The sequence below is a fragment of the Canis lupus genome, chromosome 19, assembly GCF_048164855.1.
Source record: "Canis lupus baileyi chromosome 19, mCanLup2.hap1, whole genome shotgun sequence".
Taxonomy (NCBI): Eukaryota; Metazoa; Chordata; class Mammalia; order Carnivora; family Canidae; genus Canis; species Canis lupus.
In genome coordinates, this window is record NC_132856.1 from 42,440,369 (window position 1) to 42,502,288 (window position 61,920).

The window sequence follows — 61,920 nt, forward strand, 5'->3', positions numbered from 1 at the left end:
TCCCCTCCTCCCCACAGGCTTTTTTGTTTTAGAGATCTTGGTAGATTTTATAACTGGCCTTTTGGGTCAAACGTTTTTTCCCCTTTCGGTCATTTAAATTCCTGCTCTACTCTTTAAATTCAGCAATAAAGAATGAGCCTCAGAAACCCTAGGCCCCCACCATTGACTCCAATAAAAGCAGAACCCCAAGCCCTTGCTAGGTCACTCCCTCACTCTCTCTCTCTTTCTCTCTCTCTCCCTGCAATCTTGCTGTGTGGCCCCAAGTGTGCTGTGTAATTTCCAGGTCTTGTAAGTAATAAGCCCTTTTCCCCTCAAAGTTTCCTGATGGTTATTGCTTAAGGGCCTCTTGCTATTATGATAAGAACCACAGGCCTGGTCCAGCCACTACATTGTTTCTTGATAGGCTGAGACCTGCACACAACACTGACCCTTGAGAGTCCTGCTGAGATCACCCAACAGAGTGCTACCATCCTGAAGACAGCTGGACTTGGAGCAGGAGGTGGCCACAATTTTTCCTTGCAGGGCATTAGCCAAGGATATGGTCTCATGAGGCCTAGCTCATTTCTCCTGAAATATCTGACACTCCCAGCCCCTTATACTCTGCTGAAAACCCATTGCCTATTACTAGAATGGAGCTACCACATCTTTCCAAGAGCAAAACTTCCCCCCCAGCATCCACTCCACCCAGCAACATCCTTCTCCATCCTGCCCCAATCTTACCCCTCTACCTCGCAAGGTGCTCACCACGTCCATCTGTCCATCCCAGGGGCCATCTCCCCCACCAGTCAACCCAACCACAGGGTCCCTGCACAGTCAGCTCTCTCACGATGAACTCTACCCACTGGAGCTACTGGGATCCTTTGCTATAAGCCCTCTGACCTCTATGGAGCCTGCCCCAGTCCAGTCGATATGTTCTAACAATACTGACCCTCCCAAAGGAAAGGGTTTGGGGTCTCAATCAGGCTGTCCATAGAACTTGTTGTGATTAAGGAAATATTGAGTCTGTGCTATCCAATATGGTAGCCATGGGCAGCCCGGTGGCTCAACAGTTTAACACTGCTTTCAGCCCAGGGCCTGATCCTGGAGGCCCAGGATCGAATCCGTGTCAGGCTCCCTGCATGGAGCCTGCTTCTCCCTCTGCCTGTGTCTCTGCCTCTCTCTCTGTGTGTCTATCATGAATAAATAAAATCTTAAAAATATATATATGGTGGCCATTAACCACATATAACTATTAAGTGCTTGAAATGTGGCTAGTGTAGCATCAACTGATTTCTTTTCTTTTCTTTCATAAGTGGGCTCCATGCTGGGTGTAGAGTTTGAACACAGAGCTTAAACTCACGGCCCTAAAACAGAGACCTGAGCTGAGGGACACCTGGGTGGCACAGTTAAGCTTCCAACTCTTGGTTTTGGCTCAGATCATGATCTCGGGGTCATGGGATTGAGCCCCACATCAACCCTCACATAGGGCTCCACGCAGAGTCTGCTTAAGATTCTCTCTCCCCTTGGGGCACCTATGTGGCTCGGTCAGTTAAGCGTCTGCCTTCGGCTCAGGTCATGGTCTGTGGGTCCTGGGATCCAGGTCCCACATCAGGCTCCCCACTGAGCAGGGAGCCTGCTTCTCCCTCTTCCTCTCCTCCTCCCTCACTCATGCTGTCTCTCTCTCACTCTCTCTCCTGATAAATAAAATCTTAAAAAAAAAAAAAAAAAAAGATTCTCTCTTTCTTCTTCCTCAGCCCCTTGTGCTGTAAGCACACACACACTGTCTCTCAAAAATAAATAAATAAATAATAAATAAATAAATAAATCTGTAATTAAAAAAAAAAAAAAAACCCACCTGAGCTGAGGTCAAGATTTGGATTCTTGGGACGCCTGGGTGTCTCAGCAGTTGAGCATCTGCCTTTGGTTCAGGGTGTGATCCTGGAGTCCCGGGATGGAGTCCCACATCAGGCTCCCTGCATGGAGCCTGCTTCTCCCTCTGCCTGTGTCTCTGCCTCTCTCTCTCTCTCTCTCTCTCTCTGTCTCTCATGAATAAATAAATAAAACCTTGGGCAGCCCGGGTGGCTCAGTGGTCTAGTGCCTGCCTTCGGCCCAGGGCGTGATCCTGGAGTCCCGGGATCGAGTCCCACATCAGGCTTCCTGGATGGAGCCTGCTTCTCCCTCTGCCTGTGTCTCTGCCTCTTTCTGTGTCTCTCCTGAATAAGTAAATAAAATATCAAAAATAAATAAATAAATAAATAAATAAATAAATAAATAAATAAAACCTTAAAAAAATTTGGATTCTTAACCGACTGAGCCATGCAATTGCCCCACATAAACTGATTTCTTAATTTAATTTTCGTTAATTTAAATTTAAGTAGCCACACGTGTATAGGACAGTAGTAGAAATACTTTTTTTCTTGGTCTCCCTGCAAAATGTTCTTCCTTCTTTGCAGGTCCATCTTCCAAGGTATTTATGGCAAATGGGTGGACTTTAGTAACCCAAAAAATATTAGCCCTAGCCAACTTAGTTCAGGGCCAAAAGGAAGTTCTCAGGATTCACAGAAATCATTTTAAAAAGGATAAACTTATCACACAACCCAGAAGAAATTCCACTCCTGGGTGATTACCATTAGGAAATGTGGGGTACCTGGCTGGCTTAGTTGGTAGAGCACACAACTCTTGATCTCAGGGTTCAAGCCCCATGTTGGGCATAGAGTTTCCCTAAAAAAATGAAAAAAGAAAAAAAAAAGAAGAAGAAAACACACTTCCACACAAAAACTTGTATGAGAATGTGCACAGCAGCTTCATTCATCATAGTCAAACCCAGGAACACCCAAACATCCATCAGCAGGCCCATCAAAGTGTGGAACATCCAAACAATGGAATGCTACCAACAAGTGAAAAGAAATGCCGGCATACACATCACGAATAAACCTCATAGACATTATGCTCAGTGAAGGAAGCCAGATACAGAAGATCACCTATTGTATGATGCTTCACATGAAATTTCCAGGAGAGGCAAAACTATAGTGGTAGAAAGTAGATCAGTGGCTGCCAGAGGCTGGGGTTGGGAAGAAGACAGTGACAATGAAAATGTTCCACATCTTGATTGTGGTGGTGGTCACACAATTGCACATATTTGTCAAAACTCATATAATTACTCTTAAAATTGTGAATTTTATTGTAGATAATTTATATCTCAATTTTTAAGATTTGGTCAGAGGGGAGCTCCCCCTCACTGGCTCAGTCAGTAGGACACGAGACTCTTGATCTCTGGGTTGTGAGTTCAAGCCCCACAATGGGTGTAGAGATTACTTTAAAAAGAAATAGGGATCCCTGGGTGGCGCAGAGGTTTGGTGCCTGCCTTTGGCCCAGGGCATGATCCTGGAGACCCGGGATCAAATCCCACATTGGGCTCCCGGTGCATGGAGCCTGCTTTTCCCTCTGCCTGTGTCTCTGCCTCTCTCTCTCTCAGTGACTATTATAAAGAAAAAAAGAAAAAGAAAAAAAGAAAAAGAAATAAAATGTTAAAATAAAAGTTGTAGAGTGAGGAGATAAGTGCTGGCAACGTGTGGGCATATCCTTCCAGGAAGGAGTGTTGTTCTCTATGCCCACGAAGCCCAAGCTTACATAAGCTGGCCCTTGCACCCACTACAGATGGGAGAAAGGGCTGGAGGTGAGAAATAGGAATAGACCTGCAGTGTCCCCTCCCTGCCCACTTGGGACAGCTCTGAGTGTGCCCAGGGAAGGGATACCCAGGTTGTATTCAGGAACAGAGCCTACCAACCTGGGGCTGAAGGGATCCCCTCCCTCCTCTGCATTTCTATTTCCTCATGTGTGAAAAGAATGTGGGGGCCCCACTGGATTAAAAAGGTACTTCTCAGAGTGTGTTCCCTGGAAGAGTGGTCAAGCAAAATTCTCTATGAAAAACATGCCTTTTTCAAGTAACTATGTAAAACCTCCTATGCTGGTCCTTGGAGATTCACAATACATATTAGCTTATTAAAGGCTATGAAGAATCCTGCAGAAAAGGACTGGTTTACCCCAGGTAATTTCATTCCGATTTACCCCAATTTCCTCAAATTTGCCTCTTTATTTCACAGAACTCACAAACATCCCAGAAGGCCTGCAGTAGACCTTAGAGTCTGGATTTTAGGTGTAAAAGATGAGAATAGGTCCAGCCTCATTTCCCTGTAGGGCAGGCATTGCTCAGGGATCGAAAGGGATAGGGCCTGGAAACCAAGCCCCATCCTCCCACCTGCAACCCCTCCCACACCTTGCCTAATGGGGCCTTTTGTCAACCAGCTAGCAACAGGATGGCACAAGATGCTCTAAATCAAGATAGGAGGGAGTCACAGGAACAATTTCACTTCCTAGAGGCCCAGAGATTGAGAAAGACAGGGCAATGATACCACAGGTCCAGCTTGTTGGTTTCCAGCCCCTTGCAGCTCTCTGCAGTGTTTCCTCCCTTCAGGGAAAACTTAAAAAAAAAAGGGTATACTCTGGTTGGAGGGAGGGAGGGACAGCACCCTGTAAGGGCTGTAAGATGGGCACAGCTGCTCCCCAGGATCTCTGACTTCCAGAGGTTTGACCCCAGGAAAGCTCACAAGAAACCTTGGCCCTTTGAGGGGCACTTGGGAGGCTCAGTCGGTTAAGTGTCGCCTCTGGCTCAGATCATGGTCTCAGGGTCCTGGGATCAAGCCCCGTGTCAGGTTCCCTGCTCAGCAGAGAGCCTGTTTCTCCCTCTCCCTCTGCCACTTCCCCTGCTTGTGTTCTCTAAATAAGTAAAATCTTTAAAAAAGAAAAAAAGAAAACTTGGCCCTTTGAAATGAAGCCCTTCCACTGATCTAGAACCTACTATGACTCCCTATTGGCCCAGTGTCCTCCTCTCCCTGCCTGCTACCTCTGACCTAACTCAGACCTCACCACCTCTACCTGCTGGGGAATCACCTGGGTCAAAATGTCCAGTGCTCCATACTTATGGTAGTGGACATGAGTGTGTTGCTGAAAGCCAATCTCTGTGCTCCGGAGACAAAATATGTTTTTTTTTAAAGATTTTATTTTTTTAATTTATTTATTCATGAGAGACACAGAGAGAGAGAAAGGCAGAGACACAGGCAGAGGGAGAAGCAGGCTCCATGCAGGGAGCCCGACGGGGGACTCAATCCCAGGTCTCCAGGATCACACCCCTGGCTGCAGGCAGCGGGAAACCGCTGCGCCACCCACTGGGGCTGCCCCGGAGACAAAATATGTAACACAAAGACAGAGTTTGGGTATAAAGAAGAAAAATAGCTTTATTGCTTTGCCAGACAAAGGAGGCTACAGCAGGCTAAAGCCTTCAAAACCACACACCTGCCGGAGGAAGAGGCTGGGGGAAGGGGGTGGTTAGGGAAATAAGGGATCGAGCAGGTTTTGAGAGGAATTGTGTACATGTTGCCAACTTCATTTGTCATGTTTTCAAGATCCTACCGGGTTCCTGAAACAAAAGGCCAAGAAAGCGGATGCCCAATTAGCTCAGTCAGAAGAGCATAAGACCCTTGATTTTAGTGTTGTGAGTTCAAGCCCCACACTGGGGTATAGAGATTACTAAAAAATTAAAAAATAAAACTTAAAAAAAAAAAAAGGACAAGAAAGGAGGAGGTCTGCAGAAGAGAGGAAAAAGATTACTTCAAAAATCAAACTTTCCGGGATCCCTGGGTGGCGCAGTGGTTTGGCACCTGCCTTTGGCCCGGGGCGCGATCCTGGAGACCCGGGATCGAGTCCCACGTCAGGCTCCCGGTGCATGGGGCCTGCTTCTCCCTCTGCCTATGTCTCTGCCTCTCTCTCTCTCTGTGACTATCATAAAAAAAAAGAATCAAATATTTAAAAAAAAAAAAAAAAGAAAAAAAAAAAAGAAAAATCAAACTTTCCTGAAGCATTAGCGCAGCCATATTTATTTTTGTTCAACTTTATGCTTTTAAGCAATTTCAAGTGTAGTGTCACATTAGATTACATTAACAAGGAGGCAGCATGGGGGACAGTGAGAATCAGCAATCCCCTGCTTTTCTCCAGTACATTTCACTTCAAATTCTGGAACAGTATTTACACTATTTGCTTTGTTCTCTCTTGCTAATGCCTCGGTGTGGTAGATTGATCAGGGGTCATGCCTCCCATTTCCTTGAGGGTAAAACTGAGACCAAGAGTGGTCAAGAGGTTGACACATAAAATGACGACTGACAGCTGAGACCGACAACACGGGTTTAGGGTTCCTGGCCCTGAGTATGTCCCACTTTGCAAAAGGCTCTGGAAACCATCCCCATCAATTAGGGTGCTTTGGGTTTTTCACACGCACTTAGCTTCCAGCCCAAACCGCTCTAACTACAGCTGCCTCAACACTTCTCAATGCTTTCCCACAGAATATTCTCCTGGGAAACAAGCGCCCTCTGGCGGCCTTCTCAGGTGCTACGCCCATGTCCGGCAGAGAAAAGAGTGGCAGAAAAAATCCTCAACCTTTTCTGGAGAGAAAGGGGACTCTAGGGACCTGCCATCTCCATAAGTCCAGTCCATCTTCCTTGAAGGGGAGGGGAGAGGAATGACGGCTTCTCCGAGGCCCTTTCTAAACCCACCAGTTTCAGGATAATTCTCACATTCCTTTTTTTTTCTTTTTTAAGATTTTATTTATTCATGAGAGACGGCAGAGAGAGAGGCAGAGACCCAGGCAGAGAGAGAAACAGGCTCCACACAGGGAGCCCGACGCGGGACTCGATCCCAGGACTCCAGGATCATGCCCTGGGCGGAAGGCAGGCAGGCACTCAGGTGAGCCAGCCAGGCGTCCCTGATTCTCACATTCTTAGTCTTCACCACTCCACACATTTCTCCTCATCACTGTGAGCCAGGCTCCAGTCACTGCTGGGAACAAGAAAGCCTAGGTGCTCCAGAAGAGCTCTGGCTGACTCAGGAGGCCCGAGGCTCTCTCCCTGCCTGTTCCCACACTTGAGGAGCCAAATAGCTCCCTCTATCATGACCTCTCTATAGCATCTTTTTATAGGAGTGATTTGAGGTAGGAGGAAAATCTGGAGGATGGTGTCCTACAAGTGAAGCGAATGTTTGTAGGGGTGGTCAACTGTATCCAGTGCTGTAATGGACAGCTTCTGGAGAGTAAGGCAAGGTGTACGAACTTGTCACCCGATTTAGCAAAACAAAAGTTCCCTGGAGAACTTGCCAAAAGCCATTTCTGCAGAGTAGGGAGGATGAATGTCTGATTGAAGTGAGTTCAAGACAAAATTAGAGACATTTTTTTTTTTAGTTTAACTGTGTAGGGACAGGATATAGCTGGAGGGGAAACTGGCATCAAGGGAAGGTTTTCTTTCATATTTATATATTTATAAAAATATTTTTTTAAGATCTTATTTATATATTTGATAGAGCATAAGCAAGGAGAATGGCAGAGGGACAGGGAGAAGACTCCCCACTGAACAGGAAACATGTCATTGGCACGTCTTGTCACAGGGCTCCATCCTGTGACTCCATCCTGTGACCCTGAGATCATGACCTGAACCAAAAGTGGCCTCAACTGAGCCACTCAGGCGCCCCTCTATACATACAATTTAATAATAACTGTATCATTAACAATAAACATTTCAGGGGCATCCGGCTGGTTCAGTTCATGGAGCCATGCAACTCTTGATCTCAGGCTTATAGGTTTGTAAGATTATTCAAAAATAAAATATCTTAGAAAAACAAAACAAGGGACACCTGGGTGGCTCAGTGGTTGAGTGCCTGCCTTTGGCCCAGGGCATGATCCTGGAGTCCCCGGATCCAGTCTCATATCAGGCTCCCTGCATGAAGCCTGCTTCTCCTCCCTCTTCCTATGTCTCTGCCTCTCTCTCGGTGTCTCTCATGAATAAATAAATAAAATCATAAATAAATAAATAAATAACAGAACAAGGGGCACCCTTCCCCCTGCTCATGCTCATTATCTCACTCTGCTCTCTCAAGTAAACAAAATCTTTTTTAGGAAATTTTATAAAGCAAAACAAAACAATGAACATGTCACTGACATATACCATTCACGCAGAAAAGTAAACAAACCATGAGTGTGCAGCTCAGTGAGTTTCCACAAGGTGAACACTTTCATGCTACCAGCACCCAGATCAAGAAACCATGTGACCTGTTCCCAAAAGTTCTCCTTACAGCCCCTTCTAGTCACCATTCACCCCACACAAACAACAAGTACCCTTACTTCTATCACCAAAGATTAAAAAGCAGGACTTCCATCTTACAAAATTTTATGTCAGTAGAATCAAACAGCATGTCCTCTTCTGCATATAGTTTATGTTCAACATGGCTTGTGATTTCATCCATAGTATGATAGTCCTCTCCTTTCTGTTGCTGTATAAAAGAACCTCCATTTACCCATTCTATTGTTGATAGGCATTTGGGTTGTTCTCTACTTGGGGCTAAGATGAATAATGAAGCTATGAACATTCATTTAAGTGCTTTTTGGTGCACTTATGAATCATAATGTACCTTCTGTGCCATCTCTTACCTTTCCAGGGCCTTCCTGTGGCTACTTCCTCACTTCCCACCTCTCTCACCACTCAACATGACCAAGACCTCATCTGGCCACCTTCCCTGACTCCCCTCAGGGGAGTCTTAACCGTGGGCTGGCCACTTCCTCCCTTGTGGTTCCTAGCCTGGGCTTCCCCTCCATAGGCTTCTGCTACACCCAGTGTTCAATACTGGTGCTCCAAAGACCCAGTTTCCAAAAACACTTTTGGCACATCCTCAATGGACTTACCATCCTCATGCTGATGAACCCCAAATCTCTCTCCTGAGTACCAAGCCCATAGAATAAACAACTTATCAAATTGCTCCAAGAACTGTGCTGCCTATGGTTGAAATCACATTACCATCCACCCCCAATTGCTTAAGTCATTACCTAGGATTCATTCAACACTCCCTCAACTCTGTTATCAAAATCCCATGATCTCTACCTCTGGTCAAGGTTACTCCCTCCTACTACTAAGGCCCCTGCCTTGGTTCGGGATTATCACCTTTCCTCACCCGGACTGTTCGGACAGCCCCCACCTTTCAGGCCTTCCCACGCTCCCCCACTGACCCACCCTGCATCAATTCTGATCCCATTATCACCCACCCTCCACACCCTCCACTGTCCACTGGCCCAACCCTTCAGCGAGCTCTAAGTCCTTTGAGAGCTGACTCCTTCCTCCCACTTGGGTCCCTCACAACCACTCCCATTGGCCCATTCTGGGACTTGGCTGGAGCACTTCATAAGTGGTTCCCAAAAAGTGCCATTCTCGCTCGCCTCCTTGCTTCTGAGGGTTCTTCTCCTTGGAAAGCACCGCACCTCACCTGACCTTAAATTCCCCTCTTCCAAGGCAGCCCGGGTGGCTCAGTGGTTTAGCGCTGCCTTTGGCCCAAGGTGTGATCCTGGAGACCCCGGATCGAGTCCCACGTCAGGCTCCCTCCATGGAGCCTGCTTCTCCCTCTGCCTGTGTCTCTGCCTCTCTCTCTCTCTCTCTCTCTCCCCTCTCTGTGTATTCTCATGAATAAATAAATAAAATCTTAAAAAAAAAAAATTCCCCTCTTCCAGGGACCTACACCAAGAACTGTGCCAGCCTTCAAGCTTCAGCACCTTTAATCTCCTTTGGGAGGTACCCCGCCTCCTCCAGCCTCCCCCATCTCCATCTCCTCCCATCCTCTGGGTTGTACCAACCCTCCACAAAGGGCAACCATTATCATGGTGATGATTCCAGATTGCATTTGGCTAATGTAAACCCCCTGAGGGTAGGAATTGTGGCACTTTGTTTCAAACCCTCAGTTTGTCCCAGTAACCAATAAATACTTGTTGAATGAATGAATGCAAGAATAGGGATGTTGAACCAAGTATTGAACTCCCCAGACAGAACGCCTGGGTGGTTCAGTGGTTGAGCGTCTGCCTTTTTGGCTCTGGGTGTGATCCCAGGACCCTGGGATCGAGTTCCACATCTGGCTCCATGTAGGGATCCTGCTTCTCCCTCTGCCTGTTTCTGCTTCTCTCTCTCTGTGTCTCTCTTAAATAATAAAATAAAAAAATAAAATAAAATAAAATAAACAAAAAACACCTCCCCAAACATGAAAAGAGGGAAGAAAAATTTCAGATTTAAGGGAGAAAAATGTTTGAAATAGTGGGCTGGGCAGGAAGGGAATCCCAAATAGGACCATAGGAACTGTGACCACAGAGATAGTGTTGGATTTCTGGAGGGCACTGGTGCTGGAGTGCTTGTGAGGGAAGAAGGAGATGGAGCAGGAGACAAGGGTGCTTCACTGTAAAGAATCTGGTGTTCTGGACCACAAAGGCTTTGGACTTCAGCCTGTCACCCATTGCTTTTGAAACTATAGGTTGAAGGCAATCATAACATTCATTTTGTTTGGTTGATTGCTTTGTGGGTTTTGTTGTTTTAGAGAAAAAGAGAGGGGTGAGGAGGGGCAGAGGGAGAGGGAGAAAATCTTAAGCAGGCTCCACACTGAGCACAAGCTAGATCTCCCAACCCTGTGATGAGGACCTGAGCTGAAATCAAGAGTCCGATGCTTAACCTGACTGAGCCACCCAGGTGCCCCTCATTACCAGGATGTTTTAAGTGACATAAAATAAAATGGAAAATAGTGTGTTGTGTGAAGTATGAATAAGTGATGTATTAGAAACACTTTGAAAAGAAGAAAAAAAAAAAAAAAGAAACACTTTGAAATGGTATTCTGGGTAACAGGTCCAAAATGTATGAGAGCCCCTGCTTTAAGTAATGTTGGGAGTGCTGGTTACAGGAAGGGCTTTGAACAGAGGAAGAGATCAGATTTGCATTTAGAAAGATCACTTGAGGCCAGGGTTTGGGAGTCTGGCTATACCAGAGCAGCCGTGGGGAGGAAGAACGAATAGATGATGGTGGTGCCATTTCTGCCAAGGGCCCTAGGGAGAGTCATAAGCTTGAAAGGAAAAGAGATGCAAACTTGAAGCAAGTAGAGTTGAGTTGCCAGTGGGCTGTTCTAGGTGGATTCAGAAGAGGGGCTAGAATTCAGGAAGGAGATCCCTACTGGAGACTAGAACTTGGGAGTTCTGCGGGGATAAAGCTGAAGAAGTAGGGGGCGGGGTAACTGTTCAAGAGCACCCATGAAAAAATGGAGAGGCACCTACTAGAAAAGACTGTCATTCTAGAGCAAACATTGAGCCATGAGACCAGACATAGCCTGTGCTCAGAATACTAACCTACAAAACTTGTTACATAGCACAATGTAATAGAAATACAAATTGTGTATCTAAATAATGTATGTGATCTTTAGTCCTCAATGTCCTTAAAATCCGTATCATACAGTTCAGTGGTCCCCCACCCTGACTGTGTATCAGGACAATTTAGAGAGCTTTCTGATCTCACAGATTCCAGGCAGGGCCTCACTCAAAAATTGCAACATCAAAAAATTCAAGGGAGACCAGAGCATCTATAATTTCAAAAAAGCTCCCCAAATTGGTAGCCATCAGGAAAAAAACTGAGGAGGGCACCCGGGTGGTCCAGCCAGTTAAGTGTCTGCCTTCGGCTCAGGTCATGATCTCAGGGTCCTGGGATCCCTGTGTTGGGCTCCCTGCTCAGAGGGGAGCCTGCTATAAACTGTCTCTCTGCCCCTCTCCAAACCCCGTTCACATGAATGCTTGCTCTTGGTCTCCCTCTCTCTTAAAAAAATAAATAAAATCTTAAAAAAGGAAAAAAAAAAAGAAGAAAGAAACTGAAGTACTCTATCTGTGGTATTGAACCAATCAAGTGAGAAAAGGAATGTTTGGGACAATGTTTATAACATGTTGTGTCTATGTAAAATCAAAAGTGTATGTGCGAGAACATGTACTTCTTAGCATGGACACAGACCCTAGGAGACACAAAAAAGCTGGCCACGATGATAACCAACAGGGAAAAAAAACAGGGTAGTTGGCACAGGGATTAGAGTAAATCTCTAGGCCTTTTTGGTATCATTTGAATTTGTGCCATACAAATGGATTATCAAGTCAATAAATAAATTCCCAGATGTTTGTGATGTAGAACCAGGATTTGAGAACCTCTGATTGTTAAATACTCCTCTTCATCTTGATAGCATCTAAGACATAGGGATTTTTTGTTGTTGTTTTTTAAGATTTTATTTATTTATTCATGAGAGACACAGAAAGAGAGAGACAGAGACACAGGCAAAGGGAGAAGCAGGCTCCATGCAGGGAGCCTGATACAGGACTGGATCCCAGAACCCTGGGATCATGACCTGAGCCAAAGGCAGATCCTCAACCACTGAGCCACCCAGGTGCCCCAAGAGACTCTTAATCATAAGAAACAAACTGAGGGTCGCTGGAGGGGAGGTGGATGGGGGGATGGGACAGTTGGGTGACAGGCATTCAGGAGGGCACATGATGTGATAAGCACTGGGTATGATATAAGACTGATGAATCACTGAACTCTATCTCTGAAACTAATAATACATTATATGTTAATTAACCAAATTTAAATATTTAAAAACTCCTATGGGGTTTTAATTAAAGATTTTATTTATTTATTTATTTATTTATTTATTTATTTATTTATTTATTTATTTGACACAGAGAGAGAATACAAGCAGGGGGAGCAGCAGAAGAGGGAGAGGCAGGCTCCCTGTCTGGGCTCCATCCCAGGACCTCAGGATCATGACTTGAGCCAAAAGCAGATGCTCAACCACTGACCAACCCAGGTGCCCCAAAGACGCAGATTATATACAAGTTCCTGCCTGATAGCCTGGCGGGGGATGGGGGTGAGGGGGTGCGGTGGGGGGGTGGGAGGAGTTCATGCTGCCTGCCATAACCAGGCAGAAACCCAAACCTACCTCTAGCACAGTTGGGTGAAAGGAGGATGGGCACAAGTAAAACATGAAATCAGAAAAGGAATGTTTCTTTTATCTCCAGAAATTAAGTCTGATAAATGGATGGAAAATTATTTGGATTTTGTTTTGTTTTTTACAAGATGACTCCCTTCTCCAAGCAAAAATGGACAAGGTACTGCAGTACCTAATGCAAATTTATTTTTTTATTTTTTTATTTTTTCCTAATGCAGATTTAAAAGCCAAGTTTCAGGGATCCTCAGGTGGCTCAGTGGTTTGGAGCCTGCCTTTGGCCCAGGGTGTGATCCTAGAGTCCCAGGATCAAATCCCACATCAGGCTCCCTGCATGAAACCTGCTTCTCCCTCTGCCTGTATCTCTGCCTCTCTCTGTGTGTGTCTCTCATGAATAAATAGAATCTTCTAAAAAATAAATAAATAAAATAAAATAAAAGCCAAGTTTCTGGGCAGCCTGGGTGACGCAGCAGTTTAGTGCCGCCTTTGGCCCAGGACATGATCTTGGGGACCCAGGATGGAGTCCCACATGGGGCTTCCTGTGGGGAGCCTGCTGCTCCCTATGCCTGTGTCTCTGTCTCTGTCTCTCTCTCTCTCTCTGTGTCTCTCATGAATAAATAAAATCTTTAAAAAAAAAATAAAAGCCAAGTTTCTGTGGTTGCCAAGGAATGTCAGGGAGGAAGCAGGAACCCTGCTGGGGCACCTCAGTATTTAAGAGACCCAGTTGTGGTCCACCTCTTGTCACCATTCTCAAGTACCAGAGAGGCTTCCTTCCCACCTCTGCATCACCTCCTGCCTCATGCAAGTCACCACCTTCTCCTAGCAGGACCTGGTGATGATCCCCTCCAAACTGATCTCCTCAGCTCTACCATTGCTGCTCTGGAATCAATTCCCCATTCTACAGCCAGGGTTAGGGTTATCTTCTTAAAATGTAAAAGTTACTTTGTTATCCCATAGCCTTTGAGATAAAGGCCAAGTTCCAGAATGTGGTCTTCAAGCCCACAAGCCCCTGCAGAGTCTGGGCCCTCCTCACCCTCCTCTTCTCCCATTGTTCTTGGCTATACACAAGAGACTCTGGCCAGCCTCAGAGCCCTTGCTTATGGCCTGTTCCTCTGCCCAGAATACTCTCTCCTATCTCTCCTAAGGATTTATCCTTCTGGACATATCAGATTCCCTTCTTTTTTTTTTTTTAAGATTTTATTTATTTGGGCAGCCCGGGTGGCTCAGTGGTTTAGTGCCACCTTCAGCCCAGGGCCTGATCCTGGAGACCCGGGATCAAGTCCCACGTCAGGCTCCATGAATGGAGCCTGCTTCTCCCTCTGCCTGTGTCTCTGCCTCCCTCTCTATCTCTCTCTGTGTCTCTCATAAATAAAATCTTAAAAATATATATACATTTTTTTTATTTATTTATTCGTGAGATACACAGAGAGAGAGGCAGAGACATAGGCAGAGGGGGAAGCCGGCTCCCTGTGGGGAGCCTGCTTCAGGAATCCAGCCCAGGACCCGGATCACGACCTGAGTCAAAGACAGATGCTCAACCACTGAGCCCCAGGCACTCCTCAGATTCCCTTCTTAAACACTCAAAGCATTCATAGTCCCCACCCCCTCCTCCCCGGCAGGGGTCACACTTTTTCTTTGTAACATGTATCCAATCTTTATGTTCGAGGAGTCCCTTGAACCAGGCACTGGCTGGTACTATATAAGGGGCTCAAAAGGGTAGGGTCCCTACCCTTTTAAGTTTATTGTCATTTGGGGGGGTACTCACCCCAATCCAATAATCACTGAATCAAATGTAAACATATGGTGCCTGGAAGGTGGATGATAACTGGGGAATATATCAGTTAGGATGTCTGAGGGTAAAGCTCTCCTGGAATGGGTGAATGTTTGCTGAGTGAAGTGACTATGGAGGTGAGAAGGCCATTTCAGGCAAAGGTCCAGGGAAACACTGACCCTGTTTGGATCTAGCAAATTGGTAGGCTCTTACTAAAGACTGAATGAATGAGCAAAAATTGACTTGTCCCAGAATCATATTAGAATTCAGGCCTTGGGACACCTGGGTGGCTCAGCAGTTGAGCAACCTCCTTTGGTTCAGAGTGCGATCCTGGGGTCCCAGGATTGAGTCCCACATCGGGCTCCCTGCATGGAGATTGCTTTTCCCTCTGCCTATGTCTCTGCTTCTCTCTTTGTGTCTCTCATGAATAAATAAATAAAATCTTAAAAAAAAAAAAAAAAAGAAATCAGGCCTCCCACTCAGCGTAGTGTTCCTCCCTTACCCTAGGGCTTCTCTTGGATTTTGGAGAGCATGCCCTAAGAAAATGTGGGAAGTGTTCTGGTAAAATGATGCTTTTCCTTTTGCTTCCATTTCACATTTCAAGTGTCAGGTTTTTATTCCAGCACTTGGATTCACTGGTGTAAGTGCTTCAATATGTTAGCCCTCTTGGGCTGATCCATTTTGGGAATATCTGCTTAGGCAAGGAGGGAGAGCTTTCAATTCCTTTCTTTGACTATGAAACGAATACTGATTGTATATTTACACTGCACACACATGCAAAAAGTTTAAAATGTTGACATTTGTGTCTTTGAAGATGGTAAAATTATGATTTTTTAAGATTTTTAATTTATTTGAGAGAGAGTGTGCAAGCTTGAGCAGGAGAGTGGGGGGAGGAGCAGAAGGAGACTCCCGACTGAGCTGGGAGCGGGATCCCAGAATCCTGAGACCATGACCCCAGCTGAAGGCATACCCTGAAGGGGCCCCACAGATGATTTTTTTTTTTAATTGTACTGATCTGTATTTTTTAAGCTTATAATTATTTTGTATTATTTGCATAACACAAATCTATAAAAGCAAAAGCTTTTCTTGTCTTTTTTAAAGATTTTACCTATTGGGATGCTTGGGTGGCTCAGCAGTTGGGGATTTGCCTTCTGCTTGGGGCGTGATTCTGGAGTCCCAGCATTGAGTCTCTCATCGGGCTCCCTGCATGGAGCCTGCTTCTCCTTCTGCCTATGTCTCTGCCTCTCTCTCTCTCTCTCTGTCTCTCATAAGTAATCTATTTATTCATGAGAGTCAGAGAAAGAGAGGCAGAAGGAGAAGCAGGCTCCCCGTGGGAAGCCTGATGTGGGACTGGGTCCCAGTACCCCAGGATCACTCCCTGAGTCAAAGGCAGATGCTCAACCACTGAGCCACCCAGGCCTCTCAGCCAAAGTTTTTCAAAGAAACAATTCGGGGCACCTAGGTGGCTCAGTTAGTTCAGTGACTGCCTCTGACTCAGGTCACATTCTCAGGGTCCCGAGATCATGCCCCCACAACCAGCTCCCTGCTCAGAGGGGAGTCTTCTCCCTCTTCCACTTCCCTTCCCTCCACTCATCCACTCTCTCGCTCTCTCTCAAATAAAAAAAATTTTTTTCAAATAAATACAATCTTAAAAAAAAAAAACTTAATTTAATGAATTTAATGGTTGGCCCTAACCAGAGGTAATGGTCATAATCACCAGACACCCAAAATATACGATTTAAATAAGCAGATAAGCAGAACGTGTGCTCTATGCATGCTGTCTACAGACAAGTGCTCTTGCAGCTCCATCACTTTTATAAAACCATTCAATCTAGGATCTGTCACTGATGCAGGAGTTACAAAAATAAATATGGCCACCCACAGGGCGCCTGAGTGGCTTAGTCGGTTAAGTGTCTGCCTTCTGCTCTGGTTGCTCTGGTGGGACCCAGGTACAGGGATGGAGATCCGCATCAGGCTCCGGCTCTGCCGGGAGCCTTGCTTCTCTCTCTCTCTCTCTCTTTGTCAAATAAATAAAAATAAAAATCTTAAAATATATATATATATATATGGTCACCTATAAAATGGGAACAATTTCTCCCCCTCAGGGTTGTAAGGATTAAATGAATTAATACAGATAAAGCACTTGGAACAGTGTCTGTCACATAAATACTATATGTATTATGTATTTATGTATTACGTATTTATTGTATTTATGTTGTTGCTGTCTAGGAGCTCCCAATAGGGTAAGGGTAGAAACGAAGGAAATGGTTCTGAAAAAGTATGGTATGAGCTTAAAACGGAAGTGAGCAATGAATGTGGAGTCCAGCAGCCTGCAGTGCAGGGCTCGAGTCTTGTGTGTCCGTGGCTAGCACTGCAGGAGCCTTAAGCGCTTCGTTGTTGGGGCCTAGAGGTCACAGAGCCCAGTCGTTGGGTCATTCGGTTCCTACTCTTCTTACAAAAATTGGGGCCTGGAGGCCCGGGAGGAAGGGAGAAGGGGCCTACAGTACCGCACGGTTATAGGTCGAGCCACGGCTGGACCCCGAGTGGTCAGGACAGCTCTCTCCAGCCTGCGCGTCCCCTCCGCGTGTGGACCTCAGGGAAGGGGGTGGCTACGCAGTCGTGGCCCTCCGCGGGTAGGAGGTTCCCGGGCCACGGTGCGGGTTGGGAACTACGCTCCCCAGCATGCAACGCGGCAAGAGAGGCGTCTCGGTCTCTACCCTCGCCTCCCAGGTTCTGCTGGGAGTTTTCATTGACCTCTGAGCCCCTATCCATTCGGATCTGCTCTGGCCTCCTCTCGGCCCCGCCCCTTTCAGAAAGCGGATGACCCCTCAGAGCCCCGCGAGCTGCTTCCTTCTTCCCCTCTCATTGGTCCAGCGTAGCTGCCTTTCGGGAGCGAGGAGGCGAAGTTGCTTACTGATTGGTGGATTCCGTTTGGCGCCAACTAGGAAAGGGGGGCGGGGCAGCGGCGGTCCCTAGTGAGCAGCTATTACCGCGAAAGGCCGCCTCGGCAGCGACAGTCCGGAAGAGAGGTGAGACTCCTCTTGGTGCTCTGCGACCCCGGGTTCGGGCAAGGGGGTGAGAGAAAAGTGAAGAGAGTGTGAGCCCTGGCCGTTGCCTTGCGGCCCTGGCCGCTTTCTCTTCCCGACCCGACGCGTTTGTTTGGATTTAATCCTCAGGTTGCCGGCGCCCGCCCGCCCGCTGGCCTCGCGGGGTGCGGGGGAAGCACCCGTGCATGTGCCTGGCGCCTGCTGGGTCTAGACACCCGCCCGTCCGCGCCGCTTGCCCGCGGCAGCCGCATCCCTGAACCGCGGGGTCGTGTTTGTGTTTGACCCGCGGGCGCCCGCGGCGGGGCGCGCGGCCGAGGCCGGTGCCGGCGGGGCGGGGCGGCGCGGCGGAGGCGGAGGAAGAGGGAGCGGGAGCCCTGGGAGGCCGGGTGCCGCCATGGAACTGGGCCCAGAGCCCCCGCACCGCCGCCGCCTGCTCTTCGCCTGCAGCCCGCCTCCCGCGCCGCAGCCCGTCGTGAAAGCGCTGTTCGGCGCGCCAGCCTCGGGGGGCCTGTCGCCTGTCACCAGCCTGACGGTCACCATGGACCAGCTGCAGGGACTAGGCAGGTGAGGAGGGACTGGCGAGCGGTGCCACAGGCCGCTGGGCTCCCAGATGGCTCTCGGTGGGGCGGGGGCGGGATCTGGCTGGGAAACGGGTCCGGAGCGGGGCGAGACCTGCCCGCCGCTCGTGGGCCGCCCCGCTGAGCTGGGGCCCGCCATGTGCACCCTCCCCCCCAGGCGGAATGTTGGGCGGGAGAGGCCGTTCGGACCCTCCAGGGCCGCCCTCAGCCCCGAGCCGGGCCCGGTAGGGGGTGGGGTCGGCCCGGGGTCCCCACTTAGGCTACCCATTTCAGATTGCTTTGTACTCTCCTTCTGTCCCAATCCAGGGAAGTTCTTTGTAATCTCCCCCCAAGAGGGCAAAGCAGACCCTTCAGGCGCCTCACTTCCACCCTTTCCTGAACCACTTCGCAGGATCTTAGCTTCCTGCGAGCTTTGTTCCTTCTCTACAGAGACACATGGCATTTTCTTTCCTGTCGTTTGTGCAAAATCCTCTTCGTTCCTCACCACGTGCACATTCCTGATGTCCACCCCTGCTTTCCTAAGGCAAGGCCTTTTTATTCAACTCTCCATCCTCAGAAGCTCCCTGGACTTTTCCTTCTAGCAAAACCTGCATCACGGTGTTTCTGGTGGGGTTGCTTTCCCTTCGATTTTGGATGTCCCATTTTCTTTGTAAGCACATGTCTTGTACATTTCTAACCTCTGAAAAGCAGGAACTTGTCCAATTTATCTTTCATCCTAGCAGCTAGAACACATGCTCTCCCTTCAGAAAATACTCCAGCATCATAGTCCTCTTGCCTACAGTGTAACCCAGGCCATGCCTTCCCACCACTTTTGCATCTTTTATTTTCAAGTGCTGAGTGTTTTGGGTGGCAAAGTGGGTTCTGTGATGTGGCCCAGAAGTAGATGATTGATAGCAGCCTGGATACTTGCCTAACCTCGTGGCCTGTCTCCTGTGTGTACTTGTAGTTATGTTTTGGAAATAGAAAGAGGGGCAGCTGGGTGGCTCAGTGCTTGAGGTGCTCTGCCTTTGGCTCAGGTTGTAATCCTGGGGTCCTTGGATCCATCCACATCAGGCTCCTCCCTACAGGGATCCTGCTTCTCCCTCTGCCTGTGTCTTTGCCTCTCTCTCTCTCTGTCTCTCATGAATAAATAAATAAAATCTTTTTAAAAAATACATAGGGATCCCTGGGTGGCGCAGCGGTTTGGCGCCTGCCTTTGGCCCAGGGCGCAATCCTGGAGACCCGGGATCGAATCCCACGTCGGGCTCCCGGTGCATGGAGCCTGCTTCTCCCTCTGCCTGTGTCTCTGCCTCTCTCTCTCTCTCTCTCTCTCTCTCTCTCTCTGTGACTATGATAAAAAAAAAAAAATTACATAGAGTTCTTTCTCTTGCTTTCAGTGAATATGAACAGGCGCTGGAGGTGAGAAACAGCAGTCTGCAGAGAATGGGCTCTTCTGAGTCAACCGATTCAGGTATTCCTTTAGTCTCTACCATTTATTATGTGTTTACTGTGTGAGGATCAAAACTTGGAATGTGTTGTGAACGTGTGCCCCACCTAGGAACTTAGTCTGGTGACTACCTGAGACAGTAAATCAGAGTCATGGCATTCAGTAACCAATACCCTTAAAATAGGCCAGATAAGGCCCTATGGTAGTTTATGGAGGAAACCAGCGTCAAGTGTCTGCATGGAGGTAGAGTGTGCTTGATCTTGAGGATGAGTAGGTGGGTACAATGAACCATAACACCAAGACCAGAAAGGTGTATTGGTTGAAATGCAGGGCCAAATTATTGAAAGTGTGATGACATTGTTTCAGTGAGCCTGCGGTGGAGGAGATGGGCCCAGTGCATTTTACTCTAATTCACAACTTCATGCTACTGCAGGGTTTATATTTGCACAGATGCTTTAGGCTAGGGAACTACAAGAGCAAAGATCTTAAAATGGAAACTTCTTAAGAACTAGGGATAGGATTCTTGTGGCAGCATGGCAAATGAGAATATCAGAGCTAACACTTGACTTTCTGCAAAGTTATGTGGATCTCATGAGGAGAGGTGTGCAGTAGGCACACTCGTGGGTCTGGGCCATACTGAGAGCAGTGTGTCTTCCACCTTGCTCCCTTTGGTGAGATGAGCACCTTACTTGGTGTTATTTTGTTAAAGGCCATGAATACTTGGCTTGTTTGTCACATGACTGATAAATGTATTTTTCAAAACCCCCAAATTAAAAAAAAAGAAAAAACCCAAATTACACATATGATCTGACAAGATAAAATATTTGAAGTCAAAACTATTCCAGAAAACAGTTACCTATTCTTTCCATAGTCAGAACTCACAGAAAGTTACCTGGGTAATCTCTATTTGAATAACCAACCATTCATTAGAAGATTATGTTTAATTCTCACATCCTGTTCCCTTGATGGTATTTGCAAATAGGTAAAGGGGATTGGTAGAAGATATACTATGAAAATGTTGAGACTTGTGCAAATATGAAGTTTTTGACAATTAGAGACACCACTTTAATTCTGGCAAAAGTCCAAGGTGTGAGTTGATTGATGGCTTAAAGAAAATACTAATAGTATTTTTGTTTATTTAATGACAAAGTGGTGTTTTGTGTATTATTTCCTGAGGTTTTTTTTATTTCCACAGGCTTCTGTCTAGATTCTCCTGGGCCCTTGGACAGTAAAGAAAAGTACGTATTCACTGCTTTTTAAAGTTTGTGCTTAGAAAAGACTTTTCTTAATTTTTTATTGAAATTCTTTGTGTTCTGGACAGGAGCCCTGGATTTAGCTAACCCTAGTAAAACTTCTGGATCCTATAAATAAGTCTGCCTTTAGAGAAAGTAGTTTGTGTTAGTAGTCTTTAAGACTTCCCGTCCTTTAAAAGAAGACCAGGCTTGCTCATTTTACCCAGAAGCCCAGTAATGTTGGGGTGCTTGTGAGAACAGGACAGTCTCAGAAACCTGTACTTGCATCTTGCCTAAAATGGGAATGTTTGTGCCCTCCCCAAACTATAGGCTAGACACTGCATCTGCTAATATTTCTCTTGTTTTAGTCTCATTGTTTATCTTCTGATCTCATTGCAGCCTTGAAAATCCCATGAGGAGAATAAGTTTCCTGCCTGTAAGTTAATTCTCTTGTTTATCTTGAGTTAATTAGTATTATCTATCTCCCTAGCTGTCAGGGTGACCTTGATAGTAGGTAGACTTTCACTTGGACAGCAAAGACTACTTTTCTTTAGTCTTGTAGCACTCAAAACACATAAGCAACTCACCTTCAGTTCTGACTACCATTTTAGATACAGGAAGCATTCTTTTTTTTGCAAATGATGTCTGGGGATTGACTTGGCACCCTAAATCCCTGCTGAGAAGGCCATAGACCTATCTTGTGAGGTTGGATGGAAAGCCATGTAGCAGGATCTTCTGTTCCATGTTGTGACAGTGTGGAACCCTGGCCACATTTCTTGGTTCCCTCCTGCAGTGTATGAGGAGCTAAACCCTACCCTCCCACCACTGCCATTTTTGTTTTTCTTTTGAACCTGAGTTTCATTGAATTGTCATTTACGTACCCTTTTTTCAATGTCTTTTTTTTTTTTTTTTTTTTTTTTCCATTTTGACAGCAGAAGCTCTTGGGATGTAGCCCAGCCCTGAAAAGGAGCCATTCTGATTCTCTTGACCATGATGTTTTTCAGCTGATGGACCAGGATGAGAACAAGGAAAACGTGAGTGGCATCAATATACTAACAGAAGATGGAGGTAAAGCCACAAGTGTCAGTGGCTTACAGAGGAGTGTGGCTGGGCTGCTTTCTGGCAGACTAGACTGTCACCAAAGTCATGCATGGTCTTTGCAGTCAGAGAAATCTAGATTTGAATCCTGCTTTCTAGCTGTGTGACTTTGACACATTACCTCTTCTTAGGCTTCATTTCTTTGCTTGTAAAATACAAGTAGCAGTAACTTGTAGGGCATTATGGAATGAAATAAGATAATGTATATGAAGCATTTAAAATGATTCCTGGCAGGGAGGAGTTGCTCAGATGGTACCTTTAGGAGTAATTATATCCATGAATGCCCTTATCCAGAAGGGTCTGCTCGAGGCCCTGCTTGTTTGTGCTCACCCTGGCGTGAGTTGTAAGCTTAGGGAAAGGCTTCTTGGCAGTATTTGTAAGAACAGGGCCAACAGGTCTCGGGGAATCAGAGTAACTGAACTAGTTGCTTAGAGGGTGAGCTTGTGATGCTCCATCCAAAAGAACACCCCGACCTGGCTTTTCTCTCATACCTGCCAGGTGCCTTGCACAGGGTAGGCATCCAAAACAGTTCAGTGAATTGGCTCAACTTTTTTCTGGCCTTTATTCTCTCTATATCCTATGTCGATTTCGTCCTGTATTCCATTGCCTGCTAAAATGCCACAATTCATAATCATCATCTTCCAGACTTTGTGTACAACCTACTGCCTCCATAAATTCTCCCATTGATTCCCTTAGCAACTTGTGAGGTGTTCAGAGGGAGAATATGAAAGTGAGTTCCTGCCTTGAGTGCTTAGAGCACTGCCTCAGCCTCTGTGTATATAGTGCTTTCTACTGAACACACTGAAGCTGTACTGCTGCCTGGTTTTTCCCCTGCCCCTGGCTCTTCCCAGGGTTGCTTGCTTGGAACTTTGTTCCGGAGAGGGGAATAGCATAGGTGGTAGTTCAAGAGCTCTTGTGATCTTAGGCACCTCATTTAACCTGCAAGACCTCATTTCCTCATCTGTAAAATGGGGATGATCAGGTTGTAGTTGATGGTTATATGAGTTAATGCACAGGAAGTACTTAGTGCTGTGTCGGCATGCAGATACTCTGAGATTAGCCTGTGACCACTCTGAGCACTTACAAGTGAAGTGGCTATCTTGGGTAGGGAGATTATAAGTGCTTTTAAACTCAAAGTAAGGGGCACCCTGGGTGGCTCAGTGGTTTAGTGCCGCCTTCCGCCTGGTGTGTAATCCTGGAGGCCCTGGGATCGAGTCCCATGTTGGGCTCCCTGCATGGAGCCTGCTTCTCCCTCTGCCTCTCTCTCTCTCTTTTCTCTCTTCTCTCTCTCTCTCTCCTCTCTCTCTCATCTCTCATGAATAAATAAATAAAATCTTTTTTAAAAAAAATAGATAAAATAAAAAGTAAACTCAAAGTAAATGCAGTCGTACAGAATGTCTTCTGTCACTTCTGGCTTTCACTCAACATGTGAGATTGATTCATTCATGTTGTGAGTAAAACAGTTTTTTAAATTTCCCATTGCTTCTAGTATGGAGTACAATCACTATACGTGGAAAATAATTACCTCCTGTTGGTTAGGAAGAAGGTGGAAAATATCTTGAAACAAATTGAGAGTGAAAAGTTGTGACTCCCATTCACAGGCAATAATATTGAAGCACTTTGCTTTGGATTTGAGGAAGTTGTTGCTTTGTGTACTTGGAAGATAATTATGTTTTTGTCAGGAAATAGTCTTTGTGGTGAGAGAAAAACATGCTGCCTTAGGAGTTAGCTGTTGACAGGATGTGTGAAAATCGTAGACACCGATCCAATGTTTGAGTGAAGCTCAGAAATGGGTAAACCCTTAGTTTGGAGGCAGTTACAAAGGTGAGCAGTGCCTGCTCCCTTGACTCTCACCCAAGCTACAGTTAGGGCCCTGGTTTTTCATGGACAGTGGAAGATGTCTTGACTGCTATCTTGCAGGAAGCCTTTGAGTTTAAGAAGCCAGTAAGACCAGCATCTCGTGGCTGCCTGCACTCTCATGGACTTGAGGAGAGTAAAGATCTCTTCACGCAGAGGCAGAACTCTGCCCCAGCTCGGATGGTATGTGCTCTGGCTTTCACGGGGGAGTTCCTGGTGGGAACAGAATTAAAGCACTCACTTTCACCTGGAGTCAAAGACACTCTAGTAGCTCTTGTTGTCTTTTCCTTGACTTTTGAAATTAGACTGTCACATGTTTTGGTGGTTTTGATGTGCCTGGAAAGCAGACAGAAGCAGAGTGAGAGATGCAATATGGAACTTGAGCAAGGAATATTTAACTTTGTCAATCCTGGGGAAATAATCTGCAGGCATCCTGAGTCTTTCTTCTAAATGTGTGTACAGTGGAATTCTGTGTCTCGAACCTTGCTCTTTCATAGCGCCTCCTGAGTGCTAAGAGGTTCCCAACATGGTGGTGTTCGGGGACAGTACTTGGCTTCTTCCAAAAGTGGCTTATTAAGAACTGTTAAGGATTCTAGTGAATCCTTACCTCTGGGCTACTTGACAGTATTTGGGGCCACCTACCCCAGGGTTATTTTTTGCCAAAAAGAGGCATCACCATTTCCAAAGCTGCCTCCTGGTGATCTGCTAGCGAAGGCTAGAGAGGCCCAACTTGAACGAAACGGCCACATTTGGTTTCCAGGTTTTCCTGGGGACTTGCATGTGAAAATATACAGTCTGGCTTGTGGTCTGAGGTTCATGTTCACCCAGTATCATGGCTCTGTCTAGCATTTGCATAAGGCACTTTTATATATGTTCCTGTCTTTAATCTTCATAGGCCTGTGAAGTAGCTGGTGTTAACCCATTTTACAGATTGGGGATGTCTGGTCAGGGAGGTTGGGCTGATTTGCCAAAAGGACACACGTAGGTAGAACACTAGGATTTAACAAAATTTCCAGATTCCTAAGTACACAGTAATTCTTTAAGCACTGGGTATCCAAAACTAAATATCTTTAGTGTGCCTCTTGAAGACTGCTGCATTGGGTTTTATTGTGGTCACCTGGCCATCTCTAATTATAGGTGACTTGTCCATCATTTGCTGTATCACATGTGCACTAGGGATACCAGAACCTCGGTCACAAATAATAGTATTACAGTGTGAGCCTTCAGAGGATATTGTCCCACAATAAAGTCACCCGCCCCTTGGTTTGCTGGTTTAAAACTTGCCACCATCCCCAGAGTGCGCTCAGGAACATTTGTGGAGAATCAAAGGAAGCCTAGAGCTTCCGTGAGTGAAACAAGCTGGTACCTGAACCAGAGTAGGCCAGCTGCAGAGCAGATTTCTCACTAGGTGGGCAACTGACTCCAAAAACCAGAGGGCAACTTGAGGATTAATGCCATCCTGTCACAAAGGGATTTGGGTCTGAAGGATTCTCTGTAGGACTTAGGTTGAGACTGCTTCCGTACTGTGGAAAAAGATAACTGATCATTTTTCCTGATTTTGGGAAGCACCTGGAAAAGATGTAATGGACTATCAGCAATGTTTGTATTAATGTTTTAAGTCTAGATGGTAGACTTATGAGCCATCTTTCTAAATTTCCTATATTAAATATATATTAGTTTTATGTTGGGGCTTCCCCCAAAACAACAACATAGGGTTGCTTTTTGAGATTCCCCTATTTTTATTCCAGAAATGGTTCTCCTAGGAGAAAATGTAGTGGGGAGAGAGGCGTGGGCTTTGGAGTCAAACAGATGAGCCGTGTGATCTTGGTAACCTCTTGGTTTCCTGATTTGTTAAATACATAGAAAAGGATTAGCTCCCCTCAATGTATTGTGAGGTTTTTTTCATTTTTTTTTTTTTAAAGATTTTATTTATTCAGAGAGACAAAGAAACAGAGACATAGGCAGAGGGAGAACCAGTCTCCCCACAGGGAGTCTGCTGCAGGACTCAATCCCAGAACCCTGGGATCATGACCCCAGCCAAAGGCAGATGCTCAACCACTGAGCCACCCAGGCACCCCTGGGACTAAGCACTTAAGATGATATCATAGTGGCCAGCACACAGTAATTCCTCAGTTAAAAAACTGAGTACCTGTCATTCATTCATTCATTCATTTATTTATTTATAAAGACTTTATTTATTTTTATTTTTATTTTTTTATTTTTTTAATTTTTTATTTATTTATGATAGTCACACAGAGAGAGAGAGAGAGGCAGAGACATAGGCAGAGGGAGAAGCAGGCTCCATGCACCGGGAGCCCAACGTGGGATTCGATCCCGGGTCTCCAGGATCGCGCCCTGAGCCAAAGGCAGGCACCAAACCGCTGCGCCACCCAGGGATCCCTATTTATTTATTCATGAGCGACACACACACACACACAGGCAGAGACACAGGCAGAGGGAGAAGTAGGCTCCATGCAGGGAGCCCGACGTGGGATCCCGGGTCTCCAGGATCATGCCCTGGGCTGCAGGCGGCACCAAATCCCTGCGCCACCTGGGCTGCAATTCCAAGTCTAATGGACCAGGATAGACTCTCTAGAATGAGGCCACCCTTTACTTCCGTAGGAGCTAAAGTTACATAAGCATTCTCCAGGATGCTCTGTGAGCAGAGATTATCTTCTCACCCTTCCCTACTGTATCACAACCTGCTTGTTGATCACTGTTCACCAATTATAGTCCTCTGATACAGCAAACTTTGCTCTTCGTCAAAGGCTCTCCCCAGATCCCACTGTAAGGTGCATTGCTTCTGAGAAGAGGTTTTTGTGAAGGCTTCCAGGCCTGATTTTACTCAGGACCATGTATAGACATCAAATCCTTTAACACCTTAGGCTGCATTTTCTTTGAGTAAAATTTTACTTCTAATAAATGCAGTATGTTTTCCTCATAAAATCTAGTGACCCATCCAAGGAAATCCAATCTGATCAATTATTAACAAGCTGTGAATTCTATCTTCCAGCTTTCCTCCAATGAAAGAGATGGCAGCGAGCCAGGGAATTTCCTTCCTCTTTTTATGCCCCAGTCCCCTGTGACGGCCACTTTGTCTGATGAGGATGATGGCTTCATGGACCTTCTTGATGGAGAGAATCTAAAGGTGCTGTGTGTGTGTGTGTGTGTGTGTGTGTGTGTTGTGTGTTGTGTGTGTATGTTCTTACGTGCTGTGTGTGTGTGTGTGTGTGTGTGTGTTGTGTATGTATGTTCTTACTCGTTCCACTAAGTACCCTGGAGAAGTCATGTGAGAAAGAACAATAATTCCCCAGGGCTTTGAGGTGACTGATATTTTTGTTCATTTGGTGAGAATTTATTGAGACTCTGCTCCCAGTTCGGGGTGGGAGTGGGGGTGGTTCTTCAAAAGAAGACCTGAGAGGATCCTTCTTACCCCGATGGAGTTGACAGTCTATTCTGTGCAAGAGACCTGGAACTAGAGAAACGTAGGATGAGCTGGCGTAACACAGGAGGGCCAAAGGCTACCTACCTCCTCGTGTACCCTCAGGGTGGAAGGGATGCTTGTAGCTACATTCAGATGTCTGAATTGTGAAATGTGATGCTCTTCTGACCTTAACATACTGGGGAGTGGGAAGGAGGAGTGAACATTAGAGGTTTCATATCCAGGCCTGTCTGATACTTCTCAGAGGGAGAAGCAGGCTCCATCCCGGGACTCCAGGATCATACCCTGAGCCAAAGGCAAGACGCTCAACTGCTGAGCCACCCAGGCGTCCCACTGCTGAATCTTTCTTTATAATAGCTTTTCTCTTTTAGAATGATGAAGAGACCCCGTCATGCATGGCAAGCCTCTGGACAGCTCCCCTTGTCATGAGAAGAACCACAAACCTTGTAAGTTGTCCTGGTGTGTCTGGAGGGAGCCTTGAGTAATTAGGCCTCTGGGACAGAGTGGACTAGACTAAATGGAAAACTAATCCTTCTGTCCATATCACCACAGGGTTTCATCTGAGATTCTGTCTTTGGGCTTATGAGTTTCCCTTTGACTTGATTGGTCACTAGTGTTCTCTGGTGTTGTAAAACACGCTGGCTCTTCAAGTTTTCTTTTATCTTCATTGGTATGTGAGGAAGTCTGGCTAATATATATACACATAGTTCTTGTTTGATAATTTCTAGTTTATCCCAGCCATTCTTGGTCAAGTTAATATTGTGTGTGTGTATTAATGTCCTATCGATACAATGTCCCATCGATACAACTCTTTCTTACTTTCTAGTTTAATATCTCAGGAAAATATCTGCTAAATTGAATTCCTCACAAGTGGCAGTGATTGACACCTTTGCGTTCTAAGCTGTAGGTGAAGGTATGGGTTAGTCTGGGGATTGGCTTGAGTTCGCAGGATGGGGCCTTGCTTGGCCTCAGAACACAGCATCCCTCTCAGGAGCTATTGAGGAACACACCTGCGTGGGCACTCTGAGCTCCTTAGAGCTCCTGTTTGCAAGATGGGGAGCTGGTTGTCTTCTCTCCCTGGGTCTCTGGCTCTCCTCTTTCCTAGGCTTGTTTGGTTGTTTTGTCCTTGCCTTTCAACATTTGCACAAAGTCTGCCAAACATTTGGAACACCATTTTATCTCTGTTTCCTGCTCAAAGGTTCTGTTTTATTTCAGGTATCTTCCATATGGAGTTTAGGATTATTTCGGAGCTTAAAGCTCCTGACAGTATTACTTGTAGATAATTGAAATTTTAGATAATTTTTATGTTTTTCCATTTCTCCTGTATAGACTTACTCACAGCTCGTATTTAGGACAGATACTTGTTTCTCTTGCCTAGTTTAAGTTAGAATTGCCTTTGACTCACTCAGGCATTTGGTTACAACTATTATGGATATAAGCATATCCCTGGATGACTACTTCATTGGAAAAGGGTCTGAAAGTGGCTAGTGAAGTTCCACCTTACGCCTTTGGAGCAGAGCCCCCCTCAGGCTCCCACAGGTTGACCTGCTCTAAGAGGTGGTCTGAGTTTGAAAAGGGGCAGGGTGCTTGCTGTGGCCATTAATATTTGCTTCCTCCAGGAGTTTGAGGGGTCAGTAGATGAACTTTTAGTCTGTGCTTTCGCATAGAGACTTTTTTTTTTTAATTTTTATTTATTTATGATAGTCACACAGAGAGAGAGGCAGAGACACAGGCAGAGGGAGAAGCAGGCTCCATGCACCGGGAGCCCGACGTGGGATTCGATCCCGGGTCTCCAGGATCGCGCCCTGGGCCAAAGGCAGGCGCTAAACTGCTGCGCCACCCAGGGATCCCCCACACATAGAGACTTTTCTTTCTCTAGCCAGGTTGATAGGGTTTGTCCCACTGTCATCCTGAGTTACGTCTTTGTTTAATTCAGATCCCATATTAAAACTTCACACTTCAAGCAGTAAGACAACAAGGAGTAGGTTGTTTTTCCACGTCTTGGTCTCAGGGTAGTACTGGAGTTATGGAGCACCAGAGGGTGAAACAGACAGCAGCTTACCCTGGATGTGTGGCCTTGTTAAATGTATGCATGGGGCCATGTGTATCCCATTGAATGGATGGGCCTTGTGGACACTTTAAGGGCAGTAATGTCCATCATCCTGGAAAGAGCCATATGCTGAAGTTGGGGGGCGATCCCTCAGAGATGGCATGTTTACCCAAGGTCTCAGGATATGTGGGGACTTGTTGAGGAGCAGGATATATTTTATGAAAGAACAGTTCATCTCAGGACATTGCACGTAGCCCTGTGAAGCTGCGAATGGGATGTGCGGTGGGCAGGGGCAAGGTTGTGCCAGTTGTCACTTGTCTGCCAGTCTAAAATGTTTGGATGGATTTCCCCAGGGACACAAAGATTCAGTGAGTGTGACTGTTAACTGGAAAGGAGGAGGAGTCAGTTACAAACAGGCCACTCAGGAGCTGATTATGACTATTTGGCAAAGTGCTAAAGACTTTTTCTGAATTATGGGGAGAGGAGGGAATAGATTGAAGGAATCCTAAATTAGGAATGGGTGGTATTTAGGTTAATAGTGGTAAAGGAGAAGTCTTGAGAGTGACACCAAAGTTGTCAGTCTGAGAGGCACTCTTAAAATATGTCCTTAATTTTGTTGGGTGTCTGTGTGCATTTAGTAGATAGAGAGCCTGCTGTCTGCTGCCTTCTCCAAAGCATTTGTGATGGTAGAGGTGTGCCCTCAATTATGCCGCCTTAAGTGAGTACAATCAAAGGGCAAGTGGAATGACAAGACTTAGGGATCTGGGTTTTAGACCCCACTTGAGTTACCCACAAATGGGGACCATTAGTGATACACTTTATCTGTCTACGTGTTTCCCAATTTGTAAAGTAAGGAGTGTTTTGTTTTGTTTTTTGTTTTGTAAGGAGTGTTGATTAGGGGAAGGACTGCATTTGTTTCTAGCTCTAACATCTAGGGTAGTTGGAATAAGACTTCAAATATGAAGCCTTTAGTCTGAAGACTATTTGTCTTTTTTTTTTTTTTTTTTTTTAACATTCTCCTGTGTTTGTATCTCATCATCTAACACCACACTTGCCAAACAGTAACTCAGAGATTTTCTATCAGTATATAGCCTATAGACTTCTGTTTCCATCGAAGATATTTTCAAACAAAGCTGGAAGCAAGGTATACAGCCTCACATTGTGCAAATGCCTGGAGAACATTAGATACTGTCACAGTACAAATTCAGAGCCCCATATCCTTAGGTATACATAGAAATTGATAATCTTTTTTTTAGATTTTATTTATTAATTTTATTATTATATATATATAATATATATATATAAGATTTATTTATTTATTTATTTATTTATTTATTTATTTATTTATTTATTTATTTATTTGGGAGAAACAAGAGCTAGCTAGAGAGAGCACAACCAGGCAGGGAGAGGGAGAAGCAGGCTCCCCACTGAGCGGGGAGCCTGATGCAGCGCTTGATCCCAGGACTCCGTGATCATGACCTGAGCCGAAGGCAGATGCTTAAACCAACTGAGCCATCCAGGCACCCTGATATACTTAGATTTTTAAACTATCACTGCCCATGAACTATCCTCTTGAGACCACTTAAATTATAGTATTAAATTAATGTGCATAGTCATGAGGAAATAGATTATCTCAGTACAAATGCTTTGACTAAACTTACTAGGTGTCTTGAAAGACATAAATTATGTATAGAGTAAGGAAGCTTGGGAAATACCTATCAGTTTTTTTTTTTTTTTTTTTTTTAAGATTTTATTTATTCATGAGAGAGAGGCAAAGACACAGGCAGAGGGAGAAGCAGGCTCCATGCAGGGACCCCAATGTGAGACTCAATCCCGGGTCTCCAGGATCACACCCCAGGCTGCAGGCGGCGCCAAACCGCTGCGCCACCAGGGCTGCCCTTTTTGTTTGTTTTTTACTTGTTTTAAGATTGATTGATTGATTGATTGATTGATTGATTTAGAGAGAGCTCAAACAACCAGGGGGAAGGACAGAGGGAGAGAGAATCCTGAAGCAGCCTCCCCACTGAGTGCAGAGCCTATGCAGAGTTTGATCCCAGGACCCTGACACCATGACCTGAGCAGAGATCAAGAGTCAGCTGCCTAACTGACTGAGCCACCTGGGCACCCCTCAAGATAGCAGGCTTTAATGGAAGATGGGTCTCTTTTTTTCCCCCCCTCTTAGGGCAATCGATGCAAGCTGTTTGACTCTTCTTCCACATGTAGCTCCATCGCCCGGTCAGTGTTAAAAAGACCAGACCGATCTCAGGAGGAGTACCTACCCGGAAATACGAAGCGGAGAAAGAACATGGCTGGGGCCAGTCCCGAAGAGGTAGCAAGTCCAGAGAAACCCCAAGAGGTTAGTTTTGCAGGTACCTTTGTGCTCAAGAAGAATGATACTGTGTTTTTTCAATTCTGAAATTTCCATTTCGTTCTTCTTTGCTAAGATTTACTGTTTTTCATTTGTTTCAAACATGTTCGTAATTGGCTATTGAAGCATTTTTATGATGGCTGCTTTAAAACCCTTATCAGATAATTCCAGCATCTGTGTTGTGGTGTTGGCCTCTATTGATTGTCTTTTCCTATTCAGGTTGAGATTTTCCTGGTTCTTGGTATGACAAGTGATTTTTCAATTGTATCCTGTGTATTTTGGGTATTTAAGACTCTGGGCTATGTAAATTTTCTGTTTTAGGCCTCTGATACTGCAGGGATGGTAAGCATTCCCTAGCACAGCCTCCCTTGACACAATGGGTGGGGTCGTTATTGCTGGGTAGGAGTGAGAGTTCAAGGTCTGCCCTAGGCCTCTGCTGACACCATCCCAGTGGAATGGAGACTAAGCACTTAATTATAGCTGGGCGAGGGTTGGAAGTCTAAGCTCCCCACTTGCTGACCAGGCGTGTTGTAGGGCCATCCTTTTTCCCTTGGTGTTTTGCTACAGTGGTGGTATTGCCTAAAACTTTTCTGTCTTGATAGGCTGCCTTTTTCCCAGTGCTTTGGCTTGGGGGAACAGACTTTTGTAATTTTTAAATAGCTGCATGAGGATCCTTGTTATGTTCCTGTTGTTATGATCTTGTTATCCTTGTTATGATCCTGTTGATTAAAATTTAGATTGTTCCTAGTTTTCTTTTTTTTTTTTCCTTAAGATTTTATTTATTTATTCATGAGAGAGCAAGAGAGAGAGGCAGAGACACAGGCAGAGGAAGAAGTAGGCTTCATGCAGGAAGCCTAATGTGGGACTCGATCCCGGGACCACACCCTGAGCCAAAGGCAGACGTTCAACTGCTGAGCCACCCAGGCGTCCCTCCCTGTTTCTAGTTTTCAAATGCTATAAACAATTACAATATTCACTGTCCTTTCGTGCTTATTTTGGGGGGAATAAATGGGGTTGCTAGGGCAAAAACCTATGTACATTTAGTATATTTACCCCCTCCCCCATTTATATATTCATTCATTCATTCATTTATGGAAGGAGAGTCAGTGGGAGGGACAGAGAGAATCTTAAGTAGGCCTGACACAGTTTTATCTCACAGCTCTGAGATCATGACTTGAGCTGAAATCAAGTCAGACACTTAACTGACTAAGCCATCCAGGTGCCCCAGTATCATTTTTAATGGTCTCCTAAATGCATTTCAAATTTGGGTTGAAATAACATCTGTGCATTGCGATTGGTCACTAGGTCTCTTATTATTTGGGCTCCTGTGCTCCCATCTTTTTGTTTCCTTCTTGAAATTTAGTGATTGAAGAACTCAGGCCAGTTGCCTTGTAGAAGTTCCCACAGTCCTATGGGATCTTCTAATATTGTCTTCTCTCCTTTTTATTGCCCATAAACCTCTAAACACTAGGAAGACTTGATGAGATTGAGATTCAGTTTCTTTGGCATGAATATCTCATGGGGGATTTTGTTTACTTTGATCAGGAGACACATTGCTGGGAAGTCATTGATGATGATTGCCTAGATTTCATTTAACCAAGGTTTCAAAAAAGTGATCCTGTAGTTCTGTCATTCTTTTTTTTTTTTTTTTTTTTAATAATTTTTTTTAGAAAGTTCTGTCATTCTTCATTTATTGGCAGAATGTACCTCAAAGAGAAACTTCCGTGCATCAAACTCTTTGGTCACTTGTGGGAAAGGCAAAATGCATGCTCCCTTTCTTTAAAATAAATATATCTCCGTAAATGCCAACCATGACCAAGAAAGAACATTAGCAGCAGCCCAGAGCCCCTCCTGTGCTCTCTCCCTCAACGACACTGATCTGAACTCTGTTGCTATAGCTGAGCTTTGCCTGTATTCAAATCGTATAAACTTGAAGTCCTACTGTATGTATTTCTTTTATGTCTGGATTCTCTTGTTCAGCATTACTTTTGTGAGAATCATCTATTTTATGTGTCCATTCTGGTGAGTGTACAGTGTCTGCGGTTTTAGTTTTTATTTCCCTGATTTTCCCTCTCTGTATTGCTAGTCCAAGTGAATGTGCCCATTTTTCTATTGGGTTATCTCTTATTTGTGGAAGTACTGTATACATTCAGAGAGGATTCTTTTATTTAATTATTTTTTTAAAGATTTTCTTTATTTATTCATGAGAGACATACAGAGAGAGAGAGAGAGAGGCAGAGACACAGGCAGAGGGAGAAGCAGGCTCCATGCAAGGAGCCCAACCTGGGACTCGATCCCAAGTCTCCAGGATCACACCCTGGGCTGCAGGCCGCGCTAAACCGCTGCGCCACCGGGGCTGCCCCAGAGAGGATTCTTTTAAAGATTGTTTATCTTCTCACTCTGGCTTGCCTTGTCTCTTAATACTGTTCTTTTGATGAGCAGAATTTCTGGACTTGTTAAATGTATTTCAATTAATCGGTCTTATTTTATGTTTAGTGCTTTTTGTGTCCTACTTAAAAGAAATCCTTACCTCCCCATGACTAACCCTTTTGACATCACTCTACTAGTCTAATAGCTTCCTTGCTACTATCATAAGGCATTCCAGGTTTATATTATACATTTCTTATCCCAACCTGGAGTCAGTCACTTCAAAAACCCTGGTTTATTTGTTCCTTTCTTTCTTTTTCTTTTTTCTTTCTTTTTTTTTTTTTTTAAGATTTTATTTTTTAAGTCATCTACACGCAATGTGGAGATCGAAGGATACCCGGGTGGCTCAGGGTGTGATCCTGGAGTCTTGGGATCAAGTCCCACATCACAAGTCCCGCATCAGGCTCCCTGCATGAAGCCTGCTTCTCCCTCTGCTTGCGTCTCTGCTTCTCTCTGTGTGGGAGTGTCTCTCATGAATAAATAAAATCTTTCAAAAAAAATAAATAAAACGAGACCAAAAGTTGCATGCTCTACCAACTGAGCCAGCCAGACACCCTCAAAGCCTAGTTTCTTTTTTCTTTTTTTTTTTTCTTTTTTAGATTTCATTTATATATTCAAGACAGAGGCAGAGACACAGACAGAGGGAGAAGCAGGTTCCCTATGGGGAGCCCCATGTGGGACTCGATCCCAGAACTCCAGGATCACTCCCTGAACCAAAGGCAGGCACTTAACTGCTGAGAAACCCGTGCCAAGCCCTGGTTTCTTTTAGTGGAAAATAGTATTTGGAGACCATGGTATCCTTTAGGAATGCTCATTGTACCTCAGTGGATAGAGCAAAAAAATACTTATTTTAGACTCAGCCTTAATTTTAATTCCCCCTCTTTTTTAAAAAAAAAAATTTATTTGCGAGAGAGAGCAGAGTGAGTGAAAACATACATTTGCGAGGGAGAGGAAGAAGAAGCTCCCCACTGAGCAGGAAAGCCAACGCAGGGCTCGATCTCAGGACCCCAGAATCAGATTCCCAATTGACTGAACCAACTCAGGTGCCCCTTAATTTCCCTTTTAAAAAAAGGTAGAAAAGGAAAACTTAGTTTCAGAACATTTCAGTTAGATGCTAAAATAATAGTAGACCTAGCCAGTGACCCATATTCTCTTTTTCAATCAAATAAAGAAAATGTTTTATTTGCTAAATATAGACATTTACATGTCACTCTCTTTTTTTTTTTAAAGATTTTATTTATTCATGAGAGACACAGAGAGAGGCAGAGACACAGGCAGAGGGAGAAGCAGGCTCCTTGCAGGAAGCCTGATACGGGACTCGATCCCGGGTCTCCAGGATCAGACCCTGCTGGGCTGAAAACAGGCGCTAAACCACTGAGCCACCCGGGCTGCCCTGTCACTCTCCTCCTGGTGACATGTTCTAGGTGAATGTTTTCAAAAGTCCTATTCAAAACCCTGGCCTCATTTTCTACCTCTGATTTGTTACAGATTCTACATCAGTCTTTATCCCTGATATCTTCCCCGAAAGGGACCATTGAGAACATTTTGGATAATGACCCAAGGGATCTTATAGGAGACTTCTCCAAGGTAATTCTAAGTAGATGCAAGGAGAGCTGCTCTGACTAGGTAATTTGGGCTTTAAGTGCTTCCTAGAAGGCTCCCCTGCCTTTCTCCCTCACTCGGTGGCTCTTGGCAATGCCCTTAAGGGGACACAATTTAAAGTTTTTGAAGATAAGGAAACAGACTCATGATCAGACGTATCTTGGTCTCTGTGGGACTATAGACCTTACTGGTACTAATCAGAGGAAGTAGGAAGCTACCCACCAGCCACCTTGACTCCAACACAAAGGCCAGGCTCTGATTATAAAAATAGTAATGCAGTAAAGTACAAAGAAATAAGAATAAACCTGTAGCCTTACTACACAATTGTATATCCAAAGGTTATCTTGGAATATCCAAGGTTGATGAATTTAATTTCTCTGTTGTCCAGAGAAGTATAGCCTTTGAAGGAGAAGGCCCTCAGGGGAGTGCAGAGGGAGATCTGCTGATGGCCTGATATGTATGGATTTGCTGAGTGGAAGAGTTAGCTGTCTTTGGGCTGTGGTGAAATATGAGGGTGGGACAGGGAATGTATCAGTAGCAGCTTGTTTAGACACATAGGATAGATGTGAAGGCTACCAGAGCATCATTGGTTTAGCTAACATTTGTTGAAACACTATTACATGTTAAGCAAAGATTCCAAAATTAAGTCCCAGTTCCTTCTCTCAAACAACTTATCCTGTGGTCAGTAAGACCTGTCATGCTGTCGACTACACAGTAGATGGAAGTTTATTGAGGGCAGTGTGAGCAGCCTGGAAGAAATAAAAGGGAGTTGTCTCACCTAGAAGATTGTGGAAGGTATGGGTCTGGGCCATATTTCATATTTCAGCCAGGTGAGTTTTGAAGAAATAGGGACACATAAGGGGGTTGAAAATAGGCAACAACTCCATCTGAATGGAAGAAGGAGCAAAGACTGTGTCCCCATTGGTGGAACCTTCCACTTGAATTGAAACTGTTGGTTATATTTGTCATAATGACCTTGCCAATGGCCATGGGGATGGGTGAGCTCTTGATTCAGCCAGTTGCCTTAATGAGTAATTGCTGGTGTGCTTATAATTGTTACATTTATCAGCCTTGAGATTTGCTTAAAAAAAATTTTTTTTTCTTTAAGGGTTATCTCTTTCATACAGTTGCTGGGAAGCATCAGGATTTAAAATACATCTCTCCAGAAATTGTAAGTCATCTTTTTGGATCCTGTCACCCATGAGGTATTTGGTTCTAGTTGTTCCTGACAACCAAAGTTGATTCTCCTGGGTTTTCTCTCCACAGATGGCATCTGTTTTAAACGGCAAGTTTGCCAACCTCATTAAAGAATTTGTTATCATTGATTGCCGGTACCCGTATGAATATGAGGGAGGCCACATCAAGGTATGGGTTCTTTTATTTATTATTTTTAAGATTTTACTTATTTATCCATGCAGGGAGCCCAATGTGGGACTCGATCCCAGGACCAGGGGATCACGCCCTGAGCCAAAGGCAGATACCCAAATGCTGAGCCAGGCGTCCCAGAATTTGTGATTTTTAAAAGGGTGTGGGATGGTCGGGGTGCCTGGGTGACTTAGATGGTTAAGCGTCCGACTCTTGATCTCAGTTCAGGTCTTGATCTCAGGATTGAAGCCTATTTTAAAAAAATAAAAATAAGGGACACCTGGGTGGCTCAGCATTTGGGCATCTGCCTTCGGCCCAGGGTGTGATCCTGGAGTACCGGGATTGTGTCCCAGATCAGATTCCTTGCATGCAGCCTGCTTCTTTCTCTGCCTGTGTCTCTGACTCTGTCTGTGTCTCTCACGAATAAATAAATAAAATCTTTAAATAAAATAAAATTAAAACGTAAAATAAAGGAAAGAGGTGGTAACACCTGGCTACTTAATAGCTCATGTGCTGGTTATGAGATTTTAATTTTTTAATATTAATATTAATTTCACACATAATATTCTTTTTTTTTTTTTTAAAGATTTTATTTATTCATGAGAGACACACACACAGAGGGAGGGAGAGAGGCAGAGACACAAACACAGGCAGAGGGAGAAGCAGGCTCCATGCAGGAAGCCCAACAAGGGACTCCATCCCGGGTTTCCAGGATCACGCCTTGGGCTGAAGGTGGCGCTAAACCACTGAGCCACCAGGGCTGCCCTGGTTATGAGATTTTTTAAAAGACAATTTGATTCCTAGTGCACTGAAGAACGTTCCTTGCCCTACACTGCTCTTCACCACATTGTACAGCAAATGCTGCCTGTCCTTTGCTTCACACCATCACCATCAAGGGCATTTCTAGGTGGTGCCCACTGATTTCTAAGCCAGGCCTGGGCACCCCAAGGCTTCTGACCAGAAGCCAGTCTGGTGACATGTCCTAATCTATGCCATACTTAGTGGTGCCTCTAAGTCTGTAGTTGAATTAAGCTGCAGGGTGGAGGGCAGGTGTTGGGTCATGCTTTCCCAGGAAAAAAGTAATTGGTTGTGCCAACTTCATCTTTTAACCAATAAAATAGTGTTGAAATACAATAAAAGGGTACATTAAATACAACATTAGCATTTGCCAGTGTCTTAGTAGCTTTCAAAAGTTCCGAATTCATAAATACCACTCCTGTCTGCCATAGTCATAACAGAATATGAGGTGCCCAATTATAGGTGACTCTCACAGAAGAATCATTGGCAAGTATGTTATGCCCAGGTTCCAAGAGTCTCTGGTGCCTTCACAGGGTGCAGTGAACTTGCACATGGAAGAGGAGGTTGAGGACTTCTTACTAAAGAAGCCCATTGTACCTACCGATGGCAAGCGTGTCATTGTCGTGTTCCACTGCGAGTTCTCTTCTGAGCGAGGCCCTCGCATGTGAGTACTGCATGAAACTGGGCTCTGCGGCTCAGGCCTGCGTTGACTGGTGGGATGTGGCAATGGATGGCTCACCCTCAGGGCGTACTTCAGTATACCGAGCAAGCACCCTCTCCCACATCCTGAATCATTTCCATGCCTTAGCCTGCGCACATGACTTGTAAATGTTCACTTTTGTGAAATTTCAAATTCATGTGTAGCAGATGTGTGCCCAAATCCTTATCTATTAAGCAGTCAATTTGATGAACAGCTTCCTTGAGTATGGCTTTTTATAGGCTTGACCTATCAGTTTCTGTGGCCAAGGGCTTTAGGCCTTCTCCAGCCCAGCCCTGTCTCTGGCTAGTATGGTAGGTGCTGGGAGTACAGAGGGCCAGCTGGAGACGGGGGTGAGGGCTGAGGCAGGGTGGAATGCAGCCTTGATTGGGGTAGGACAAGGTAGACTTTTCATGGGCCCCTAGGCCTGGATCCTTGTGCACTTTTCATTTTGAACCAGTTCTAAAGTCAGGCCACACGGGGGCGCCTGGGTGGCTCAGTCTATTAAGTGTCAGACTATGCTAAAATTGTGAGATGGAACCCTATGTGGGCTCCATGCTCAGCGGGGAGTCTGCCTGAGATTATTTCCCTCCCTCGGCTGCCCCTCCTCCCTGCTCGCACATGCTCTTGCTCAAACATAATCTTTTTTTTTTTTAATTTAATTTAATTTAATTTAATTTTATTTTATTTTATTTTATTTTTTTTTATTTATGAGAGACAGAGAGGCAGAGAGAGAAGCAGGCTCCCTGCAGGAAGCCCGATGTGGGACTCAATCTGGGGACTCTGGGATCACGTCCTGAGCTGAAGGCAAATGCTCAACCACTGAGCTACCCAGGCGTCCCTCAAATATAATCTTTTTTTTCTTTAAGAAAAGAAAAAGGCCATTTGCCCACATGTGCTTCACCTGACTTCATCAGCAGCTTCTGTTTTGCTGCATTAGCACACATAGAATTACACACATAACTACAACAGGAACTTGTCTCCCCACCAACCTCCTGAGGACAAGGACTTGTCCTACATTAAGCACAAAACTGTGATCACATGAAGGGGTAGGATTTGGGTGAGGACTAACGTTCACTCACTCTACAGGTACTTCCCATTGCCTCTCACATGCGAAATAGTGTTCTGATTACTGTGGAGAACAGCAAAATGTAGGAGAACAAAAAGCCCTGCCTTCACGGAGCTTGCATTTCATACTGGGCAGGAGCAGACAAATATAATAAATAATATGTTAACTACTCTGTGTTAGAAGGTATTTCAGAGACAAATAAGATGAGAGGTGGGTGCTCCCAGGAAGTTTGGAGGAGCAGCAAGGGGGCCAGAGTGGCTGGAGTAAAGGCTGATGGGGGAGGAGGCAGGGGCAGGGTACCCAGTTGGGGGCCACTGTAAGGATTTTGGCTTTTGTACCAAGGGTTGGTAGGTAAGAAGCCACTGCCAGGTGAGGGTATTAGTGAGAGTATTTAGTATTCCATGCAGGAGTACAAGTAGGTGCCTTGAGGCAGGAGCAAGCTCGGCTGGGTGGCTGGCTGGCTGGCTTGTTTATTTATTTATTTAAATTTTTGATTTATTCATGAGAGACACACAAAGGCAGAGGCAGAAGCAGGCTCCCTATTAGGAGCCCGCTGAGGTACTTGATCCCAGGACCTTGGGATCATGCCCTGAGCCAAAGGCAGACACTCAACCACTGAGCCACCCAGGCATCCCAAGCTCTGCCTATTTAAAAGCCACAGGAAGAAAGCAGCTGGCTTAGTTAGGAAGTGAGGGAGGGACCCTAGTGGTGAGGAGCTGGAGGGTGTGGTGAGCGGAGATTGCAATGGGGAGCCGTCACTCCACATGAGGTGTGGGTGGTAGCATAGAGGACCTTGGGCAGGGGCCAGACAGTAGGGCCATTGAACCTGGAGGAAGGACAGCTTGGGAGAGACCATCCATCTCCCTATGAACTCTTCCTAAAGACCACATGTGGCCTGGGACCCACAGCTCAATGCTGGTTTCTAAGAATGACTGGGAAAGTGAGAAGTTGTGTGTCAGGAGTATTCGCTCGGCACTGCTGTGCTCACCGTACCGTTAGTTCGGGTTGCCCCAAGTTAGGAGAGCTAACCTTGCTCTGGCCTGCCTCCTCGCTGCTAGGTGCCGGTACGTGAGAGAGAGAGATCGGCTTGGTAACGAGTATCCCAAACTCCACTACCCGGAGCTGTATGTCCTGAAGGGCGGGTACAAGGAGTTCTTCCTGAAATGCCAGGTGAGGCAAGGTCTCTGGAGAGCACGGTGCACCCCTCACCCAGGCTGGATGGGCAGATCCGTGTGCTTGTCGTGGCTGTCTCTTGTTCGGGGTCTGGGGATTTGCCTCACACAAAGAAGGGTCCTAGGCCCTGCTGCGCATCCCAGCCTCGCAGGCCCAGATGGGGGGAGAGCCGGCTTAGGAGCGTGAGGCATGGGCCCCTCATCTCATCCTCTGTCGTCTGCAGTCTCACTGCGAGCCTCCCAGCTACCGGCCCATGCACCATGAGGACTTCAAAGAAGACCTGAAGAAGTTCCGCACCAAGAGCCGGACCTGGGCAGGGGAAAAGAGCAAAAGGGAGATGTACAGCCGTCTGAAGAAGCTGTGAGGGTGGCCATGCCAGACAGCAGCAGCCTGAGCTGCCCTCTGTGCCTCCCCCCTTCCCTCTTGGCTGCAGAGAAACCTGAGCAAAGGGACCAGCCACGGGCGTGACATGTGGAGAGAGGACCCGGGGCTTGTGCGCCTGACCCCTACTGCTGCACTTGCGGGGCTGGAACATCCTGCCGGCCACGCCTCTTCTGTCTCTGTAAGACCTTCTCCTTCTGCCTTGTGACTGTCTGCCAGGGCTGTCGCCTGCCACAGTGCAGTTCTGGGTACCACTTCAAGAAGTTCTGACTTACCACCACCACCACCACCGTCGGACAGACCACCTGGGGCCTTCCTGGGTGCTGTTCTCTGGGGGGTGGTGGGGGGGAGAGAAGTCCACGAGCAGAGATGCTGCTGGCCAAATACCAAAGACAGCCTGGGAAGGGAATGGTCTTTGTGGGATAACCCATATCTTTAATTTATTCAACTTCATCAATCACTTTAATTTTTTTTTTTTTTTTAAACTCCTGGAGACTTTTATTTAACTGCTTCTTTAAGTCATAATACTGCCATTCTGGGTAGGGTTTTATCATCCCAGGGACTACCTCTGCTTTAAAAAAAAAAAAATATGGGGGAGAAGAGGCAAACTTGTGTTGAGGGACAGAACCAGCTCTGTCACCCCCAGGGGGCACTGTGGTACTGGGGCTGCTGCTATTTAAAGCCAAGGACTGAGGTACTGGTAGGATCAGGCACAGGACTCCGACTTGGCTACAGGACATAAGCTAAACCTCCCAGACCTACCTCGAAGGCCACTGAGATCTGTGGGGGAGTGACCCTACTCTTCCTCACCCCAGCTCCTTGTGACGTTGGCTGGTATAGGAGTCACAGTCAGGAAAGCACTTCAGACAGCTTCCATTGGACCACCCCCAGGCCAGTGTTGAAATGTGGTAGTGTAGGTGTCCTAGAGTAGGTGGGGGCCAGGGCAGGGGGGGCTCTGCGGGATGGGGGAGGGGAGCATACACCGAGTGTCTTCTATTACTCTGATACTCTTGAATAGCTTTTAATTTTCTAAAAATAGGCATTTTATGAGTCAAGGAGTATCAAATCAGTGTTGGCTGGGCCACCCAAGGGTGAAAAGAGGGGCTGGAAGCCCTGGGCTTTAGGAGAGGGCTATGGGTGCTGGCATACAGATGACTGTATTAAATGTGTTTCTCAGGAGGCAGCGTGGTGGATTTTGAAGGTAAAACTTTGGGTTTATCATGTTTGAATTTGAGGGACAGGGAGGCCTACTGGTCTCTGCTTATCCCCACCAATAGGCACCAGCCTCTTCACCATCTTTGCTCCATTGGGGTGTAGCCAGCTTTGTCTTAAACACAAGAGCCAGTCTCCCCGCTTACTTTGCTTCCTCCTTTGGGGGGTAGGGAGGGAAGCAGTGGTATTGGAGATGGCTTGTTGCTGTTATGGGTTTGAGTTGCATTTGGCTATAAAACAATCTTGTTAGAAAAAGTAAGTGGGGAGGAGGGGAACGGGAAGAAAGAAAGGCCTCTCCCCCTCCTCTCACCACACATTGGGACACATCTCAGTTGGTCTCTAATCTTGTTTGTAGGGATTCTGTTGGTTGAATGCCTGGGAAGGGAGGTGGGATGGCCTTCAGATTGGACCAGCTTACCCAGCATGGCCGACCAACTGTTGCAGGCTCTGAAAATAAAAACAGTCCTGAACCCATGTTCTCTGCCTAGTTCTTGTGGATTTGAAGAGAATTGTGTTTTCTTTGGAGGAATCATATTCAACTAAAATCAGTATAGGGGTGGTTACATTTCAAGAGGCCAAAGGGCTCCTGTGTGGCATGGCTCTGGGGGTGGCCAGAACGACTTCTACTTGCTGCCCTGACTCCAAAAACTTGCGATTCAAGTTGATTTACAAGATGAAATAGGGCCATCCAAAGCTTACCCAAACCATTGGCATTGAAGCAACAGTTCAAAGGGAAAGGATCCTGGGGATCCCTGGGTGGCTCAGTGGTTTAGCACCTGCCTTTGGCCCAGGGCATGATCCTGGAGTCCCGGGATTGAGTCCCACATCGGGCTCCTAAAGGAGATAGGAGTTTCAGTTGTGCTCTGATGGAGAGGATGCCGCAGAAGGAAATAGGACAGGTGCTGGGAAGTCATGAGCCCACACACAGATCTTCCTAAACCTGTAGCAAATGCCAAAACCTAAAATATTTCACCCTTGGTCCCACCTCAAGTCAAGATTCATTGAGACACTGATTCCCTTCTATTTGCATCTATAATAGAGACATTATTTTAACTATTTTGGAATTGTCAGTGTGGAAAGAAAGGAAGTCCCCTGTAATTCTTATCTCCAGTATTACGTGTTTATAGGTCAGGAAGACAGGAGAGAACAATTCCACAGATTATTAAAGGGACCGGAGCGCGCTCAACTCACATCCCATTTCCTCTCCCAGAATTTTTTTTAATCCTTCCAAGGAGATCTCAGGTATATAAGCATCCCCACTCTTCCCTCCACTCAACTTTTGTCACACTGTATGTTGGAGAGAGTACACAGTGTATATAGAGATGATTTTCAATTGCAAAAAAAATCCAATGGCTGTACTCTTAATGCATCCCATATTACAACACTTTCCAAGAGACCAGAGTCCATCTTCCTAGTGAGAAGATTCAAAAGTTTTGATTAATTAGACCACAGGGGCACCTGGGTGGCTCAGTCAGTTAAGCATCTGCCTTCTGCTCAGGTCACGATCCCGGTGTTCTGGGATCGAGTCCCATGTTGGGCTCCCTGCTCCATGGGGCGCCTGCTTCTCCCTATCCCTCTGCTGCTCTCCCTGCTTATGCTCTCTCTCTGTCAAATAAGTAAAATCTTAAAAAAATAAAAACATGTTATTTTGGATATGCTGCTTTTACTCCTTTTTTTTTTTTTTTTTTTTAAGATTTTATTCAGGGATCCCTGGGTGGCGCAGCGGTTTAGCGCCTGCCTTTGGCCCAGGGTGCAATCCTGGAGATCCAGGATCGAATCCCACATTGGGCTCCTGGTGTATGGAGCCTGCTTCTCCCTCTGCCTTTGTCTCTGGCGCTCTGTCTCTCTCTCTCTCAGTCTTTCATGAATAAATAAATAAATAAAATCTTGAAAAAAAAAAAAGATTTTATTCATGAGAGCCACAAAGAGGGAGAGACATAGGCAGAGGGAGAAGCAGGCTCCATGTAGGGAACCCGATGTGGGACTCGATCCCGGGACTCCAGGATCACCCCCTGGGCCAAAGGCAGATGCTCAACTGCTGAATCACCCAGGTGTCCCTTCCTCAAGTTTTCAAAATAATTTAAGACTTAAGCATTTGTTTTTGAACTATGTGCTAGTTTCCTTGAACCTATCTTTATTTTTAAGATTAAATTTATTTATTCATGAGACACAGAGAGAGAGAGAGGCAGAGACAGGCAGAAGGAGAAGCAGGCTCCATGCTGGGAGCCGGACATGGGACTTGATCCCAGGTCTCCAGGATCACGCCCTGGGCCAAAGGCGGCACTAAACCGCTAAGCCACCCGGACTGCCCTGAACCTATCTTTTTTACCCAAATTACTTAAGAGGACAGTTCCTTTCTAGTTCATGTATGAAAACTTTATCCCAGGATGCCTGGGTGGCTCAGTGGCTGAGCATCTATCTGCCTTTGGCTCAGCCCATGATCCTGGGTCGGGGATCCAGTCCCACATCAGGGTCCTTGCCAGGAGCCTCCTTCTCCCTCTTCCTGTCTCTCTGCCTCTCTGTGTCTCTCATGAATAAAATCTTAAAAAAAAAAAAAAAAAAAAAAAAAAAACTTTGTCTCAAGTATTCATTCTTATAATTAGGATTTGATTCACTTGTCATGTAAGTAGATATGATTTCTACAAGAAATTGGCTTTTTTTTAATCATGGATAACTCCAAACATAGGCCAATGAACCTCTTTTCTGCCCATTACAAAGCTTCAAAAACATCTACTCAGAGCCAGTCTTCTCCCTAACTCCTCCCTGACTTTGCTCTTTAAATTTGCTCCAAGCAGGTAACACTCCTCTGGATTATTGCAAAAGCCAGCTGGTCTTTTGGCTTAGCCTATTGTTGCCACAATCAACTTGCTAAATGTCTAATTAGGTTGCCCATTCATACTGGAGAGTTTAATGGCTCCTTGTTGCCTATTAAAAAAAAACCTAAACTCTAACTCTGCCTCTCCTCTCTCTCTCTCTCTCTCTCTCTCTCTATATATATATATATATATATATATATATATAATGAGTAAATAAATAAAATCTTTTTTTTAAAGGTTTTATTTATGTATTTGAAGAAGAGTACATGCATATGAGAGGGTCAGAGGGGGAGAGAGAGAATCCCAAGCAAACTCTATGCCGAGCCCTGAGCCCAATGCAGGGCTTAATCCCACGACCTGAGCTCAAACAAAGAGTCTGGATGCCCAACTGACTGAGCTACCCAGGCGACCCTCACTTTGCTTTTTACTACTTTGTTTCTCATACCAAACTGCATAAGGGCACTTGGCTCCAGGAAGGGCAAAGCATGAGTCAGTGATGACTCACAGGCCCCACCCTTCCAGCCAAGGAACCTGCAATAAGTCACTTGTCCCTCCCTGAAGCCTTTCCTCGTAGATCACAAAGGGCATTTAAAGTAGATGTTCCACTGTGGCTACCCGTCCCAACATTCCGTGACTTAGATATTTGGATGCCCCAATACCCACTTCAGATCTACGCGGAAGAAGGGCATCCATGGAAGAAGAGCTGTTTCTTTCACATACTGATTCAACAAGCATTTCAATTGTGCTGGGCACTGAGGATGAGGAGATGTATATATAGCAGGCCGGCCTACCTCATGGGGCTCACCAACTAACCAGAGAAATAGTCACTTTGAAACCAGGAGCACATAGGAGTGATACTTCCATGGAAGAGAAGCTAAGATTTAGACAGGTATGGAGCAAATAGTGCTCAAGAGGGATAGAAGGAAGCATACCACCCAGGAGGTGATGTATGTTTAAGCTTGATGCGCAGAAGTGTTAGGAGATAGGGCATTTGGAAAGGACTAGGAGGGCGAAACAGCACACATTCATGAATATAGATGAGGTAGGGGACAAGTTTGGGAGGGCAAGGTTGGTAGAGGAGGACACCCAGGACCTTGGATGTGGATGGAGCTGAGGGGTCTGTAAGCTTCTGGGATCTCGAGAGCAGGGCTCCTCCAACTTAATGGAGCAGAAGTAACACCTGGGGAACTCATTAAAATACATATTTTGGGACGCCTGGGTGGCTCAGTGGTTGAGCATCTGCCTTCGGCTCAGGGCGTGATCCCGGAGTCCCAGGGTCAGTCCCATGTCGGGGTCCCTGCGTGGAGCCTGCTTTTCCCTCTGCCTGTGTCTCTGCCTCTCTCTGCGTCTCTCATGAATAAATAAATAAAATCTTAAAAAAAATAAAATGCATATTCTGTTCCATAGACCTGGGATGGGGCCTGAGATTCTGCATTTTCTTGAACTCATGACCCAGAGATCAAGAGTGGCCTACTTTTCCTAGGCGCCAAGAGACTCTGCCTTTTTAACAAGCTCCTGATGCCACAGTCTTTGTCCACACTTTGGCAAGCCAGCCTGTGTGAAGCAGTAGTGGCTGAGGCTGGCTGGCTGGTGAGGAATGATGAGCGCACAGTCACAGGGGAAGCTATGGGCATGGGAGATGGGGGGTGAACACTAGAATCTGGTGGTGGGTGGATGGTTGCAGAGGGAGGGAGAGACCATGATGGTGCCCTGGCTCCCTACCTGAGGAACTGGGCAGACCACTGGCACTTAGAGCAAAAGATATAGGAGGAAAGGAAATGTCTGTATTGAGGCACTTTATAGAGTTGCTGGCCCATATTCTTCACAAATGTCGATGTCATACACAACAGAGGGGCTGAGGAATGTTCCAGATTAAAGGAGACTCCAGGGGATTCCTGGGTGGCTCAGCGGTTTAGTGACTCCAGAGACCTGACAACTAAATGAAATATGGGATCCTAGACCAAGATAAAAAAGAAAATGATGTAAAGGACATTTTTGAGACAATTGACAAAATAGTAATATGGACTATTAATTAGGTTAAAAGATTGCTTCAGTATTTTGTTTTTTAAGGATTTTATTTTATTTACTCACAAGAGATACAGAGCAAGAGAGAGAGGCAGAGGCACAGGCAGAGGGGGAAGCAGGCTCCATGCAGGGAGCCCCACATGGGACTCGATCCTGGGTCTCCAGGATCAAGCCCTGGGCTGCAGGCGGCGCTAAACTGCTGCTCCATCCGGGCTGCCCCTGCTTCAGTGTTAAACTCCTGAATTTGATAATTATCTAAGGATATCCTTATTCTCAGGATATAACACTGCCGTTAAGGTTAAGGACTATGATGTAGGGGAGTGCTTGGCTGGCTCAGTCGGTAAAACATAGGACTCTTAATCTCAGGGTTGTGAGTTCAAATCTTACATTGGGTGTGGAGCCTACTTAAAAAAAGAAAAAGTAGGGAGGGTGGGGCTTAGTTAAGTGCCAGACTCTTGATTTCAGCTTGGTCATGATCTCAAAGTCTTGAGATCAAGTCCAGCATCAGGCTCCCACATTGGGTATGGAGCCTTTCCTTCTGCTCCTCCACTCTCTCAAAAAAAAAAAAAAAAGAAAAAAGAAAAGAAAAAAAAAGACTGATGTAATTTACTTCCAAGTAGTTTAATAAAAACAAAAACAAATAAGATGTAAATGTGTCTGTGTAAGGGAGATATAGAAGAGAAAGCAAATAGGACAAATGTAAAAGATCAATGACTTTTTCCTTTTTTTTTTTTAAGAAAACTAATGCCGTTTTTAAAGGAAACTCTGTGCCTCTTTTTTTATTTTCTTATTTTTATTTTTTAATTTTTTTTATTTATTCATGATAGACATAGAGAGAGAGAAAGGCAGAGACACAGGCAGAGGGAGAAGCAGGCTCCATGCCGGGAGCCCGACGCGGGACTCGATCCCGGCACCCCAGGATCGCGCCCTGGGCCAAAGGCAGGCGCTACACCGCTGAGCCACCCAGGGATCCCCTATTTTCTTATTTTTAAAGATTTTATTTATTGATGAGAGACACAGAGAGCGAGAGAGAACGCAGCAGAGACACAGGCAGAGGGAGAAGCAGGCTCCACGCAGGGAGCCCGACGTGGGACTCGATCCCTGGTCTCCAGGATCACACCCTGGGCTGAAGGCGGCGCCAAACCGCTGCGCCACCCGAGCTGCCCGTCTGTGCCTTTTTTTTTTTTTTTTTTTTTTTTTAATTTATGATAGTCACAGAGAGAGAGAGAGAGAGAGAGGCAGAGACATAGGCAGAGGGAGAAGCAGGCTCCATGCACCGGGAGCCCGACGTGGGATTCGATTCCGGGTCTCCAGGATCGCGCCCTGGGCCAAAGGCAGGCGCCAAACCGCTGCGCCACCCAGGGATCCCTGTGCCTCTTTTTTTAAAGTAAACCCTAAGCCCAACAGTGGGGCTGGAGCTCACAACCCAGAGGTAAGGAGTTGCATCTGACTGAGCCAGCCAGGCGCCCCCCAAAATTAATGACTCTTGATAAAGAGAATAAAGGAGTTCTTGTACTATTTTTGCGACTTTTCTATAAGTATGAAGTTATTTTAAAAGAACGAAGTCGAAGAGGAGAGAACTTTGGCGCTGAGCTCTTGTGTGGACAGGGCAGCTGTGAACAGATGTGTCCAGATGCCTGGGTGGTCAGAGGGTGAACGTGAGGAACCGCTCTGGAGAAATATCCAGGGTGGTGGCAGCAGCTTGTCCCAAGCACCTAAATGGCATTGGATGTTCAGGTCCCGGGTGAGGGCGGGAGCGGGACGCCTAGGGCCGCAGGGAAGCCGCGAGGGGCGGGAGGGCAGGATGTCAGAGGCCCCGGGCCGGAGGGGGCCGGGGCCGGGGCAGGGGTCGGGGTCGGAGCAGGGGCAGGGCGGGGCGGGGGCCGGGGCAGGAACAGGGGCAGGGACGGGTTGGGGGCCGGGGGCCGGGACAGGGGACAGGGGCCGGGGCCGGGGAAGGGGAGTGGGGAGCCACGGGCTGTGCCGCAGGAAGGCCTGAGCTAAGGCAAAGATCTGCGGGCCGGGCCGGAACGCCGCCAACGACCTTGGTGAACAAAGGCTGCCCACACTGGGGCGAGGGCGGAGGAGCGACAAGGAGGGGGGCAGAGACAGCGTCAGCGGCGAACCGGATGACCTCGGGCAGTTCCCAGCCTCCACGCGACTGTGACCGGGTGGGAGGGTCCTGGGAGTGGGAGTGACCTTGACGATTCTAAGATCTTAAGGCCCTGCCTGGCCATTCGGATTTGCAAATGCTGATGCCTGGAAGTCGTGTGAAGCTCAAGCCAGCGCTCCCAGCTTGCGCACTCGCAGGTCAGGGCGCTCACCCTTCCCAGGAGGCAGCCCCTGCCAGCCACCGCAGAGCCGGTCGCTCTTCCCACACAGGCCGTCGCGCAGCCCGACGCCTCCACCCACAGGCATCCTTTGTTCTCGTTTCGCCCCGCCGGGCTTGCAGCTGCGACCACTGCCGTAGGCGGGGTGTGCCAGCGGGTGGCGATAGTGCCCCAGCTTAGCCTCCCAGGCCTCAGCCTTCCAGCTTCTCTTCCCCTGAACCAGTAACTGGGAGGAGCTGGAGTTTCTGCAGGAGCTCCCCAACTCACTCACCCTTGGCTTCCAGCTACATTTAAGGACAGCTTGCCTGCCCTGAGCACAGGCAAAGCTGCGGCTGTTCTTTGTTCAGGCTGCAGTAACCAAAAGCGTAGTTCAAGCATGTGCTGCACGTAGTGCAATGCAGGAGCACCAAAACTGGAAACAAAAAGGAGGGGGTAGAGGTGCATTATCAGTGTGTGTGTGTGTGTGTGTGTGTGTGTGTGTATACATATATATATACTGATAATTAATTATTTTCATTTATTTAAGTAGGCTCCACCCCAATGCAGGGCTTGAACTCAAGACCCTAGGATTGAGTCACATGCTCTACAACTGAGCCAGCCAGGTGCCCCATTGATGTATTTTTTCTTTTTAAATAATCTCTATATCTACCATGGGACTCGAACTCACAACCCTGAGATCAAGAGTTGCAAGCTCTACTGGCTGAGCCGATCAGACGCACCGCCATCAGTGTATATTTTAATAAATACAGCAAAGTGGTCATCATGGAAAGACACTAGATATTTGTTGGGTTTCTTTCTTTCTTTTTTTAAATTTTTAAATTTATTTATTCATGATAGAGAGAGAGAGAGAGAGGCAGAGACAGAAGCAGGCTTCTTGCAGGGAGCCAGACATAGGACTCGATCACTGGACTCCAGGATCATGCCCCGGCCCAAAGGCAGGCACCGAACCGCTGAGCCACTAAGGGATTCCTTTTCTTTTTCTTTCTTCTTTCTTTCTTTCTTCTTTCTTTCTTTCTTTCTTCTTTCTTTCTTTCTTTCTTTCTTTCTTTCTTTCTTTCTTTCTTTCTTCTTTCTTTCTTTCTTTCTTTCTTTCTTTCTTTCTTTCTTTCTTTCTTTCTTTCTTTCTTTCTTTCTTTCTTTCTTTCTTTCTTCTTTCTTTCTTTCTTTCTTTCTTTCTTCTTTCTTTCTAGATTTTATTATTTTTTTAAGATTTTATTTTTTATTTATTCATGAGAGACACACACAGAGAAAGAGAGAGGCAGAGACACAGGCAGAGGGAGAAGCAGGCTCCATGCAGGAGCCTGACATGGGACTCAATCCCGGGTCTCCAGGATCAGGCCCTGGGCTGAAGACGGCGCTAAACCACTGAGCCACTGGGGCTGCCCGGGATTTTATTATTTTTAACTAATCTCTACACCCAGTCTGGGGCTCGAGCTCACAACACCGAGATCAAGAGTCACTGACTGAGCCAGCCAGGCACCCTTTTGTTGGGTTTCTATATATTTCATTCATGGTTTATTTTGGATGACACAGGGTGGGAATCATCTCAATGTTTTCAATGCCTAAACTCTTCCCTGTTGGATGGTCCTGAGCAATTTGCTAGGCCCTAATCAAGAAATAAGAAGGTTTATGTTCCAATTCTGGCTTCACTCCTAACTAGTTGTGTGACCCTGAACAAAATATTTAACTTCTCTCGATTTTACAGGTCTCATCTACATAGGATGAGTCCCGGCAACACCCCCAACCCTCTGACCCAGGACTCCTGTGCCATTCCTGCACATATGTCCTCATTGTTGCTGACATTTCCAGGGAATGTCCTTTTTACACGGAACTCAGTCTTTTTTTTTTTTAATTGTCTTATTGAAATGTAAGCAAACCAGCAAAAAAAGTTTTTAATAAAAAATAAAATAGGGATCCCTGGGTGGCGCAGTGGTTTAGCGCCTGCCTTTGACCCAGGGCGTGATCCTGGAGACCCGAGATCGAATCCCATATCGGGCTCCTGGTGCATGGAGCCTGCTTCTCCCTCTGCCTATGTCTCTGCTCCTCTCTCTCTCTCTCTCTCTCTGTGACTATCATAAATAAATAAAAATTAAAAAAAAAAAAAAAGAAATAAAAAAAAATAAATAAAATAAAATAAATATTACCACCAAAGTAGGGAAAGAAGGTGAGTTGATAATTTTAATTACATGAATATATATTTTTAACTTGCATTTACATACTGGCCTGTTGCAATAATAAATAATATTAGAGTATACCAGCCGTTAAATAATAAATAAAAAGAATAACAGTGAACAAATAAATTTCCATTTTAGGCCAATATGCAGATTCAGTAAAATAGCTTAAGTATAAGGTAAGACTGGCACTATCAAAAATATCACCCCTTGGGCACCTGGGTGGCTCGGTCAGCTAAATGTCTGACTCTTGATCTCAGCTCAGTTCTTAATCTCAGGGTCATGAGTTCAAGCCCCACATTAGGGCTTCGCTGGGTATAGTGTCTACTTAAAAAACAATGACAAGGGATGCCAGGGTGGCTCAGTGGTTGGGCATCTGCCTTCAGCTCAGGATGTGATCCCAGGTCTGGGGATTGAGTCCCTGCATTGGGCTCCCTGCGGGGAGCCTGCTTTTCCCTCTGCCTATATCTCTGCCTCTATCTGTGTCTCTCATGAATAAATAAATAAAATCTTAAAAAAAAAAAAAATGACAGAAAAACCCCTTACAGTTTGCACTCTGTTTCATGTTTTAAAATTTAAACCAATTAATACATAAATAATATGTAAACCAAACCAAATAAGAATTATAACTAGTCACACAGAATGACTGAAACACAAAAGGTTTTTTTAAATTTCACAATCATTGTACTATCACTGTTTATTTTGAAATTACTGTTTAGGGCAGCCCTGGTGGTGCAGCGGTTTAGTGCCGCCTGCAGCCCAGGGCGTGATCCTGGAGACCCTGGATGGAGTCCCACGTCAGGCTCCCTGTATGATGCCTGCTTCTCCCTCTGCCTGTGTCTCTGCCTCTCTCTCTGTGTGTCTCTATGAATAAATAAAATAAAATGAAATTACTGTTTAAACATAGGCATTGTATTGCCTCAGGGGTTGGAGACAAGCACTGTCCCTGAAGCAAATTCAAATGATGCCAAAAAATTTACTAACTTACTCTGGAAACAAGCACATGAGCTAAATCCTTGTGTCTGGGGAGCAGACTGTGTAACTAGGAGCTTTCTGAATTAACATCCAGAACTCATAATTTTTATAAAAGTGAATAATTATTGAAATCTATAGGGACATCTGAGTGGCTCATTCAGTTAAGCAGCTGCCTTCAGCTCAGGTCATGATCCCATGGATCTGGAATGGAGACCTGTGTCAGGCTCCTTGCTCAGTAGAGCATCTGCTTCTCCCTTTCTCTCTCCCTCTGCTCACGCTCATTCTCTCTCTCTCTCTCAAATAAATAAATAAATAAAATCTCGGCATGGAGCCTGCTTCTCCCACTGCCTATGTCTCTGCTTCTCTCTGTGTGTCTCTCATGAATAAATAAATAAAATCTTTTTTTTTTAAGATTTTATTTATTTATTAGAGACACAAAGAGACAGAGAGAGAGAGGCAGAGACACAGGCAGAGGGAGAAGCAGGCTCCATGCAGAGAGCCCGACATGGGACTCGATCCGGGGTCTCCAGGATCAGGCCCTGGACCGAAGGCTGCGCTAAATCGCTGAGCCACCAGGGCTGCCCAATAAATAATATCTTAAAAAAAAAAAAGGAATATAAAACTCAATTGATAGGTTAAACTACAGATTAGACCCAACTGAAGAGAATTCACTGGAGAAATATGTTAAATTACTTAAGGGCAGGCAGCCCGGGTGGCTCAGCGGTTTAGTGCTGCCTTCAGCCCAGGGCTTGATCCTAGAGACCCGGGATTGAGTCCCATGTCAGGCTCCCTGCATGGATCCTGCTTCTCCCTCTGCCTGTGTCTCTGCCTGTCTCTCTCTCTGTGTCTCATGAATAAATAAATACAATCTTAAAAAAGAAAAAAAATTACGTAAGGGCCCCTGGATGGCTTAGTTAATTGAATGTCTGCTTTTGGCTCAGGTCATGATCCCAGAGTCCTGGAATGCAGCCCCATGTCACAGAAGGCCAGAACACTTACACAGGGACACTTAGTGGCCGCTCATCAGTAGCCATCGGAGACTAAAGACCACAGGACACTACCCACCAAGTGCAGAAAGTCTCCCTCAACTAGAATGGTGCAACCAGCAAAGCCACCTTACAAGAATAAAAGTAAAATAAAAAGAATCACAGATAAACAAAAATAACAAGTTCCACACCAAGAGAACTGAACTAGATGAACTTCTAAAGGATACACTACCAAAGCATGGGGAAGAATCCCAGAAGGAAGGCCAGTAATGCAAGACAGGACAGGGAACAAGCACATTAGTAAACATAATACAGATATAAGTCCAAATAGACACTCACTGCATTCTGGTGAGAACGGGGTAGGCAGGTATCCCTTGTGCACATGTCCCTTCTAGGCTGTGAGCTCCTAGAGACCAGAAACAACAAATGAATCACAGACTAACTTTGAGGGTGCCCCCACCCAGCATTGGAACACTGCTCTTCAAAATCCTCCCAAGAATCTGGGGGCACTGGCTGGCTCAGTCAATAGGGCATGGCACTCTTGTTCTTGGGGTTGTGAGTTCAAGCCCCATCTTGGGCGTATAGAGTCATCATCTTCTTCTACTTCTTTTTAAGATTTTTTGTATTTATTCATGAGAGACACACAGAGAGAGGCAGACATTAGGCAGAGGGAGAAGCAGGCTCTCTACAGGGAGCCCTATGTGGGACTCCATCACAGGACCCCAGGATCATGACCTGAGCCAAAGGCAGACACTCAACCACTGAGCCAGCCAGGTGTCTGGGTGTAGAGACTTCTTAATTTAAAAATTAAAAAAATAAATAAATAAAAAATAAATAAATAATAAAACCTGGGCCAGCGAGGGCCCCTGATCTTTCAACATTTTTTAATTTAATTTATTTATTTTGGCAGAAAGAAAGAGCACAAGCAGAAGGAGCAACAGCGGGAGAGGGAGAAACAGATTCTCTGCTGAGCAGGGATTCCTACATGGGGCTCAATTCTAGGACACTGGGATCATCACCCAAGCCGAATGCAGATGCTTAACCAACTAAGCCACCCAGGTGCCTTGAGCCTTCAGCATTTTAATCAGTGCAGTCAAATTGCCCTTCATCATGTCAATGTCAGGTCCACTTCTTCCCACAGCACAGGAGCATGCAGAAGGCTCACCTAAGTTCCAGACTGCCGCCACCCTCCTCTTATATTGAACACTCTCCTCCCACAAAAGTGGACTCGTTGCCATTCTCCAAGGCCCACGGCCATCTAACATTTCCAAAAGGGACACCCAGAACACCACCTCATAGAATGCTTATTTAAAAAAAAAGAAAAAAGAAAAAAAAAAAAAAAGGATTTCTGGGTCAAGTCTGGGAAACCCTGATTTAAGCAATTTCCACCTGACTTCTTTATGGCATGTCTTAGAATCATTGACCTACAAGCGTACATTCTAGGTACAGCTTTTCCCAAACCTATTCACCCATGGAGCCTTTTTTCCATGGAGAATCTCATGGCAGTGAGGTTCCTGAGGGCTGACCTGGGGGATGCCGGTTTCTTTTCTATGGGGCCAGTCTCACTTGAGTCTTATCAAGTGGAATTTACCCCCATTTTCTGGGTGAGAACATTCTGGCTCAGCAAAGTGGGTGAGTTGCTTCTAGTTAGTTCGCTAACAAACAGCAGGTTCCAAGTCCGAGGACTTTCCTGACTTTCTCCTCATTGAAGCCACTTCCTATGAGGCTCACACAGTGCTGAGTCTGCTTGAAGAGAGTGCCTGACTGGTGCAGAGCAAGAAGGCGAGGTTTCTGGAAGCCCTGGGTGGGGAGCTTTGGAGTGAGTGACTGACAAAGCTTTGTGCTGGATTTTGCAGGCTTCACCCTGGTAACGCCTGCTGCTGCCCAAACAAGACAGTGAGGGTCCAGCCTCCCTCTCACCTCTGCAGCTGATCACATCTACCTCATTGTCAAGGCATGGTCTCTGGTCACAGGAAAGTGAATGGGACACACAGGTCAGGTGACAGGTGGAGTTCAGTGAACCCCGGGGTGAGAAAGCAGCCAGGGCCCTGTGCCCCAAGTGTGTAAGAGACTGTGAGCAAAGGGTCCCACGGAAGAGAGTGTGGAAAGGAGAAAGTGCCCTAAGGTCTGACTATGCTCCCTTTCTGCAAGATGCTGGGCCTACCCCACCAAGAATGGGCTCCTAGAATGACTGAGAGATTATTTTCAAGGTCCTTTTTAGCATTCATCACCTATTTTTGTCTTCTTTTTCTATTAGAAGTACTTTGACATAGGACATTTCCTTCCTCCAATGCCAGGCAGCACGGGGTGGTGGGAAGAGCAGAGGCTGGTGTTGGCTGGCTTGCTGAGGAGGGTGATGGGCCACCCCTCTTGGGCCTTCAGTTCTATGTTTAAGCTTCAGCTTCTTGAGGGCAGAAAGCCCCACTGGGCAACTGCAATGTTGTCAAATTCCCATGAGACTTAGTTTCCTAATTCATGCTGGGAAACTTTGCTTTCCCCCTCTTTCCTGGATTCATCATGGGCCCTGAAAGATTCAGAATAGGGGGAAGAAGTTGGGACCAGTTGCCTCAAGTTTGAAAAGCGAGATAAATTGTCCCTGCACCTGGGCAGATGACAGCTCTGTACTCAGCATCAAGGATGCCATGCCTCTCCTTGGATCCAGCTGGACACCTACAGGCATTTGTTCTGGCTTCCAGATGAGTTAACACCGTGATTCAGCGGCCATCCAGTCTCAGCACTCCTGAGCCTGGGAGACACCCTGTTTCTCCTTTGCTCCCTGGCCTGTGCCTACCCTGTACCTTGAGGGTGAGAGCAGCCAGGTCTGTGGAGGAGCCATGGCTCCTCACCTGCCTGGTATTTGCCTGCACCCAAACAACTGGGTGCGCAGGGAAAGAATGACAGGACTTGGCAGCTGCTGAGCTATCCAGCTGGGCAGGGAAGGTGGCCAGGTGGGGCTGAGACAGGGTGCGGTGACAGGCCTGGGAGCTCCAAGGCCTGCCCAGACATCTGGCTGGCCCAGGAGGACTGGGTGTGTTGACAAGTGTGGGCTGACCCAAAGCCAGGCTACTGAGCACCTGGTAAGCACAGTATTTGGTGGGCAGCTGAGGGAATAAGGCAAAGGGGGACAGAAGCCTTAGATTTATGACTTGCAAGATATGGATAACAGCAGGGGAGTTTGGGAATTAAATGACTTGATACATATAAGGAACTTAAAACAGTTCTGGTAAGAGCTCAAAAGTTCCAGGGTGAGTTAGGAGTCCACCCCAAAGGGTACAGCAGGTTCGGTGTCTGGTTCATCTCATCCTCCACATAGCTACAAAAACAGACAAGATCAGGAGAGCAACAAAAACCTCACACCAAGACCTCGTGAAACCCTACCAGGTCAGTGTCATTACTGAACCCACTCAGTCGGTGGGTAAACAGGTACGGAGGGTCTGTGACTCACCACCAATAACCTGCTGAGGCTGACACATAGCGAGGAGGTATGGAGTGGCCGCCCAGCAGAGGACCTGGTCCGTATGCTGGCTCAGGCAGGGCTGGTTTCTTTCCTTCCTCCACCCTCTCCCGACACCCACCACCTCAGAAGAGCCTGCCGAGGCAGGTATGAGAATTTGCTTTTCACGGGTGCGGAGACATGGCATCGAGAGGTGAGAAGCTGACATTCTTTCCCCACGTGGCCTCCACCAGCCTCTGTCCTCACTCCTGAGCCCAAGCCCCACTTCCCCTGGGGGTCACCTAGGCCTCTCCTATTCCAGGAAGCCTTCCCTCCCTGACTCACCTGACTGGGGAGGGAACACGCTTGCCCTGGGCCACATGACAGAGGTGCGTGGCGCCCCTTCCTTTCTGCATGACTTCGGTGAACCAGAGTGACCAAGAGTTGGCTGAAGCTAGGAAATCACCAAAGGTATTATTTACAGAAGACTTCATCCAACAGCTGTTACTAAGTGTCTGCCAAGCATCGGGCACGTGGGCCTCACCACCGAAAAGCCTCTGTCTGGGGGTTCCTTAACAGATGGCTCATTTAAGGTGTTGAGTGTTGTGACCTGAGGTGGTGCGATGAAGGCCCAGAGAGGGTACTCAGATTTCAGATCTTAAGATCAAAAGAGAGAATTTTTTTTTAAGATTTTATTTTTATATGACCTTTACACCTAATTAGGGCTCAAACTCACAATCCCGAGATCAAGAGTTGCATACTCCACTGACTGAGCCCACCAGGTGTCCCAGAGAGAATTCTTTTTTTTTTTTTTTGAGAGAATTCTTTAATAAACTTGCTCTCTTCCATGTGAGGGAGTCCTCACCCTGGAGGGTGTGGTATGGCTCTGCCAAGGTCCCTTCTGTGCTGCTCCGGGTTCACATAGGCTACTCTACTCCCATAGAAAACCCTGTCCCCATCCATGAAATGCTCACATACTGTGATGGAGAGAAAAATGCTCCCATGAAGCCACCGGGCACAACATTGACACTCCAAACACTGCTTTATTTCTCAGCACAGATGCCAATTGCCCTTTCAAATGCAAAACTGCTCAACCTCCCAAGAGCGGTTTGGTCTCCCTCCGAAGGTCATGGCCAGGTCTCCTGTTCCGGTTTTTGGTTTTGCCCTGCTGCCTGCCCTGCCTGCTTCCTGTCTCCCGTCCAGCCAGCCAGCTGTCAGCATTCCTCAGCAACTTGCCTGCTCCAAGCTTTTTGTCCCTGGACATGCTGTTCCCTTGTACAGAACACCTTTCCCTCCCCGGCTTTGCACAGCAAACACCTGCCTCCTTTTCACCAGATTCAGTTCTCCTTCCCCAGAGCTGACTCCCGGGGGCAGCATCAGTCACCTCGCCCTTCTCTCTCTCTCTCTCTCTCTGTCTCTGGGCTTGTCCATGCGATTATCTTACATTTATCCTAATTGCCATTTCTCTCATTCTTTTCCTGTTTCTCTGGCTCTTCCCTAGTCTCAATAGTTTGCCTTAGAGAAACCAAGGTAGGTAGAGGGCTTGTGTACATTTTAGGGTATCAGACTGTGGGTATCCAGATTGTCCCCTGGAGCCCACAGCTCGGCGGAGCCCTATTGGTTGGAATGCTCAATGTCAGACCTGAGGACTCCTCCCAAAGCTGGTGCCCCAGTGGGAGCCATACCTGCCTTTAAATAGTGAGACACCCACTGCACTGTGAGTGACCAAATCCCGGCAAACCCTGCCAATGCACCCGGATAGGGCAAGGTCAGAGGCTTGCGTCTTTATGCCTGTGCAGAGCGAGGCCTCCTTGGCTAGGCATCTGCCTGAACACCTTTGGCCTCAGAAGTCTAAGATCCTGGCTCTGAGCCCCCAGAAGGACTCCGAGGCTCTGTTGGAAGGATTCTCTGCTCCATCCCGCCCCACTCCGCCCCAATTCAGATTCAGGCCAGGACACAGAACATCTGGCATTCTCTTTGGCTTCCATAGCTGTTGACCACTCTTCCGCTCTGAATCCCACTCTTCCAGATAGAAGCTAGACCTTCACTTTCTCAGCCCTTTTGCAGCTGGGGCACTGCCATGACCTGGTTCCTGCTGTCTTGTTGGCAACTAAGAAGCCAGATGGACACAGGTGTTGTCCACCAGATGCAATACCTCGTTCTGGGAAGTCTCCTAGAATATGGAGATGAGTCAGAGTAGTTAACTCTAATAGGGCACCCCAGAAAAGACGACAATGAAGGGAGGTGTCCAGGGTTCTGGGAGCATCAGTAGTGGAGACTTGTAGGGAGGGGTCCCATCTTACTCCTTTATTAATTGCCCTGTCCTTCTGGCAGTGAGGTGTCCTGTAAAGTCAATTGGATTTCATATCTGGAGACCTGAGTTTAAGTCTGTGGCACGTGTTAGTTGGTATCTTGGGGAAATTGCCGCATCCCCAGAGCCTCTGTGTTCTTATCCTCTCCTTGGAGGATGTGGGAAGGTAAAACGAAGTAATGCGTGTAAAAGAGCTGTGGCCCAGCACTATATAAATCTTCACTTTTTAAAAAAAATCCCTTCATCCTTTTCAAGCTCTCCTTTTTTTAGAGATAGAGGGGAAGGGGCAGAGGGAGATTTTTTTTTAAAGATGTTTATTTATTCTTGAGAGACAGAGAGAGAGAGAGAGAGAGAGAGAGAGAGAGAAAGCAGAGGCACAGGCAGAGGGAGAAGCAGGCTCCATGCTGGGAGCCTAATGCAGGACTCGATCCCAGGTCTCCAGGATCACACCCTGGGCTGAAGGCAACGCTAAACCACTGAGCCACCCGGGCTGCCCAAGGAGAGACTCTTAAGCAGGCTCCATGCCCAGCGTGGAGCCCATCTCAGGGTTCGATCTTATGACCCTAAGATCATGACATGAGCCAAAACCAAGAGTCAGATGTGACTGAGCCACTCAGGCTCCTCTACACTTTATTTTTTATTTTTTATTTTTTATTTTTTTATTTTTTATTTTTATTTTTATTTTTTTAAAAAGATTTTATTTATTTATTCATGAAAGACACAGAGAAAGAAAGGCAGAGACATAGGCAGAGGGAGAAGCAGGTTCCAGGGAGGGAGCCCGATGTGGGACTCAATCCTGAGACTGCGGATCACACCCTGAGCCAGGGGCAGGTGCTCAACCTCTGAGCCACCCAGGCGTCGCTACACTTTATTTTTTAATAGAGCATTTCATAGATTCTGGCACACTGTGGCACTTGAATGCTTCTACTGAATGGACAAATGAAGAAACAAATAGATGATCAAAAAGATGGCAGGCACTCAGGAAGTGCTTTATTAAAAATAAAACATTGGTGCAGCTCCGGTGAGGCAGCGGTTTGGCACTGCCTGCAGCCTGGGGTGCGATCCTGGAGACCCGGGATCGAGTCCCACATCGGGCTCCCTGCATAGAGCCTGCTTCTCCCTCTGTCTGTGTCTCTGCCCCTCTCTCTCTGTGCCTATGAATAAATAAATAAAATCTTTAAAAAAATAAAAATAAAAATAAAAATAAAAATAAAAATAAAACATGGGGTGTCTGTATAGCCCCATTGTTTAAGCATCTGCCTATCAGACTCCCTGCTCAGTGGGGGGAGGAGAAGGCTTCTCCTTCTCCCTCTGCCCCTCCCTCCCCACTCCTCAGGCTTTCTCTCATGCACAAGCACTCTCTCTCAAATAAATAAATAAATAAAATCTTTCTAAAAATTAAAAAATAAATAAAACCTGAAGAAAAATGCCACTTCTGGTATGCATATTGTCAGCTAATTAGCTAAGAACTTCACATACATTCTTTCACTTAATTTTCACAGTAACCTTGGGAGATGACTACTCCCATTTTATAGATGATGAAACTGAGACCCAGAGACCCAGGCAAGTAACTTGCCTAAGGTCACACAGCTAGTAGGTGACAGGGCTAGGATTCACCTTCTGGGCCTTTATTCTTGTCCCACTTGCTATCATCTTTTCCACAATATAGTAAATGCCCAGGCATTTCCCAACAGTTTGGCCTAAGTCCCCCATCCTTTTATTACTACATAAAAACGTAACTTTGTCCATCGCTTTCCATGGCAGTTCCTGAGAGGCTGTTTCCCTCAAAGGGCCCTTGTTTCCACTCTCACTGGTGCTGGGAGAGAAGTCTTTCTTGTTCCCTGAATCTGTCAGACCAGGGGTCTCTAGCCCCTATGAGTTTCATAGCAGGTACCCCCCACCAATCTCCTCCTGTTACCTCAGCTGTCCCCAGAGACAGGTAGGATGCAAAGCATCACGCCCATCATAGGTAAAAAGGGCCTGAGGTCACTGCCGTCACAAGTCTGCACAGGAATGCAGACCCAGATCTTTGGACTCTGAGTTCAGAACCCTCTCTACCAAATGGCTTGACCTAAGATTTGAGCCCAAAAACTGTCTGGACACAAGGGAGGTTTACTGGAACTGGAGAGGGGACCTGGCTCTGAGCAAAGGCCACTCAATAGCCTTTGCTCTATTGATTCCTCCCAGGCCCTTGCAAGGGACAGTGTGTGTGCAGGGTCATAGCTTTGGTGCTGTGTGGCACCCCGCGGCAGATGGAAGCTGAAGCTTCCAGGGACATGGAGCAGAAAAAATACTTTCCCTGTCCCTGAGCTATAAGGCACAGAGTCTAAGTGCTTTATTTATTTATTTATTTATTTATTTATTTATTTATTTATTTATTTATTTATTTTTTGAGTCTAAGTGCTTTAGACATGAAGTCCGGGCAGCT

The 61,920-nt window shown here is 46.2% G+C and overlaps 1 protein-coding gene and 1 long non-coding RNA gene across 7 annotated transcripts; one reads left to right on the top strand and one right to left on the bottom strand.

Annotated features, from left to right (window-relative positions):
* Positions 1 to 5,261: 5,261 nt before the first annotated feature.
* On the bottom strand, positions 5,262 to 17,881 carry LOC140610376 (uncharacterized). Its single transcript, XR_012012048.1, has 3 exons — positions 17,131 to 17,881; positions 8,241 to 8,349; positions 5,262 to 5,455 (listed from the first exon to the last, which is right to left on the bottom strand). It is a non-coding gene; the product is annotated as an uncharacterized lncRNA (long non-coding RNA).
* Positions 17,503 to 42,919, top strand: CDC25A (cell division cycle 25A). 6 transcript variants are annotated; one of them, XM_072786360.1, is made up of 16 exons: positions 17,505 to 17,652; positions 17,800 to 18,234; positions 19,625 to 19,698; positions 20,870 to 20,912; positions 21,306 to 21,342; positions 21,839 to 21,940; positions 23,925 to 24,044; positions 26,875 to 27,009; positions 27,675 to 27,749; positions 31,536 to 31,709; positions 35,637 to 35,735; positions 36,859 to 36,921; positions 37,017 to 37,115; positions 38,447 to 38,577; positions 40,738 to 40,849; positions 41,076 to 42,919. In XM_072786360.1, exons 2-16 carry the CDS (start codon positions 18,065 to 18,067, stop codon positions 41,214 to 41,216), a joined length of 1,575 nt encoding a protein of 524 aa, XP_072642461.1. In that variant the 5' UTR covers positions 17,505 to 17,652; positions 17,800 to 18,064; the 3' UTR covers positions 41,217 to 42,919. The 6 variants fall into 6 exon arrangements, with proteins under 6 accessions (XP_072642465.1, XP_072642466.1, XP_072642463.1 ...); XM_072786361.1 differs by having other exon boundaries at positions 21,842 to 21,940; XM_072786362.1 differs by lacking the exon at positions 23,925 to 24,044 and having other exon boundaries at positions 17,504 to 17,652.
* The last annotated feature ends 19,001 nt before the right edge of the window (positions 42,920 to 61,920 follow it).

Excerpts from the sequence above, each read along its gene's own strand:
- CDC25A (XM_072786360.1), top strand. The coding sequence starts at position 18,065 with ATGGAACTGGGCCCAGAGCCCCCGCACCGCCGCCGCCTGCTCTTCGCC. Across the intron at positions 27,750-31,535 it reads TGAGAAGAACCACAAACCTT|GGCAATCGATGCAAGCTGTT; the intron begins GTAAGTTGTCCT and ends CCCCCCTCTTAG. Across the intron at positions 35,736-36,858 it reads TTATAGGAGACTTCTCCAAG|GGTTATCTCTTTCATACAGT; the intron begins GTAATTCTAAGT and ends TTTTTCTTTAAG.